The sequence below is a fragment of the Tamandua tetradactyla genome, chromosome 6 (genome assembly GCF_023851605.1).
Source record: "Tamandua tetradactyla isolate mTamTet1 chromosome 6, mTamTet1.pri, whole genome shotgun sequence".
In the NCBI taxonomy this organism is placed as follows: Eukaryota; Metazoa; Chordata; class Mammalia; order Pilosa; family Myrmecophagidae; genus Tamandua; species Tamandua tetradactyla.
The window spans coordinates 118,244,777-118,316,865 of record NC_135332.1 but is presented as its reverse complement, the minus strand read 5'-3'; the positions used below and the strand labels follow the sequence as shown (position 1 = coordinate 118,316,865).

At 36.7% G+C, this 72,089-nt stretch overlaps 1 protein-coding gene and 1 pseudogene across 3 annotated transcripts; one reads left to right on the top strand and one right to left on the bottom strand.

The window, feature by feature from the left end:
• The first annotated feature begins 22,778 nt into the window (after positions 1-22,778).
• On the top strand, positions 22,779-24,875 carry LOC143686814 (annexin A6 pseudogene; annotated as a pseudogene).
• Positions 24,876-53,818: 28,943 nt separating this feature from the next.
• Positions 53,819-71,357, bottom strand: GDAP1 (ganglioside induced differentiation associated protein 1). Of its 3 annotated transcripts, none has more exons than XM_077163212.1 (6): positions 71,159-71,357; positions 70,229-70,421; positions 61,744-61,917; positions 60,115-60,209; positions 56,431-56,545; positions 53,819-55,473 (listed from the first exon to the last, which is right to left on the bottom strand). In XM_077163212.1, the coding sequence occupies exons 1-6, from the start codon at positions 71,273-71,275 to the stop codon at positions 55,091-55,093; spliced, it is 1,077 nt and encodes a 358-aa protein (XP_077019327.1). In that variant the 5' UTR covers positions 71,276-71,357; the 3' UTR covers positions 53,819-55,090. The 3 variants fall into 3 exon arrangements, with proteins under 3 accessions (XP_077019327.1, XP_077019328.1, XP_077019329.1); XM_077163213.1 differs by having other exon boundaries at positions 70,374-70,421; positions 71,159-71,223; XM_077163214.1 differs by lacking the exon at positions 70,229-70,421 and having other exon boundaries at positions 71,159-71,270.
• Positions 71,358-72,089: the final 732 nt, after the last annotated feature.

The window sequence follows — 72,089 nt, the reverse complement described above, 5'->3', positions numbered from 1 at the left end:
TAAAAACTGAGCACCTTGTTCAAACAAGCCTATCTCAGGTAGCAGAAAGCTGAAGCCTTGGTTGCTTGAGGCATTAGAAAAAAGAGGCTGACAGAGCAGACAGAAATTAAATAGAAATCACTAGAAGTAAGGAATCAATGAGACAGTCCTAAAATGTGAATATATTTGCCCAAATAGTTGGCTAACAAATTATACAAGTGGAGGGGGAAACCCCAGGAATCTGGGAAATATAAAACAAATGAGGTACTACATTACCTCTGTCATATTGGGAATGGTAAAAAGTAATAATAATCATTCTAGTACAAAACTTTAGCAAAGATATGAATCAAGAGAACTCTTAAACATTTCTCATGTTAGTTTAAAATGGTACAACCTTTTGGAGAACAATTTGGCAATTTCTATAAAAAATTTGAATGCATATATTCTTCAACCAAGCAATTCCTTTCTATATAATTTTCCTAAAGAAAATCCTATGAGTGCAGAAAAGAATATTTACAAGAATTTTAATTGCCACATTGTAATATCAATGAATTGGAAATAAACTAAAACGAAAGTACATAGAACAAAATTAAAGAAGAGAAACACAATGACATTCTATATAGCAATTAAAATGAACAATTAAATAAAATATATCTATACTACCAACACTTATAAAGCCCCCAAAATAATAATGTTAATTGAAAAATGTAAATAGAAAAATATGTAGAGAGAAGTATTGTTCTAGTTTGCTAGCTGCCGGAAACGGAAATGGCTTTTTAAAAAAGGAATTTAATAAGTTGCTAATTTACAGTTCTAAGGCTGAGAAAATGTCCCAATGAAAGCAAGTCTGTAGAAATGTCCAATCATAGGCATCCAGGGAAAGATACCTTGATTCAAGAAGGCTGATGAAGTTCAGGGTTTCTCTCTCAAGTGGAAAGGCACACAGTGAACATAGTCAGGGTTCCTCTCTCATCTGGAAGGGAGCATGGCGAACACAGCATCATCTACTAGCTTTCTCTCCTGGCTTCCTGTTTCATGCAGCTCCCCAGGAGGCATTTTCTTTCTCCATCTTCAAAGTGCTAGCTGATGGACTCTCTGCTTCGTGGTGCTGCAGCATTCTCTGCTCTCTCTGAATCTCCCATTCTCCAAAATTTTTCCTCTTTTATAGGACTCCAGTAACTAATTAAGACCCACCCAAATGGATAGAGACATGTCATTGCCTAATCCAGTTTAACAACCACTCTTGATTGAATCACATCTCCAGGGAGATTATCTAATTGCAGTTTCAAGCATACAGTACTGAATAGGGATTAGAAGAAACGAATGCCTTTACAAAGTGGGATTAGGATTAAAACATGGCTTTTCTAGGTACATACCTCATTTCAAACCAGAACAAGTATGATGCCATTTATATAAAGTTAGCAACATGTAAAATAATCATATTAGTTCAGAATCACGGTTACATATAATTGTAAAATAAAATGAGGAACATTCCTAATTTTTCTATTTTCTGGAAAAATTCATATAAAAATTTGGCTATTTGGTAGAATTTCCTTATAATCCCATCTGGACCAGTTTTCTTTTTAGAAGTGGATTTTTAGCTACTGTTGATATGTATTTAATACTTACAGTTCTATTCAAGTTTCCCATTTCTTTTTCAGTCAGTTTGCATAAATCATATTTTTCTAGGTAACTGACAATTTCATTCAAGTGTTCTAAGTGCTCATAATCTCTTAAATATTTCTTAATCAGTGCTCCGTGGAGTTATATTATTCCTTTCATTTCTAATATTCTTTATATATTTGCATTTTCTTTTTTTCCTCTTAATCTTATCAGAGAACACTTTTTTCAAAGAGCAGCTTTTCATCTTTGCTTTTCCTCTTGATTATGTCTTTGTGTTTTGTTTCATTAATTTTTTTCTTCATTATTCCATGGCTTCACTTTCTCCAACTTTTCTATATTGGTCATGTTCTCATATTAGTCAGATTTTTAGTTCAATAATTTTCAGTCTTTTTTAATCTGAGCACTTAAAGTTATACATTTGATCACTGAAAGAGTTGTGTTTAAAAGCATCCACTATGATGGATTTTTTAAATTTCTTATTCCAACTCTTAATTTTTGCATTACATGCTATGTTATTAGTGTATACAAACTTAAACCCATTATATCTTCCTGGTGAGTTGAAGTTTTTATCATTATGTAGTGTTCCTTGTTACTGTAACATTGCTCTTTGTTTTTCTTCAATTAATTAAAATAAATTAAATAATTTAAGTTAAATTTAAAATTAGTAGGTAATAAAGTTGACTTTCGTGAGTTTTTACCACTTGTGAATATTAGGACATGGAGCACATATATAACTATTATAACCATCACCAAAATCCACACACAGAACAGTTCCATCATCCCCCCAAAACTTTCTCATGCTATCATTTTGTAGTCATGCCCTTCCCATATCCCTATCCCCTGGCAGTTTTGATCTCTTCTCCATTGCTATAGTTTTGTCTTTCCAAGAATGTCATATAAATGGAATTACATAGCATGTATCCTTTGCGACTGGCTTCTCTCACTTCGCATCCCTTTGAGAGTCATCCAAGGTGTTGTGTATCAATAGTTCATTCCTTTTTATTGCTGAGAAATATTCTATTATATGTTTACACTACAGTTTCTTTATCCATTTATACACTGAAAGGACATTGGGTTTGTTTCAGTTTAGGATCAATTGTGAAGAAAGCTGCTATTAAAATTTGTATACAGCTTTCTGTGTGAACCTAAGTTTTTGTTTCTCTTCAGTGAATATTATCTTGGTTTTCTATACCACGATAAATATCACACAATGGGTTGTCATATACAATGCGAATTTTTAAGCCTCACGGCTTTCAGGCGAGGAGAAGTTCAAAACTGAGGCATCAGTACGGTGATGCTTTCTCCCCAAAGTCTGTAACATTCTGGTGCTGGCTACCACTAATCCTTGGGAATTCCTTGGCTTGTGGCCCTGCCTCCCATCACATGGGGAAGTCCTCTCCCTTTACGTCCAATTTCCATTGACTTCTGGCTTCTGGATTCTGGATTCTCCCCATTGCTTTCTCTGATTGTTAGAATTTCTTCTGCTTATAAAGGACTCCAGTAAATTTGGATTAAGACCCACCCTCATTCAGTTGGGCCACACCTTAGCTAACATAACATCTTCGAGCGATCCTATTTACAGTGGGTTCAGACACAGGAATGAGGATTGAGACCAAGAATATGTTTAAATTGGGCTACATAATTCATCCACCACAAATACCTAGAAGTGGGATTTCTGGATCACATAGTAAGTATATAATTAATTTTATAACAAAATTGCCAAAGAGTTTCCCAGAATGGCTATATCATTCTGCACTCCCACCAGGAATGTATGAGACTCCTGCTGCTCTGCATTCTTACTACACTTGGTATTGTCAGTATGTTTAATTTTAGCTCTTCTAATAAGCTTGTAGTGGCATTTCATCATGGTTTAAATTTAAATGCTGGTAAATGATGCCGAACAATTTAATGTGGTTATTTGCTATCTGTATGTCCTTGTTGTTGGAGTGTCTATTCAAATCTTTTGTCCATTTTTTAATTGAATGGTTTATTTTCTTACTGTTGTTTTGAGAGTTATTTATATATTCTGGATACAAGTTCTTTTTGGATATGTGTTTTGCAAATATTTTCTGTCAGTCTATATTATCTTTTCATTGTCTTAACAGTATCATTTACAGAGCAAAAGATTTTTGTTTAGTTGAGGTCTGGTTTATCCAGTTTTCCTTAAATGTATCATGATTTTGGTGCCATCTAAAATCACTTTGGCTAACCTCAGGACATGCAGATTTTCACTTATGTTTTTTTCTAAAATTTTTATATTTCACTTTTTTATTTACATATGTGAATCATTTTAAGTTAATTTTCATAGGCATGAGATTTAGATTGAAGTTGGGTCTTTTTTAATTTGTCTTTTCACATTTGTCAAAAATCAATTAGCCATATTTGTGTGAGTCTACATCTATATTCTACACAGTTCCACTGACCTATGTGTTTACTCCTTTACCAATGACATATTGTCTTGAATATCTCAGCTTATGTGGTGCCTCTTAAAGCTGAACAGTGTGACCTCCCAAACTTTGTTCTTCCTTTTCAAAATTCTTTTGACTTCTCTAGTTCTTTTGCCTTTTCATATAAATTTTAGAATCAACATCTACATGTACAAAAAAAAAATCCTGCCAGTATTTTTATTAGAATTACATCGAATCTATAGATCAATTTGGGAAAATTGACACCTTCACTCTGTTGAAGGCGTCACTTCCAATCCATGAAAGCAATTTGCCTTTCAATTTATTTAGGTCTTCTTAAATTTCTTTCATCAACAATTTGTAGTTTTCAATATGCAGATCAAGAGTTTGTTTCAGTAGATTTATACTTAAGCATTTCTAAGCTGTTGTAAATGGTAGTTTAAAAATTTTTTGCTTTGCAATTGTTTATTAGTACTATTGATATTTGTGTGTAACATTGATAAACTCACTAGTTTTAGAAGATTTTAGAAATTCCTTTTGGAATTTTCCACAGACAATCGTGATCTGTGAATAGGGGCAATTTTATTTTTCCTTATCCAATCTGTATGCTTTCCCCCCCTTGCCTTGTTAAAATGGTTTGGGCTTGCATTACAATGTTGTAGAGCAGTTCTTGCCTTATTTCTAATCCTTGGGGTAACACATTCCGTTTTCCACCATTAGGTATGACATTTAGCTTAGGTTTTTCATAGATATCCTTCATCAAGTCAAGGAAATTCCCTTCTAAGTTTGCTGAGTCTTCTTATCATGAAAACGTGAAATTTTGTCAAAAGTTTTTTCCTACCTCAATTCATTTAACTACATAGTGTTTCTTCTTTAATTATCAATATGTTGTTTTACATTGAATGATTTTCAAGTATTTAATAAGCCTTGTATTCACAGAATGAAATCCACTAGTTTGTGATGTCTAACTCTTTTTACATATTGCTAAATTCAATCTGCTAATATTTTATTGAAGATTTCTTCATCTATGTTTATGAGAGATATTGGTCTGTGGTTTCTGTTGTTGCTATTATTTTGTGCTGTCTTTGCCTGGCTTTGGTATCCCTGGCCAGGGTTATACTGGCCTCATAAAATGAGCTATGAATTGTTCTGTCTCTTCTATTTCCTGGGAGAGATTATTTAAAAATTATATTGACATTTTTGCTTTCATTTTGAAATATATTTTGAAGAATTTCATGGCTGAAGAATGATGCATTATATTCATATATATGTGTGCCTGTCTGTCTGCCTGTGTATATGTTTCTACTGCTTTCTCATCATTCTTGATATTTCAAATTATCTTCTGTTATCATTCCTTTCTATCTGACCAACTTCTTTTAAGCAGTTCCTTTAATGCAGAACTGCTTGCCAGAAACTCCTTTATTTTATCTTCTACTGAGATTGCTTTTATTACTCTTTCATTATTGAAGGAGATAAAGAATTTTAGACAAAGAGTTCTTTTATTTTGGTGTTCTGAATATATTGTACCACTTCTTTCTGCCCACACCATGGTTTCTGATCACAAATCTACTATCATTTGAAATCGCCTTTCCCTACAAGTAACACATTATGTTTCTCTGGTTGCTTTCAAGATTATTTTCTTCATCTTTAGTTTTCAACAGTTTGATTATTTTGTATCTAGGCATGGATTATTTTGTGTTTATCTTGTTTAGAATTTGCTGAGTTTCTTGAGTCTCTAGCTAGGCTTTCACTAAATTGGGGAGGTTCCATTATTTCTTCAAATATTGTTTCTATTCTGCACTCTTTTTCCTTTCTTTCTGGTACTCTGGTAATATGAAAGATAGACCTTTTGGTATTACATTGGTATTGAATTGGTATAGGTGTTGGCATTGGTATTCGTATGTGACTATTGATAATTTTTTCAATTTTTTTCTCTCTGTTATTCAGATTGGATAATTTCTTTCAGTCTACCTTCAAGTTCACTGATTTCTTCCTATGTAATCTCCAATCTACTATGAAACAATGAGTTTGTTTTTCTAGTTATTCTTATGTAATTTATGCTAAAATTTCTGTTTGGTTCTTCTTTATATCTTGTATTACTTCGCTGACTTTCTATCTTTCCATTCATTTCAAGAATGTTTGCCTTTACTTGTTCAAGCATTTTCATAATAGTTGCTTTAAAGTCTTTGTCAGACAATTCCAACATCTTTGTTATTTTTGGCATGGGCATCTATAGATCCTTTTTTTCCATATGAATTGATATTTTCCTTGTTCTTCATATACCAAATATTTTGCATTGATAACTAGACTTTTCATATATTACGTTGGAGGATGCTGAGTCTTGTTTAAATCCCACAGAAAATATTGATATTTTTGTTCAGGCAGGCAATTGACCAGGTTATGGTTCCAACGTCAGTTCTGTTTCCAAAGCCTTTGTAGTACTATTCTGCTCTGTATTGCACATGCATCTCCACTCGTCTGGGATTTTGTTAGTAGTCTATTCCATAGTCCAGTCTCAGACCCACATTTGCCCAGCCTGGAAAATATAGCAACTTAAAGAGTCCTGAGATCATCCGTTTCTACGGTCTCCTGAGTATTTCCTAGTTCCCTCATGCACTCTTTTCCTGACTGCTGTACAGAAAGCTGAGGCTTAATTTCCCCTGTTCTGCTATGTACATTCCATGCCTGTGCCCACTTTGGGTATAGTGTGAAAACGAGAGAGAGAAAATAAGTAACAGGGGTTAATCTCACTCTTGGGCCCAGTAGTCCTCCAGTCAGAGAGGAAGACTGAGTTTTAGACTCTTGTTAGTCCCTGTTGCCCAGGCCACAGCCACCATGAAGATGGATTGCTTTACTAGAGAAAGGAGAAAGAACAGGTGGTTTCCACACTGCCTGAGCATTAGGAGACTCCTTTCCTGTCCCTGAATCCAGAACCAACATAAAACTAGGGCTTCTCCTGGATATCTGTTTCTGTCTCTTTATCTCTATTTCCCCCCCCCCCAACCCCAACTACACCTGGTAAGGGACACCCTCACCTGTACTGAAATGGAACACATCAGAACTATTTTTAATGTACACCCTTAATTTAAAACATCTATGGTTAATGTATATAACACCTTCAGAAATCATTATATCTTATTGTTCCTTTCCATCTTACAAAGTCTTTTCCATTGTTCATTCCATCTTGTTATTTCACCTTATATATGTTTTTGCTCTCACTGTTTATTAGTATGAAAATTAGTTTCACCTTCATTATTAAGTTGACAGCAATATTCTCTCATACTTTGAAGCTGTCTTCTATCTTCTATTCCTCTCTGATGATGTATCTGCTGTCACGTTAATTGTAATTCCTTTATGAATTAACAAGCTTTTCTCTATTATGGCTTTGAAAATCTTTACTCTCTTTGTACTTCCAAATTCATTATGGATATTAACTTGGGAGTGAGAAATAGGAGTTTCCAGGCATTCTAAAAATTGCACAAATCATGTTATTCATAACATACTTCCAATCTTCATATTTTTTATTCACTACTATGTATATTAAAATGTGTTTAATTTAGTATTAATTTAGTGGTATTTATAAGGAAGAAAAGACTATATCAAACATTCAAACTTGGGGAAAATGCCAGTAAATATTATTGTTAGATTGCCTAACAAGGTTAATAGCATTACACAGTACCATGAGTCAAAACAGTCAATTAAGGACTTTATTTTCCTCTAAAACCTATTATTTCTTAGAACATCACTCAAAGAACTTGTATAAAGTATACTATATGCAAACACATATTAATATTTATTTCATTTTCAGGAATGGCTCACCATAACCAGTTCTACATACTTACAACATGACAACATCTATAAGTACTCTGAGTGATTGGTCCTGACTGCTAGGTTGCTTCTTTCCTAGATGCCCCTGTCCAGGTTCCCAGGACCACCTTATTTTGGCTCTGCATGTCAGAGTTGCCTGTTCTTGCTTCTGACAATGTCATCAGATTCCTCTGAACTAGTAACATTGCTAGGTTGATTATTAAGTTTTAATTCTTGCAAAGAATGATATGCTTTTTTCCCATTTCACCCATTTCTCTACTAGATTTACTCTGGATTCAAAAAAAAATTTTTTTAAATATACCAAGAAATGCCAGGAAGGAATTTCCACATGGAAACACTATTTTTAACTATGTCTAGTTTACTATTCCAATGACAAAGACTAAATTTTCTCTAAAACTGAATTTAATTTTGTAGCTAAATTTCCATTTCTGGTGATGGCCAAAAAATGTAGCATAGTCAGTTCAAGGTATCCCAGTGATTTCTGATTGTAAATGTGGATAAACTCAATTAATTCAAGATTTCCCTTACCTTCTTTCTCCCCTCCAAGAGGATACTCTAATTCTCCAGCGGGCTTCATAGCTTCCTGGCTAAGGTTAAGGTCCTGGTAGATGGATTAGCATCAGAAATGACATCAGAACATCTCACTGGTGACGGCATATAACAAGCACCTGATTCAACAAGCAGGTGAACCTTATATCAAATGTCATATTCTCTTAGTAACAACTCTCTTGCATCTCTCTTCATTCTCTTCTCTGCAATGATGTAGAAGCAATTATCCAGAACTGAGGATACCATCAATTTAGTAGGTGCACCTTATCATAGAAGACCAAAGACATAGGTGCTAAAGGAAATAAGACATTAAACAAAATTAGCTAATCACATTTGCTTCTACTTTTGGTTTCTATATCAAGTTCAAAATTCTGATTGCACGACAGAATCACCTGTGGAACACTTTTTCAACTTATATTCTCCAACCTCCAACTCTAGAGATTAAGTAGGTTCAGGATGAGGCCCAGAAAACTTCAATTTACAAATATCCCATATGACTCTGATGAAGATGGTATAGGAACACACCTCAAGAAACACTGCCATTGAAGTTCTACAAGGCATCCACCTCAATTTACCTGGAAAAGGGATCAGCTAGGGATTGGTGACCAAATTTGCAGGCACTAATAATGGGTAATTTCCTTAAGGCCTATGGTATATATTCTTCAAAATTTTATAGTGATACCCAAGACCACATTAGAAGGGTTCAAGGATTTGGGGATCCAGGCTGGTTCTCTTTTTAGAGACATCAATAACAAATTAGTACAGGAACTCAGGCAGAAAACTGGGGAAATGCTGTCACATTTTACTCTTTCACCCACTTCCACTGGGAAATACCCTGGGAGAGTTCAACAATCTATAATGTAGACTGCATTATAAAGCATTATAGGCATGCAAAACAACATTGTAGATTTGTAGGGAATAATTTTTAAGCCTAAATTCAGAGAGGAGAAAGAAGCCAACATACTTCCATCTCCTTCCCTCTTCTTTTATTTTGACGCTTTACAGACTTGGAATGTGAGATATTTTTGCTTCTTAGCAGTACAGAAAGATTGTAACATCTGGATGCTACTTAGCAGACTGTGTCTGGTTGAGAGTATAATTTGGGCTGTGGGTACTTTAGTTTGTGGAAGTCCATTTGACCTGGAAAGTTGAGAAAGGGGTAAGGTTCAAATCCAGAGAGAAGTAGAACATCTTAAGCTTACAATGTAGTTTGATTTTAAGAAGGGAAGTAAAGAAATAAGTCCTTCTGATTGGCTATGTCAATACCACGGAAATACAAGAGCAGGGAATAAGGACAGAGCTTTTACACAGCAATAAAGGTTATACATTTGTCACGGTGTCACCAGAGCAGTCGCCCTAGAAAAGTATTTCTATAAGCCATAATTTCTCTGCGATCAGTATAACACATGCACTTTTTCTTTGGCAATGTCTATTAATCAAAGTCTAAAAATTTTATGACACAAGAGAAAATGATACAGAAATTTTTCATGTATGTCAACTGAACTTAAACAGGCAAAATGATATTTTGATGATTCTAAGAACAGGTAGTTAAGGAACACCTGGGGGCCTGATTTACTACCATTATTCTCATTAAATCGTCGTTTGCGAATTAATTGCACACATATCCCAAGAGGTACTTTATGGAAGACTTACTCTAGCTTTGGAACATAAATCATATCATGGTGGGATAACTTTTGAAGCTTCACTAGTACCAAATGGAAGTATTAGTCAAAAGTCACAGTTCACTATGGAAAACCATGGCAAAGTAAAGGATGGAATGGCATTGAATTACTACCAAACTTCTTCACCATATACAAAAATTTTACCAGGTAGAAAAACAATTAGGAAACAGAAAACACATTATATCCTCCATCTGTTTGGTTTCAAATGAAGCAGCAATAATTGCAGAAATTCTTAGAGAGGAAGCTTATGTTGTTCCTGGTATGGAAGCTCTTTAAATTGAGTCTGCTACTATACATACGATTTCCCATGGCTCCTGGTAATAAGAAGTGAAGGGAGCTGTTCATTCAAGACAGAGTTGATGTTTCAGAACAAATTTTCTTGGTATCACCACGTATTATGTCAATGTCTACCCTTTTAGAAGGGGATGTGTGTTTATGGGGCCTACTCCAAAGTAAAGTCTCAAGCATGGAAAATAAACAGTGTTTTTAAGTCACTGTTTATTTATCACTGCTAACCTAGAATTCATTAAATGGCACTGATTGTCCTAAGCTTTAATTTGAGCCACAAATATTCTCAATGTATTGCCATGTTGTTGAAAAGACATGTGCAGCACACATTTTTACCTCGGCTGCTTTTCAGCATCTAAGAATTACAGCTCAGCAGTGATTAAAAACAGGATTTAAGCAAAGTCAAGGTCAGGTGAGCATCTTGGATGATCCAAGGCATGTGGATTTGGCGGAGTGTTAGCTTTTTGTTATGCCAAAGGCTTTATATTCCTACATTAAGATGGTTTAAAAGCCTATGCAAGCTACTGACATTTATCAATTCCAATATATTTTTGGCTCCTTGGAAAATGTCCCACATGGAAACTTCCACAATTTAGAATTCAAATCAATTCTTTGCCAGAACACACCATTTCCATACTCCAACAGCTCCTCTTAATGTTCTCAATGTCATATTAATGACTGGCCTCTAGTGCTGAAATTTTGAAATTCTACTCCTCTGGATAGAATTTGCCTTCAAGAAGCTCAGTCATGTTTAAGGTCATCCATTTCTCCCCTTGTTCAATGTCTGTATTTACTAAAATGTTTCAACTCTGCTATTTCAAGACTCATTTGCCAATTGTGAAAATAATGTGACTGTCTTATTTACCTAAAAGAAATATTCGAAAATACAAGAAAAAATTAAGTTCAGTACCACAAAAACAAACTTTTATTACATCAATAATTGAGGTATGAAGAGAATGTTATATATAAAGGAGGGGGTTCTACCCTAGATTGCAAAATGGTAATATTTAATTTGGTTCAGTTCAGTGAATACTTACTCTATATATGAAAGTCCCAAGAGAATCTCCCAATGGTGATAGAAGAGGAGAGAAAGTTCTCACAAGAGATCTGTTGACAATAGCACTTCAAATGAAGAAAGAGCTTTGAGAGGCACTGTTAGTAAAGTGTGGTTAAGAATGCAATCTCTGAAGTGAGTCTGTGCTCCATCACTAACTGTGTGACCTTAGGGGAGTGGCTCATCCTCTCTAGGTCCCAGTATGCACTGGTAAAAGTGAAAATAAGAGTGTACACCTTGGAGAGTTTTTGTGATAATTGAATACACTGATTTATATAAACTGCCTCACAGACATAGCAATCATCTTGAAAATGATAGCTACTACTATTACTAATAGTGATGCTATCAGTAAGCCTAGGATGGGATTTTATTTTTCAGTTAGTACACAAAGTAAATAATTTCCACCTAGCAATCAAATGAGAGTATGTACATAGAACACTTAGTATATTGCCTAGTATACGTACTCAAGAAACAGCCATCATCATTATTATTTTTATTAATCACAAAGTAATGTCTTGTGAACTTTTTATTATCAAAGAGCTTTATAACATTCTGAACTATTTGTACTCTATTCAAAACACCACTATCCTATTATCTTTCCATTTTTAAGGGTGTTTGGTTTTTTTTTCTTCAAAGAGAGAAAAAGTTTATCACTATATGCGTAGTAGGAGAGCAGACAGCCTAAGGCCCAAAATCTGTTTCCCCGAGCTTAGGGGGTTCTAGGTTTTTAAGGGTTTTAGCAAGGGGAGATAGGTCATTTCAAATAGTAAGTTCAAAGCAGAAAAGGAAACAGTGTTAATAGTAAGTTCAAAGCAGAAAAGGAAACATTACATAAGTTGAAAGGAAGGAGGCAAAGCTATCTTTCAATGGCAGAGCCTAGTGAATATGATTTACAAATGTAAGGGGCTGAGGCTAGTTAATGACTGACTTCATTAGCATTAGAGCCTACCAAAAATGACCAGATAAAGGGCATAACAGCTCTTACCACCATAAAGGCACAAGATAAGGGCTTTTACAATCCTTTCAGATATCCAGACAGCTTAATTATAGTTTAGGGCTTTCAGGTATTCCCCTCTGTCTACTCCAATATCTTTAAGCATTTATTTTTAAAGATTAGTCATTGTAGATTTTGCTCAGTAATGATAGCATAAAAAAAAAGAGAGAGAGAGAGCTTCACACAGATATCATAGACCTTCAAAATCTTATTCATAGGCATATTAGTGAGAGTATTGAGGGTTTTTTTTCCTTTATTTTCTTATGAGAGCAGTTGTAGGTTTACATAAAAATCATGTAGTAAGTACAGAGTTCCCATATATTCCCCTCATACCCAGAGTTTTCCTTTTTATTGACATTTTGCACTAGTGTGGTATCTTTGTTACAATTGATGAGAAAATATTATAATTATATTTATACAATTATATAAATTATATAATTTATAATATTGGTCCACAGTTTACATTACGGTTCCCTATTGGTGTTGTACATTTTAATGTTTTGTTTTGTTTTTTAATTTTTATTCCGGTAACGTATATACATGAAAAGTCTCGATCAAGTAAATCTAAAAAAAAAAGGTAGCTCCATCAAGATTCATGTTGAAACAAAGGCAAATTTTTCAGATGACTACAGTTTATCCTTGTGGTTCTCTCAAGAGGTGTTCTAACAGTTACTGAGGCATACACTATAGAGACAATGCAACCCAAGAAATCCACCAAATGTCTTCCCCAAATGCTACAATCCATATACTTTTACTGGAACATCTTTTGGTGAAATTCAGTGGATACACCTCATCAGCAAAAGCTAAAATGTAAGCGGATAAGTCATAAATATTTGGCAGGCTTGTTTAGGAAGGAAACTTCCACCATCTGAGTTTATTTGCAATTCTAGCCATCTCCAGTGTAGAATGGGTAGATTAAGGTAGTCATCCAAATAAAACATGTAAATTTGCCTTTTGCTTTTCTCTGAATTGAGGGGAAAAAATAAGAATTAAACTTTTAAATCTGTTGAAATCTTTCTCATATTTCTTCCTTTTAAATTTGTATTCAAATGAAACAATAGAATGTAGTCAATACCGTAACAAAATTGGTAGAATGGAGAATCCAACGCCAACAAGCCTTTGAGTTAAAGCATCAATCTCATTAAAAATAGCTAGATATTGTCAAATTTGAAATGCTCATAATGGTTTTAATAAACCAAATGTACTCAATGAATGATTCTTTCTCTCATTATTTCAAGGTGTAAAGTTAGTTTATATTTTAACATATCAGATTATTTGGTCATTATAGTCATGTATGTGTTTATGATGAAATATCTATTACTATATTATAGAGGTATTCTATTCACAGAAATTTCTACATAGCAATTAACTTTTGAAAGGATGTTATACACTGAGACTGAAATTTTCTTTACTTAGATCAATTCAACAGCAACGACAACAAAAAACAAAGAAAATCTAGGGTATAGAATCAATGGTTCAGATATATTTTGATACATAATTTTAAAGAGATTAATTTTTATCAAATTGGAAGTTTTAAAAATTAACCCCAAGACTTCACAAATGCAAAAGGCAATTTGTTTGTTATTGAGAATAAAGTATTTTGCTTTTAGTGCAAAAAAATTAGACATCTTATTTTATTTATGAGACTGGAATCATGAAAAACAGAAATTGCATGGGTTTTTGATTCAACTTTTCTGACGTTTAAAAATATCTTTCTTATAAATTTTAAAAATAAAAGTGTTAGTGAATATGTGGAGAATATGTGGAAAAACTGGAACCCTTGTACATTTCTGGTAGGAATGTATAATGGTTCAGCAACTGTGGAGAACATCTTGGTGGTTGCTCCAAAAATTAACCGTAGAGTTACCATGACCATAAATTCCACTCCTAGCTATTCAATTTCAAAAGAATTGAAAACAGGAATTCAAACAAATCCCTGTACACTAATGTTCATAACAGCATTATTCACAACAGCCAGAAGGTGAAAACAACCCAAAAGTCCATCAACAGATGAACAGATAAACAAATTGTTGCATATACATACAATGGAATGTTATTTAGCCATAAATAATTTATAAAGCTATTGATACGTAGTACAGTGTGGATGAACCTTGAAAACATTATGCTAAAGTGAAAGAAGCCACACAAAAAAGTCATATATTGGATGATTCCACTTATATGAAATCGCCAGAGCAGTTAAATTCATAGAAACAGAAAGAAGATTGTTGTTTTCTAGGGACTGGAGAGGAAAAAGAGAGTAACTGCTTAATGGGTACAGGGTTTTATTTTGGAGTAATGAAAATGTTTTGAAACTAAACAGAGGGATAGTTGCACAACATTGTGATTTTACTAAATGTCACTACATTGTTCACTTTTAAATGGTTAATTTTATGCTATGTGAATTTCACCTGAATTCTTCTTAAAAAAAAGATTACCAGACAGTAAATTGTACCACATTCTAACCCAAGTCTGTTGAAGCTGTATCCATACTCACAAGCATGCTTAAAATTTTTCATCAACTCCCAGGTGAATGATATCTTCCAGAACTTGTCCTTTCATGTAACATGCATTGTTTGAGCACCAGAAACTGGACTAAGTACTGTGAATTCAGATAACTAAACACATAAGATGCCCATGAGAAAGAAGGTCACAGGTTAGTAAAGAAGACAGATTTGGTCAAAAGGCACTCCACAGAGATGACACAAGATAGAAAAGCCAGCTAAAGTAGTAATGTCTAGGCCCGTTCCATGCATTTCCTTTGTAGTTGTTGTGCCTATAGGTATTCCCTCAATTCTGGGTTTTAAGATTTTAGTCCCTGACCTAATCCTGTTATCATGATAGCTCTCTCTGGGTTTGAGCCTTCTTTGGGCTTCCTTCTCCAGATCCGGTCACTTGACTCCTCACTTCTGTCACCAGCAGTACCACTGCAGGTCCTCCAGTTCAGCTTAATTCTACCTACTTCTCAGTGTCCTCTCTGAGCAACTATCTCAACCTGCCTTTGTACTCAATCCTGTAGTCAACCACATGTTCACAGTATGACATGATCCCTGAACCAAGAAGTATGAACCAAGAAACAAGAAGGAATGATTAAATTTGCCTGGGGAAGTCAAAGTATGCACTTAACCTTTACATTGAAGCTGTGAAGAAGAGAATTTTAGGCAGAGAGAACAAGCACAAAAGAATGGAGATGTGAGCATATGTCTTTGAAGAACATATGAGAAGATATAAATGGAGGAACAACTACAAGAATGTTCTATCCAAAGTGGTTGATTATCACTTCATACTCAAAGCAAACATTCACTTGAAGATTTTACCAGACTTTGCCATGAGGAAAGGGAAAAAAATAGTAGTACAGAGAAGAAAAGTAGAAGTTTCACAAAATATCCAGACAGTGCAACTACCTCCATGATGGTTGTTTTCTTCAGATATATCCTCAGAAGCTAAAGTTACTTAGCACTTAAAAATATTTATAAATACATTTGTCTTTATAATGTTAAAAATGTTAAAAAAACATTTGCCAGGTGGTGCAACCATGGCTCAGTGGCAGAATCCTTGCATACCATGCCGGATTCGATTTCCAGTGCCTGCCCATGGTAAAAAAAAAATTGTCCTCATATAACTGCACTTGAGTTTTAACTGAGGGTTTTATAATAGTTTCTTTTAAAATAACCATAATATTCAATGACTTGCCTTTTACTGTAACATTCTCAGTTTTTTCATCTGACGTACAACATATTTTGTTATTCTCCCGGATCAGCATGAGACGCTTAGATGACCAAAGTCCACAGAAAATATCTTTTTAAAATTTCTGCCCCTTATTTTTTCTTTTCTTATTCCCAGTAAAAGAGTAATTAATATCTGTCTAGGCTGTTCAGTGTTTTTTGATCCAGCATACCTTACAGAGTTTATGCACATTTTAAAAAATAAAGTTATAGGCCAGGCTTTTCCATTTTAAAGTTTCTGAGGTCTCTTATTCATTCCTCTTGCCCAGCATCCCTTATGCCAACTTCCTTCACTTACCCAGGAAAAGAAAAGCAATATGCCAAGATTTCAAAGCCGGTGATTGGGAAGGTGGAGAAAGGGGTTAACAAAATAGTTGGTTCCTTTTTTTTTTTTTTTTTTCCGTCCAAACCAGAAATTATCAGGTGCTTTTTTGCATTTTTTGTCAATCTTCTTACTAGAAAAGAACCATTATATGAATCACTTAAATTATTTAGCCTCAACAGGGAACTCTAAGGATGGTTTATGAACTATAATAAAATTCTCATGGGATGCAATTATAAGACACTATTGAATATATTAAACTTCTTTCTTTACATTTGAAGTTCCTTTTTACCTGAATATTTTGGTATTGATAAAAATAAACCCCAAATATATAATATACATTCTGTAATGGTAAGAATAATGTTGTAACAAATAGACTCCCAAATGCCGTGTGTGATGGTTAAGTTCATATGTCAACTTGGCCAGGTTATGGTATACAGTTGTTTGGTCAAGCAAGCACCACCCTGAATGTTACTGTAAGGAAATGTCACAGATTTAAATCATCAGTAAGCTGATTCCATCTGTAGCTGATTACATCTATGTTCAACAAAGGAGATTGCCTTTAGCAATGAGAAAATTCTCTTCCAATAGCACAAAGGCCTTAAAGGGAGAACTGATCATTTCAGCAGTCAGAAAGAAGAGTTTCTATCTCTACTTTATGCTATCTTCTATCTCCCCAGCTATCTTCTCCTGGGAAATGTATCAAAACCTTCATTATAGTTCCCAGTTTGCAGCTTACCCTACAGAATTTGGATTTGTCGATCCCCAAAGTGACATGAGCCAATTCCTATAATAAATCTCATAATATTTATATATGTACTTATAGACATTTCCTGTCGGTTCTCTTTCCCTGGAGAACCTTGACTAACACACCATGTTTTATACTTATAGGTTTTTCTTCTTCATATAAGTCCAATATGGGTGTTCCTGGTCAGAGGAAAGTTTCCCCCATGCTATGGCCCCTTACATCCTTTGAGTCTACCAGTCCCTTAGTCTTGACATTGATGTTTGCCAGTAAAAGGAGAAAGTGTTTGGGAAGAAGTCAGTGGGCCAGGCCCATTTATGGCTTAAATAACTCTGACCTCATTCTGTTGCATAAGCACGTCTTATGATGACACCTAGACACAAAGAGCTGCAAAATGTAGTTCATGGCTTGATAGCCATTTCCAGGATCAACTTTATTCTAACAAAGGGGGAATATTGGTGGATCCCTTGCCAATATAAAACATAGTTTGGCTGTAAAAGTAAATGTTACAAACTAAAATGGCAAATGTCTTACACCAAAGATAAAAACATGCAATATTAGTACCCCAGAACACATTTTTTACTGAAATCATGAAACATTTTCCCCACAACTGCCATATATTTATATGTGCTATTAGAAAAGGTCAATTTGGATTTCTTTTTCTTTCTCATATTTTCTTTCATCTATTTTTTCAAATTATTGACATCTAGATATAGTTTTTTTTTTTTCCTCAAATCCCAAAGTAAGATGAATTAGGTGGTATGGAATATTTTCTATCTCACACTGATAAAACTGGGAAGCACTTTGTTTATCATGTAATTTAAAGTCCTTGTTTAAAGGGAAAGTACAGAGTGTTAAAAGATGAATCAAAGAAACTAAATACTGGAGCCGGTTTTATCATGGGTAATCATCCTTGTATCTGAAGCTAACAATCAAAGTGAGTATAATGGATATGACACCAAATATTTTCCCATATACAAATAGTATTGAGTCCACATCACATTTAAAGCTAAAACTAACCAGTAATGCCAAGATTGACTACATTAGCTGATTAATATCAAAATCTGCCACTAGGAAATTATGTCATTCATGACATAACACATAATCTTTCATCCATAAAATAAGAGTCTTGGATTTGATATGATGTAATTCCTACTTGGCAGTAAAAGTACCATGGTAAAATAATCCCTAAAATCCCTTCCAATCCTATGATTCTAGGGCTTTTAGAATTTAACAGATTAATTAACATCCATATCATTTGATTAGCTAGCCTTATCAGTTGATGTCAAGAATAGATCTGCATCCATAAGTTTGTTTCATAGTACATTCTTTGTGTTTGTGTAACTTCAAGATGACCTAGTTAAAGTCACTATTGGAACTTAGCTATAAATAAAATGTACATAGTTGTATAGACTGAAAAATAGAGAACTGACTCTCTCAGGAGCTAAAGACATAAATTATTATGGACATATAATGATATATTCACTTGACATTTCATTGGCAACAGAGATCATTTCTATCCAGTGTTGCCTACTGCCTCTTTACAATTATAGTGAGCTTTTGTAGTAAAACCTGAAACCAAATGAAACTTCCTTGATGTGGGGTTTATCTCTAGAGGTTTGGGTTTGTCTATAAACTCCAAATCCATGTGTGATTCATAGAAAATGTTGGTAAGACTCCATCAACTTTGGAAAACCTGGATAGAATTTCAAGCAATTAGGAACAAGAGAATGAATATGTTTTGTTTACTTTAGACTAAATTCTGTGGGTTTTGAATTTAGAATTGAACAATTGGGGTTTAAGTTCCATTCACAGTGAAAACATGACTTCCTAGTGGAAAGAAAAAGACCTGAAGAAAACAAATTTTACTTTGGAAAAACATAAAACCTGTGCATGCATGGACTCTGGAAACAAAACATAGAAGTTGAAAAGAGGTCACCTAAGAGAAATTTAAATAAATTGTGTAATATAGTATTTACTGTAGGTTGCTATTCCCACTGTTGAAGTGAATTCCCAGAAACTATATAAGGTGTCAACACATGCACAATCTTCCTATGGAAAAAAAAATCTTAACTTTTATTATATATTATTGGAATAAATTCAGCAGGTTGCTTTTAAAATGAACAGTATAATGTGTTAAAAAAGCAACCAGTTAGTAATCAATATACTGTCTGAATTCAGCTCATGGTGTTCTAAATAATAAATTCATATGATATAAATGAATGAAATCATTGCTATCCTCTTTCAGAGGCAGGAAATCTGCATCTTGGTATTAAGAATTGCATCAATGTGTGCCATATGAAAATGCAAACCTTAGCTTGCTGTTTGTACACCAACAATAACCAACATTGGTTGATTCACAAGTTTGAGGAAAGCGGGACAGTTATATTTGTAGATTTATGTTTCTCCTTTTTTTTGGCATTTCATAAATTTTGATTGGAAGATTTCATGGAAGAAGTGAATCTGCAAGAAGTACAGCTAAAAAGCCATTTAGTAAATTGGAAAATTAGGAGAAAAAATAGCTTGTTGAAATCATATGGAGATAGAGTGGAAAAGAGGTATGGATAATAAATGTCAGGGGATGTAAAGGGACCATTTAGCCCCAAATCCAGGGAAGATGAAGAGAAAGATTTGGAAATGGCATTTCTAACATGGCTTACATACAGTATTGAATTTTCTTTTGCTAGAAAAACACATTTTTAAATAAGAATGGAAATATTTGTAGATGTTCAAAAACAGATTATTAAGCTTAAAACTTTTGAAATCAGTTCTACCACTGAAAATAAAGCCACATTCTTTTCTCCCAAGAAAAAAAAAATGGATTTCTAGAGATGAGTTTTGGACTAACCTTAACCACAATTTCAGTGAGATGCGCTTGGAACAAACCCAGGTCAGTTTTAAAGCCAATGCAGTCTGGTTTTCAAATAAACCTGGATTGAGTTAAGGATTGGGGTGAAAGCATCAGAAGTCTGCAAACAGGTGAAACGTAGCAAAGGAGGCTAATTTGAATTGATTTTTTTTAATTTTCCCCAGTCAGATTTTGGAGGGGCCAACTCAGATACTGAACGATTGGTCCTTTGGATTTGTTCAAATAAGTTCACATGCAAACACTCAAAGAAATAAAATGTCATGTTTTGTGAAACTTTGTTTAATTTAAAAGCTATATCCTGAAAAGACCTAGACTTAACCCAAGTTTATTAAAAAAAGTGTTAGATTTAGATTAAGGTGTATTAGGCTAGAGGGAAGTATCTGAAATTGTAGAACTGTGTTCCAATAGCCATGTTTCTTGAAGATGATTGTATAATGACATAGCTTTTAAAAAATTTTTGGGGCATCACTCTGTGATTGTGAAAACTTGTGTCTGATGCTCCTTTTATCTACGGTATGGACAGATGAGTAAAACATATGGATTAAAAGTAAATAAATAATAGGGGGAACAAGTGTTAAAATTTAAAATATATATATATTGGATAGATGGAAATATTAGTGGTCAATGAGAGGGCGATGTCAGGGGTATGGTATGTATGAGTTTCTTCTTTTTTCTTTTTGTTTCTTTTTCTGGAGTGATGCTAATGTTCTAAAAACTGATCATGGTGATGAATATACAGCTATGTGATGATATTGTGAGCCACTGATTGTACACCATGTATGGAATGTTTGTATGTTAAGAATGTATGTGCTTATACGTTGTTGCATCAATAAAAAAAAATTTTAATTAAAAAAAGTGTTAGAAAGTTTTATAAAACTTTTGTAAACGGATTGATTTGTAAGCAAATTGTGGATGAAGGTTTTTGGTTTTTGTTGCATTTTTTTAAATGTAGTTTCAATGTCATTTAGAGTCCATAAATTCTACATTTTGATTTCAACAACTATAGGTGAAACTCTTAGAACGCCTGAAAAGAAGAGATTTAAAATAAAGAAAAATGGAAATATAAGGTAGAATTAATAATCCAAAGATTCTCCACCTAAATAATTCATATTCCCAGGCAGATATTCAGAAAAAAAAAATAGAATTCTTAACAGAGAAAATGTATTGCTATTTAACCTAGACTATAGATAACAATAAAACTCCAGCTTGCCATTTTGTTCTCATTTGTTTTCTAAACAGATAACTTTAAGGTCCTAATCATTTACTTAATAAAACCAGTGTTGATAAAGAAAACGAAGTAGTATTTGCCTATAGAAAAAAGGTTGATAGAAAGGGATTTATTCGCAGCTTGTTACTCTGTTTTTTATGGTTAGGAAAAAGTCAGTGAACTTCAATTAAATTGTGAATTTAGTGAAGATCGGTGATGGTGTTGCCTATATCCTTTTTTAATCACCCAAGGTATCTAGATACTTGGTATCTATAGAGTAATAGATATCTATAGAGTAATTCCCATTATTTTGTGCTTTTAAATTTAAATGTATGTTAAATTAAATGTTCTAAATTTTTAAATTTAGAACATATGAAGTTCTATTCACTGAAAAAGACTTAGAAAAGAAAGCATCAACCCAATAGCAATGAGTAACCCTTACATCAGTTTCCAACTAACAGGAAGCAGGGCTCTTTGGAAGAAATAGCTGATTTCAAATCTGAGGCAGGAAATGTAAAAAATGAGCATGACAAATCTTATCATACCAAAAATCATGGAAGCTATCAAATTGTATTATGAGCTTAAGAAAACAACTCAGACACCAACTTGAATAGGCTTCTAGTGGTCACAGATAAGACAATCTGAGCATCAGTATTAAATTTACGGCAGTGGATTGAAACACTTCAAATATATTTAAATCCCTGAGTTCAAAATATTATCTAGAAAGCCCACATTGGTCATCTATGGAGGCTATGTGAGAGAAAATCCACTATTTTGAAGACTGGATAATAATAGAAAAGGATCAAGCTTTTAGTTGGTAATTTACCCTGGCATAGTAGCCAGTACAGGAGGACGTGAAGGAGAGAGGTGAGTCAGCTCTCAAGGGTAAGCAAGCCATTGATATAAAATATGTAAGATAAAGTAAAAAGTTCAAGTCCTCTCCCTCACATATCTCTTCACATTCCAATTTTATCTATCTAGAGATAGCCATAATTAAGAGTTTTAGTGTTACATTTTGTCATATGTACTTATACATTTCTTTATATATTTAGGATTTCCCATAATACATACAATATTCAGATTGCTCCTGCTGATCATTCAACTTACTCTTTTAATACCTGCATAATATTATGAGTGTATAATAATTTGCTCAATAATTCTATTGATCAACAAAAGTGTTTCAATTTTTGTTACAAATTCTGCTACCTGCATATCCTTATTCATAATATGTATGTATATAGATTGGCCATTACTTTGATAAAATAGAGCCATAAAGTCAAATTATGGGGGTTAGACAATATATGCGATTTTAACAGCTTTATTGAGGTATAACTGAAATAAATAAAGTAGACAATTGGATAAATTTTGACATAAAACCATGTCATGAAACTATCACCACAAAAATAAACACGTTTTCTGCTGCAGAACATGAGACCATAGCCATATCAGCACAAGGTGCCAAGTACCAGGACTCCATTTGTGAGTTCCTGGACTTTCACCCCAGCCAGGATGCTGAGGCTCTGTACATGAAGGGCTTTGGCAGTGAAGGAGACCATCCAGGAGCTGATCACCTCCCAGAATAACAGGCAGAGGCAGAAGATTTGCCAGCACTACAAGTTTCTCTATGGCAAGGACCTCATTGCCAACTTGAAGTATGAGCTGACAGGGAAGTTCAAATGACGGACCATGGGCTTGATAAGGCCACTTGCTTATTATGATGCCAAAGAAATTAAAGACATCATCTCGGGCATTAGCACCAACAAGAAGTACTTCACTGAGATCTTGGCTTCCAGGACCAACAGGCAGATCCACCAACTGGTAGAAGCATACAAAGACGCCTACAAGCTGGACCTGGAGGCTGACACCATTGGCGACACCTCTGGTCATTTCCAGAAGCTGTTTGTGTTCCTGCTGCAGGGAACCAGAGAGGAAGATGATGTGGAGAGTGAGAACTTGGTGCAACAGGACGTCCAGGACCTATATAAGGCAGGGGAACTGAGATGCAGAACAGATGAAGCCCAGTTCATTTACATCTTGGGAAACTGCAGCAAGTGGCATCTTTGGCTGGTGATTGATGAGTATCTTAAGACCACAGCAAAGCCAATCAAAGGCAGCATCTGAAGGGAGCTGTCTGGTGACTTTGAGAAGCTAATGCTGACCATGGTAAAATGTATCCAGTGAACTTCAGAATATTTTTCCAAAAGACTCTTCAAGGCCATGCAGGGCCTGGGGGTGCAGGACAACATCCTGATCCACATAATGGTCACCCACGTGAGCTGGACATGCTCAACATTCAAGAGATATTCTGGACCAAGTATGAAAACTCCCTCTACAGCATGATCAAGAATGATACCTCTGAGTTTATGGTGTATTAGAGTGGCTAGAGGGAAGTACCTGAAACCGTAGAGCTGTGTTCCAGTAGCCTTGTTTCTTGAAGATAATTGTATAATGATATAGCTTTTACAATGTGACTGTGTGGTTGTGAAAACCTTGTGTCTGATGCTCCTTTTATCCAGGGTATGGAGACATGAGTAAAAAAATATGGATAGGCGGGCCGCGGTGGCTCAGCGGGCAAAGTGCTTGCCTGCTATGCCGGAGGACCTCGGTTCGATTCCCGGCCCCAGCCCATGTAACAAAAAACGGAGAAACAGAATACAATAAAACAAGAAAATGTTTAAAAGATGTTTCCCTTTCTTCCTTCCTTCCTTCCTTCTATCCTTCCTTCCTTCTCTCTGTCTTTCCTTTAAAAAAAAAAAAATATGGATAAAAAATAAACAATAGGGGGAACAAGGGTTAAAATAAATTGAGTAGATTGAAATACTAGTGATCAACGAGAGGAAGGGGTAAGGAGTATGATATGTATGAAAGTTTTCTTTTTATTTATTTTTCTGCAGTGATGCAGATGTTCAAAAAAAATGATCATGGTGATGAATACACAACTATGTGATGATATTGTGAGCCCTTGATTATACACCATGTATGGAATGTTTGTATGTCAAGAATGTTTCTATCTTTGCAGGTTAAGTTTTTATAATAAAAATATTAAAAGAAAAATTAATAATACCTCTGGTGAGTACAAGAAGGCTCTACTGAAGCTGTGTGGGGGACATGACGATGCTTCTGGCCAGTTCTTCCTGGAGACAGTGCAGGTGGCCTATCAGATGTAGGAGCTTAGCGCTGTGGGCCAAGTAGAGCTAAAGGAAACTGTGCATCCAGGGAATGACTTCAGCCCTGATGCAGATGCCAAATCCCTGCAGAAAGCCATGAAGGGCCTCAAAACTGAAGAAGGCACCATCATCGACATCATCACACACCGCAGCAATGCTCAGCGGCAGCAGATCCGGCAGACCTTCAAGTCTCACTTTGGCCGGGACCTGATGGCTGATCTGAAGTCCAAGATCTCTGGAGACCTGGCGAGGGTGATTCTGGGGCTTTTGATGACATCTGCCCCCTATGATACCAAGCAGCTGAAGAAGGCCATGGAGGGGGCTGGCACAGATGAAAAGGCTCTTATCGAAATCTGTCAAGAAGGAGATGTCCAGACACATCAACAATATGTTTGTGGCCATTGTTCAAAGTGTCAAGAACAAGCCTCTCTTCTTTGCTGACAAACTTCACACATCCATGAACTGCGTCAGCACAGATGAGAAGACCTTCACCAGGACCACGGCATTCCAGAGCAAGATCAACCTGCTCAACATTTGGTGGGAGTTCATTGAGAAATATGTCAAGCCTCTCCACCAAGCCATTGAGGGCAGTGCCTCCAGAGACTTCCTGAAGGTCTTGCTGGCTCTGTGTGGCAGCAAGGACTAGGGCCAGCAGCACCCAGCATCATGACCAAGCCTGGGTGCTCAAGGTCCAGAGACTAAGAAGAGGGGGTCAAGTGTAGGGCTTTCATCTCCAACAGGAATGTAGGAAAGGCTCCCACCCTCATAGGCCCTTGAGGGCCCAGCACTGTCACCCCACTTGGCTTGAGTGGCTGAAGAACTGTAGCCATATATCCCATCCACCTCTATTCCCACCTGCCTCCTCAGCCCTTTCCCAACTTCAGTCCTTATCCATTGCCTCCATCCCGGTTTAGGCTTTGTCAAATCTGAAAACATATTGAGCCTCTTTCTGTATTAAAAAAAAAAATTTAATTAAAAAAAACAATTGACTGCATAGATCAATTGATGGGGAAATGCAATGTTATATTTTGAGTCTATGATGCATTTGCTGATGAAAGAAATGGAAAATATGGGATTGCTGATGGACAATGATTTGAAATAACTGTATCAAATGTAACTGACATAAACCCATTAAAAGAAATCATAAAGCAAAAAAAAAATGTATCCAAATTTACAAAACAATTTCCATGCTAGAAGAGAAAATGCATGGTGTTTTTTTAATCTGGTTGTATGAAATTATAATTCTGGACCTGATATTAAATGGAATATTTTAAATCTATAAAGTTCAACTTAGAGGTACTTAAAGGAAATCATTTTAGTTTTATCTTTTGAACAATTCCCAGTGTCTTAAGGTGTTTGTGCTTGAGTTACAAAAAAAGAATTAAATTGAAGTATGCCTACATTGTCTTAATCCCATAGAATGTGAAATAGATTATTTTGTTTTTAAAAGAATTCTGGATATTTTACTCTTAAAGTTGCCTTGAAGTCAATTTCTAAATATATATTTATTTTGTATATACAGAGGAATTTTAAAATGAAAAATATAGCTAGCATATCTTTTGAATTAAAAAACAACACAGATCTCGGCCAAGATGGTGGCTTAGCAAGGTGTGGGATTTAGTTCATCCTCCAGAACAGCTACTAAATAGCCAGGAACAGTACAGAACAACTCCTGGGGCCACATCAGTGACCAAACACACAGTATACCCCTGTCCAGACCAGCTGAACCGGCTGTGAGCCCCCCCAGAACTGTGAGTTTCCCAACCCGCAGCGGCTAGTGCCTCTCCCCCACAGGCTGCTTACCAGAGGGGAAAGCAAAGGGACTTTACCAGCAGCAGGTGATGAGTACAACTAAGCTCCAATTGTGGAATTAATTCTCAAATTCTGACTACCGAAAATAGGCCTCCAGCTCAGCTGAACCTGGTCAAAGCAGAGGTTGCTGATTTTTGCCCTGGTGCTGAGGGGGCAGGGCTGATGGATAAAGAAAAAAAGAAACAGAGATTTTTTTGGATCAGATAGCACATAATACTTGAAAGGGTCTGGGATCTGAAGGAAAGGAAGAGGCACATAGGATCTGAAGGTACACAAAGCAACATACCAACTTATGCTCTTGATTGGCAAACCTGAGGAATGGGAGTCCTGCTCTGAGAAGGACTTTTCTCTTTCCTTTTTTTTTTTTGTAGCTGTGTTTCTACAAAGGCCTTTAGATACAGCAGCAGGACTTCTCAGGCTGCAACTGCCCCAGGCATAGGCAGGAACAAACTTGTTGGAGAGCTTGTCTGGAGCCTGTGCCTTCCCCAGGAGAGAGGTGAGGCTCAGCTCAGGTGGTTTGCCTCCCTCAAGGAATTCAGACCCCAGGGTTTGGAAATTTGAAGCAATTAAAGCCAGCCTACAACCTCTCCTCCGTCTCCACCATGACCCCAGCAGGGAGAGTCTTCCAAAGTTAAAGGTGCCACATCATCTTATGCTGGTGACATCCATAGGCAGACAACCGCCACATACTGGGCAGGATAAGAAAAACAGAATACAGAGACTTCACAGGAAAGTCTTTCAACCTGCTGGGTCTCACCCTCAGGGAAAACGGATGCAGGTTACTCTTTCTTAATGACATGAGGCCAGTTTGGTCTGGGAAAATCTGGCTGGGGTCTATTATACCTAAGTAGACACTCTGGAGGTGGGTGGTGGGTGGGAAAGCACCATACAGGCAGGGTAAGAAACAAGAAAACAAGAACTGAAAGCTAGTGGTCCAGAATAAGCTGAACGAAATGTCAAAGAACAGATAGACAACAAAGTCATCCAGCAAGAAAATCCTAGGTGAATGAAGTGAAAACAATCTCCAGAATAAACTAATTAAGGTAATTAAATGCCTAGATGTCAGCAAAAAGTAATGAATCCCACTAGGAAAATTGAAGGTATGGCCCAGTCAAAGGAACTAACCAACAATTCAAATGAGATACAGAAGTTGAAACAATTCAGAATGTTCAAACAGACAAGTAAAACCTCATCAAAAATCAAATCAACCTCTTTCTCTGTGGGCGGGCGGCACTCCCGCCGCCATCCAGCCCTCCTCTCCCTCTTTCTCCGCGGGCGGGCAGCACTCCAACTGCCATCCAGCCCTCCTCTCCCTCTTTCTCCGCCGGCGGCGCTCCCGCTGCCATCTTGCCCTTCCCTTTCCCCTCCTGCTCCAGCAGCGCTCCATCCGCCATCTTATCCTTCCCTTTCTCCTCCTGCTCCAGCAGCTCTCCAACCACCACCGTGCCCTCTTCCGCCTTCACCGGCTCCTCCGCCACTGTCCTCGATAGCCTTGCCGCCCTCGCCTTTCCTCCTCCAGAGCAGCTACTAGGGGAGTAGAAACGATACAGAGCAGCACCCAGAGCCACGACAGAGATAAAAAAGACAGCGTACCCCATCCTGGAACGGCTGACTCTCTGGGAGAACCAACTCCGGTGAGATCGCCGAGGGGCACGGGCTTTCCTGGGCGGGATGGCAAGCGGCCGGAGTCCCTCCCTTCCTCCTTCTCAGGCCAGCTGGCAGAATTGGGCAGGCAGTCCCCTCAAGCCGCGGTGGCTGGCACCCCCATCACGTGAGGCCCCCCGGACCAACTGAGAGAATTGGATCGGAAATCCCCAGACCGCGGAGAACGGTGACCGGGGGGGTCCCTTCCAAACACGTGACTCCCCGGACCGGCTGGGAACGGTGCACTCTCCTGGGCTGCGGCAGCTGGCACCCTCCCGCCATGCTTGGTGCCCGGGCCGACTAGGAAATTTGGTCGGGCGCTCTCCCGGGCTGCGGTGGCCAGCGACCCTCCCCGCGTTCAGACCCCCGGGCCGGCTGGCACTCTTCCAAGCCGCTTCGGCTGGCGAGCCTCCCCCACGGCAAGAGTTTTCCAAAGTTGAAGGACCCACAGCACCTTTTACTGGTGGAACCCGCAGACAAACGTGGGCCACGAGTGCCACCTACTGGGCAGGATAAGAAAAACAGAACCCAGAGATATCACAGAAAAATCTTTCAACCTGTTGGGTCCAACACCCAGGGAAATCTGACTAAATGCCCAGACGCCAGCAGAAGATAATGGATCATGCTCAGAAAATTGAAAATATGGCCCAGTCAAAGGAACAAACCAATAGTTCAAATGAGATACAGGAGCTGAAACAACTAATGCTGAATATACGAACAGAAATGGAAAACCTCTTCAAAAACGAAATCGATAAATTGAGGGAGGACATGAAGAAGACATGGGCTGAACAAAAAGAAGAAATAGAAAAACTGAAAAAACAAATCACAGAGCTTATGGAAGTGAGGGATAAAGTAGAAAAGATGGAAAAACCAGTGGATTCCTACAATGATAGATTTAAAGAGACAGAAGATAGAATTAGTAATTTGGAGCATGGAACACCTGAATTCCAAAAAGAAACAGAAACTATCGGGAAAAGAATGGAAAAATTTGAACAGGGTATAAGGGAACTCAAGGACAATATGAACCACACAAATATACGTGTTGTGGGTGTCCCAGAAGGAGAAGAGAAGGGAAAAGGAGGAGAAAAACTAATGGAAGTAATTATCACTGAAAATTTCCCAACTCTTATGAAAGACCTAAAATTACAGATCCAAGAAGTGCAGTGCACCCCAAAGAGAATAGACCCAAATAGGCGTTATCCAAGACACATACTAGTTAGAATGTCAGAGGTCAAAGAGAAAGAGAGGATCTTGAAAGCAGCAAGAGAAAAACAATCCATCACATACAAGGGAAACCCAATAAGACTATGTGTAGATTTCTCAGCAGAAACCATGGAAGCTAGAAGACAGTGGGATGATATATTTAAATTACTAACAGAGAAAAACTGCCAACCAAGACTCCTATATCCAGCAAAATTGTCCTTCAAAAATGAGGGAGAACTTAAAACATTCTCAGACAAAAAGTCACTGAGAGAATTTGTGACCAAGAGACCAGCTTTGCAAGAAATACTAAAGGGAGCACTAGAGTCAGATACGAAAACACAGAAGAGAGAGGTATGGAGAAGAGTGTAGAAAGAAGGAAAGTCAGATATGATATATATAATACAAAAGGCAAAATGTTAGAGGAAAATATTATCCAAACAGTAATAACACTAAATGTTAATGGACTGAATTCCCCAATCAAAAGACATAGACTGGCAGAATGGATTAAAAAACAGGATCCTTCTATATGCTGTCTACAGGAAACACATCTTAGACCCAAAATAAACATAGGTTGAAAGTGAAAGGTTGGGAAAAGATATTTCATGCAAATAACAACCAGAAAAGAGCAGGAGTGGCTATACTAATATCCAACAAATTAGACTTCAAAAGTAAAACAGTTAAAAGAGACAAAGAAGGACACTGTATACTAATAAAAGGAACAATTAAACAAGAAGACATAAAAATCATAAATATTTACACACCAAACCAGAATGCCCCAAAATACGTGAGGAATACACTGCTAACACTGAAAAGGGAAATAGACACATATACCATAACAGTTGGAGACGTCAATTCCCCACTCTCATCAATGGACAGAACATCTAGACAGAGGATCAATAAAGAAATAGAGAATCTAAATATTACTATAAATGAGCTAGACTTAACAGACATTTATAGGACATTACATCCCACAACAGCAGGATACACCTTTTTCTCAAGTGCTCAGGGATCATTCTCAAAGATAGACCATATGCTGGGTCACAAAGCAAGTCTTAACAAATTTAAAAAGATTGAAATCATACACAACACTTTCTCGGATCATAAAGAAATGAAGTTGGAAATCAATAATAGGCCGAGTGCCAGAAAATTCACAAATACATGGAGGCTCAACAACACACTCTTAAACAACGAGTGGGTCAAAGAAGAAATTGCAAGAGAAATTAGCAAATACCTCGAGGTGAATGAAAATGAAAACACAACATATCAAAACTTATGGGACGCAGCAAAGGCAGTGCTAAGAGGGAAATTTATTGCCCTAAATGCCTATATCAGAAAAGAAGAAAAGGCAAAAATGCAGGAATTAACTGTCCACTTGGAAGAACTGGAGAAAGAACAGCAAACTAATCCCAAAGCAAGCAAAAGGAAAGAAATAACAAAGATTAGAGCAGAAATAAATGAAATTGAAAACAATAGAGAAAATCAATAAGACCAGAAGTTGGTTCTATGAGAAAATCAATAAGATTGATGGGCCCTTAGCAAGATTGACAAAAAGAAGAAGAGAGAGGATGCAAATAAATAAGATCAGAAATGGAAGAGGAGACATAACTACTGACCTCACAGAAATAAAGGAGGTAATAACAGGATACTATGAACAACTTTACGCTAATAAATACAACAATTTAGATGAAATGGACGGGTTCCTGGAAAGACATGAACAACCAACTTTGACTCAAGAAGACATAGATGACCTCAACAAACAAATCACAAGTAAAGAAATTGAATTAGTCATTCAAAAGCTTCCTAAAAAGAAAAGTCCAGGACCAAACGGCTTCACATGTGAATTCTATCAAACATTCCAGAAAGAATTAGTACCAACTCTCTTCAAACTCTTCAAAAAAATCGAAGCGGAGGGAAAACTACCAAATTCATTCTATGAAGCCAACATCACCCTCATACCAAAACCAACCAAAGATATTACAAAAAAAGAAAACTACAAGCCAATCTCTCTAATGAATATAGATGCAAAAATCCTCAATAAAATTCTAGCAAATTGTATCCAACAACACATTAAAAGAATTATACATCATGACCAAGTAGGATTCATCCCAGGTATGCAAGGATGGTTCAACATAAGAAAATCAATTAATGTAATACACCATATCAACAAATCAAAGCAGAAAAATCACATGATCATCTCAATTGATGCAGAGAAGGCATTTGACAAGATTCAACATCCTTTCCTGTTGAAAACACTTCAAAAGATAGGAATACAAGGGAACTTCCTTAAAATGATAGAGGGAATATATGAAAAACCCACAGCTAATATCATCCTCAATGGGAAAAAATTAAAAACTTTCCCCCTAAGATCAGGAACAAGACAAGGATGTCCACTATCACCACTATTATTCAACATTGTGTTGGAGATTCTAGCCAGAGCAATTAGACAAGAAAAAGAAATACAAGGCATCAAAATTGGAAAGGAAGAAGTAAAACTATCACTGTTTGCAGACGATATGATACTATACGTCGAAAACCCGGAAAAATCCACAACAAAACTACTAGAGCTAATAAATGAGTACAGCAAAGTAGCAGGTTACAAGATCAACATTCAAAAACCCTAGTGTATTTCTATACACTAGTAATGAACAAGCTGAGGGGGAAATCAAGAAACGAATCCCATTTACAATTGCAACTAAAAGAATAAAATACCTAGGAATAAATTTAACTAAAGAGACAAAAAAACTATATAAAGAAAACTACAAAAAACTGCTAAAAGAAATCACAGAAGACCTAAATAAATGGAAGGGCATACCATGTTCATGGATTGGAAGACTAAATATAGTTAAGATGTCAATCCTACCTAAATTGATTTACAAATTCAATGCAATACCAATCAAAATCCCAACAACTTATTTTTCAGAAATAGAAAAACCAATAAGCAAATTTATCTGGAAGGGCAGGGTGCCCCGAATTGCTAAAAACATCTTGAGGAAAAAAAACGAAGCTGGAGGTCTCACGCTGCCTGACTTTAAGGCATATTATGAAACCACAGTGGTCAAAACAGCATGGTATTGGCATAAAGATAGATATATCGACCAATGGAATCGAATAGAGTGCTCAGAAATAGACCCTCTCATCTATGGACAATTGATCTTTGATAAGGCAGTCAAGCCAACTCACCTGGGACAGAACAGTCTCTTCAATAAATGGTGCCTAGAGAACTGGATATCCATATGCAAAAGAATGAAAGAAGACCCATATCTCACACATTATACAAAAGTTAACTCAAAATGGATCAAAGATCTAAACATTAGGTCTAAGACCATAATACAGTTAGAGGAAAATGTAGGCAGATATCTTTTGAAACTTACAATTGGAGGCAGTTTTATGGACCTTAAACCTAAAGCAAGAGCACTGAAGAAGGAAATAAATAAATGGGAGCCCCTCAAAATTAAACACTTTTGTGCATCAAAGAACTTCATCAAGAAAGTAGAAAGACAGCCTACACAATGGGAGATAATATTTGGAAATGACATATCAGATAAAGGTCTAATATCCAGAATTTATAAAGCGATTGTTCAACTCAACAACAAAAAGACAGCCAACCCAAATACAAAATGGGAAAAAGACTTGAACAGACACCTACCAGAAGAGGAAATACAAATGGCCAAAAGGCACATGAAGAGATGCTCAATGTCCCTGGCCATTAGAGAAATGCAAATCAAAACCACAATGAGATATCATCTCACACCCACCAGAATGGCCATTATCAACAAAACAGAAAATGACAAGTGCTGGAGAGGATGCGGAGAAAGAGGCACACTTATCCACTGTTGGTGGGAATGTCAAATGGTGCAACCACTGTGGAAGGCAGTTTGGCGGTTCCTCAAAAAGCTGAATATAGAATTGCCATACGACCCAGCAATACCATTGCTGAGTATCTACTCAAAGGACTTAAGGGCAAAGACACAAACGGACATTTGCACACCAATGTTTATAGCAGCGTTATTTACAATTGCAAAGAGATGGAAACAGCCAAAATCTCCATCAACAGAAGAGTGGCTAAACAAACTGTGGTATATACATACGATGGAATATTATGCAGCTTTAAGACAGGACAAACTTATGAAGCATGTAATAACATGGATGGACCTAGAAAACATTATGCTGAGTGAGTCCAGCCAAAAACTAAAGGACAAATACTGTATGGTCCCACTGATGTGAACGGACATTTGAGAATAAACTTGGAATATGTCATTGGTAACAGAGACCAGCAGGAGTTAGAAACAGGGTAAGATAATGGGTAATTGGAGCTGAAGGGATACAGACTGTGCAACAGGACTAGATACAAAAACTCAAAAATGGACAGCACAATAATACCTAATTGTAAAGTAATCATGTTAAAGCACTGAATGAGGCTGCATCTGAGCTATAGGTTTTTTGTTTGTTTGTTTGTTTGTTTGTTTTACTATTATTATTACTTTTATTTCTTTTCTCTATATTAACATTCTATATCTTTTTCTGTTGTGTTGCTAGTTCTTCTAAACCGGTGCAAATGTACTAAGAAACGATGATCATGCATCTATGTGATGATGTTAAGAACTACTGATTGCATATGTAGAACGGTATGATTTCTAAATGTTGGGTTAATTTCTTTTTTTCTGTTAATTAATTTAAAAAATCAAATCAATGAATTGAGGGAGGATATGAAGAAGGCAAGGAATGAACAAAAAGAAGGAATCAGAAGTCTGAAAAAACAAATCACAGAACTTATGGGAATGAAAGTCACAGTAGAAGAAATGAAAAAAAAAAAACAATAGAAACCTACAATGTCAGATTTCAAGAGGCAGAAGATAGGATTAGTAACTGAAGGATGGAACATCTGAAATCCAACAAGCAAAAGAAAATATAGGGAAAATAATGGAAAAATATAAGCATGGACTCAGGAAATTGAATGACAACATGAAGCACACGAATATACATGTTGTGGGTGTCCCAGAAGGAGAAGGGAAGGGAAAAGGATGAGAAAAACTAATGGAGGAAATTATCACTGAAAATTTTCCAACTCCTATGAAAAACTTAAAAATACAGATCCAAGAAGTGCAGCATACCCCAAAGAAAATAGATCCAAATAGATGTACTCCAAGACACTTAACTAATCAGAATGTCAGATGTCAAAGAAAGAGAGAATCTTGAAAGCAGCAAGAGAAAAACAATCCATCACATACAAGAGAAGCCCAATAAGATGATGCATAGATTTCTCAGTAGAAGCCATGGAGGCGAGAAGACAGTGGGATGATATATTTAAATTACTGTGCTGGTTTCAAAAGATGTATGGACCCTAGAAAAGCCATGTTTTAATCTAAATCCCATTTCATAAAGGTATAATAATCCCTATTCAATACTGTATGTTTGAAACTCTAATCAGATCATCTCCCTCGATGATGTGATTTAGTCAAGAGTTGTTATTAAGCTGGATTAGGTGACAACATCTCTCCACCCATTTAGGTGGGTCTTGATAAGTTTCTGGAGTCCTATAAAAGAGGAAACATTTTGGAGAATGGAGATTTGGAGACAGCAGAGAATGCTGAGGCACCAAGAAGCAGAGTCCACTAGCCAGCTACCTTTGGAGATGAAGAAAGAAAATTCCTCCTGGGATGCTTCATGAAACAGGAAGCCAGGAGAAGAAGCTAGCAGATGACACCGTGCTCACCATGTGCCCTTTCAGATGAGAGAGAAACCCTGACCATGTTCACCATGTGCCCTTCCACTTGAGAGAGAAACCTTAACTTCATCAGTCTTCCTGAACCAAGGTATCTTTTCCTGAATGCCTTAGATTGGACATTTCTATAGACTTGTCTTAATTGGGACATTTTCTCGGCCTAAGAACTGTAAACTAGCAACTTATTAAATTACCCTTTTTAAAAGCCATTTCATTTCTGGTATATTTCATTCCAGCTTCTAGCAAACTAAAACAATTACTAAAAGAGAAAAACTGCCAAACAAGCATTCTATATCCAGCAAAATTGTCCTTCAAAAATGAGGGAGACATTAAAACATTTTCAGACAAAAAAATCACTGAGAGAATTTGTGACCAAGAGACCAGCTCTGCAAGAAATACTAAAGGGAGCACTAGAGGCAGATATGAAAAGACAGGAGAGAGAGATATGGAGAATAGTGTAGAAAGGAAGACTATCACTAAAGGTAAGAAGAAAAATTAGATATGACATATAAAATCCAAAAGAAAAAATGATAGAAGAAAGTATTCAACATACAGTAATAACATTAAATGTTAATGGACTAAACCTCCCAATCAAAAGACACAGACTGGCAGAATGGATTACAAAACAGGACCCATCTATATGCTATCTACAGGAAACACATCTTAGACCCAAGGGTAAACATAGGTCGAAAGTGAAAGGTTGGGAAAAGATATCTCATGCAAACAACAATCAGAAAAGAGCAGGAGTAGCTATACTAATATCCAACAAATTAGACTTCAAATGTAAACCAGTTTCCTTGTTAAAGACAAGGAAAGACACCATGCATTAATAAAAGGAACAATTCAACAAGAAGACATAAAAATCATAAATATTTATGCACTGAGCCAGAATGCTCCTAAACACATGAGGCAAACACTGAAAAGAGAAATAGACACATCTACCATAATAGTTGGAGACTTCAATTCCCCACTCTCATCAATGGACAGAACATCTAGACAGAGGATCAATAAAGAAACAGAGAATTTGAATAATACAATAAATGAGCAAGACTTAACAGACATTTATAGAACATTACACACCACAACAGCAGGATACACTTTTTGCTCAGATGCTCATGGATCATTCTCAAGCATAGACCATATGCTGGGTCCAAAGCAAGTTTCAATTGATATAAAAAGATTGAAATCACAAAATGCTTCCTCAGATCATACAGGAATGAAGCTGGAAATCAATAATAGGCAGAGTGCCAGAAAATTCACAAACATGTGGAGGCTCAACAACACACTCTTAAACAACCAGTGGGTCAAGGAAGAAATTACAAGAGAAATCAGTAAATATCTCGAGGCGAATGAAAATGAAAACGCAGCATATCAAAATTTATGGGATTTAGCAAAGGCAGTGCTAAGAGGGAAATGTATTGCCCTAAATGCCTATATCAAAAAAGAAGGAAGGGCAAAAATTGAGGAATTACTGTCCACTTGGAAGAACTAGAGAAAGAATAGTAAACTAACCATTAAGCAGGCAAAAGGAAAGAAATGGTGAGGATTAGAGCAGAAATAAATGAAATTGAGAACATGAGAACAATTGAGAAAATCAACAAAATCAGAAGTTGGCCTTATGAGAAAATAATAAGATTGATGGACTCTTAGCAAGACTGACCAAAAGAAGGAGAGGATGCAAATAAATAAGATCAGGAATGGAAGAGGAGACAAAACCACTGACCCCAAAGATATAAAGGAAGTAATGACAGGATACTATGAACAACTTTATGCTAATAAATACAACAATGTATATGAGATGGACAACTTTCTAGAAAGGCATGAACAACCAACTTTGACTCAGGAAGAAATAGACGACCTCAACAAACCCATCACAAGAAAAGAAATTGAATCAGTCATTAAGAAGCTCCCCAAAAAGAAAAGTCTAGGGCCAGATGGCTTCACATGTGAATTCTATCAAACATTCCAGAAAGAATTAGTACCAATCCTGCTCAAACTCTTCAAAACAATTGAAGAGGTGGGAAACCTCCCTAACTCATTCTAGGAAGCCAACATTACGCTCATACTGAAGCCGCACAAAGATATTACAAAAAAAAGAAAGCTACAGACCAATCTCTCTAATGAATATAGATGCAAAAATCCTCCACAAAATTCTAGCAAATTGAATCCAGCAACACATTAAAAGAATTATACATCATGACCAAGTAGGATTCATCCCAGGTATGCAAGGATGGTTCAACATAAGAAAATCAATTAATACACCATACCAATAAATCAAAGCAGAAAAACCACATGATCATCTCAATTGATGCAGAGAAGGCATTTGACAAGATTCAACATCCTTTCCTGTTGAGAACACTTCAAAGGATAGACTAGAAGGGAACCTCCTCAAAATGATAAAAAGAATATATGAAAAACCCACAGCTAGCATCATCCTCAATGGGGAAAAACTGAAAACTTTCCCCCTAAGATCAGGAAAAAGACAAGGATGTCCACTATCATCACTGTTATTCAACATTGTGTTGGAAGTTCTAGCCAGAGCAATTAGACAAGAAAAAGAAATACAAGGCATCAAAATTGGAAGTGAAGAAGTAAAACTCTCACTGTTTGCAGATGATATGATAGTATATGTCAAAAACCCTGAAAAATCCACAGCAAAACTACTAGAGCTAATAAACGAGTACAGCAAAGTGGGAGGTTACAAGATCAACACTCAAAAATCTGTAGTGTTTCTATACACTAGTAATGAACAATCTGAGGGGGAAATCAAGAAATGAATTCCATTTACAATTGCAACCAAAAGAATAAAATATTTAAGAATAAATTTAACTAAAGAGACAAAAGACCTATACAAAGAAAACTACAAGAAATTGTTAAAAGAAATCACAGAAGACCTAAATAGATGGAAGGGCATACCGTGTTCATAGATTGGAAGACTAAATATAGTTAAGATGTCAATTCTACCTGAATTTATTTACAGATTCAATGCAATACCAATCAAAATCCGCAAAGCTTACTTTTCAGAAATAGAAAAACCAATAAGGAAATTTATATGGACGGGCAGGGTGCCCCGAATTGCTAAAAGCTTCCTGAGGAAAAAAATGAAGCCGGAGTTCTCATGCTGCCTGACTTTAGGCATATTATGAAGCTACAGTGGTCAAAACAGCATGGTGCTGGCATAAAGATAGATATATCAACCAATGGAATCAAATAGAGTGCTCAGATATAGACCCTCTCATCTATGGACATTTGATCTTTGATAAGGCAGTCAAGCCAACTCACCTGGGACAGAAAAGTCTCTTCAATAAATGGTGCCTAGAGAACTGGATATCTATATGCAAAAGAATGAAAGAGGACCCATATTTCACACTGTATACAAAAGTTAACTCAAAATGGATCAAAGACCTAAACATTGGGTCTAAGACCATAAAACAGCTAGAGGAAAATGTAGGGAAGTATCTTATAAAACTTATACTTGGAGGCGATTGTATAGACCTTACACCCAAAGCAAGAGCACTGAAGAAAGAAAGAAATGGGAACACCTCAAAATTAAACACTTTTGTGCATCAAAGAACTTCATCAAGAAAGTAAAAAGACAGCCTACACAATGGGAGACAATATTTGAAAATGACATATCAGATAAAGGTCTAATATCCAGAATTTATAAAGTGATTGTTCAACTCAACAACAAATAGACAGCCAATCCAAATACAAAATGGAAAAAAGACTTGAACAGACACTTCTCAGAAGAGGAAATACAAATGGCCAAAAGGGACATGAAAAGATGTTCAACTTCCCTGGCCATTAGAGAAATGCAAATCAAAACCACAATGAGATATCATCTCACACCCACCAGAATGGCCATTATCAACAAAACAGAAAATGACAAGTGCTGGAGAGGATGTGGAGAAAGAGGCACACTTATTCACTGTTGATGGGAATGTCAAATGGTGCAACTGCTGTGGAAGGCAGTTTGGCGATTCCTCAAAAAGCAGAATATAGAACTGCCATATGACCCAGCAATACCATTGCTAGGTATCTACTCAGAAGACATAAGGACAAAGACACAAACGGACATTTGCACACCAATGTTTATAGCAGCATTATTTACAATTGCAAAGAAATGGAAACAGCCAAAATGTCCATCAACAGACGAGTGGCTAAACAAACTGTGGTACATACATACAATGGAATATTATGCAGCTTTAAGACAGAATAAAGTTATGAAGTATGTAACAACATGGATGGACCTTGAGAACATTATGCTGAGTGAGATTAGCCAAAAACAAAAGGACAAATACTGTGTGGTTTCACTGATATGAACTGACATTAGTGAATAAACTTGAAATATATCATTGGTAACAGAGACCATCAGGAGATAGAAATAGGGTAAGACATTGGGTAATTGGAGCTGTAGGGATACAGATTGTGCAAAAGGACTGAATATAAAAACTCAGAAATGGACAGCACAATACTACCTAACTGTAATACAATTATGTTAAAACACTGAATGAAGCTGCATGTGAGAATGATAGAGGGAAGAGGGCTGGGGGCACAAATGAAATCAGAAAGAAAGATAGACGATAAAGATTAAGATGGTATAATCTAGGAATGTCTAGAGTGTATAATGATAGTGACTAAATGTACAAATTTTAAAAAATGTTTGTGCATGAGGAAGAACAAAGGAATGTCATTACTGCAGGGTGCTGAAAATAGATGGTATTAATATTTTTAAATTTCACCTTATCTGTGAGACTAAGGCAAAAAATATTTATTTGGTACAAAATTTATACTTTGACTAGTGTATTTCCTAATATAACTTATGTAGATAGCTTGATTGAACACCATAAGTACTTGGAATCTCAGGTAGGACATGAGATTTTGTTGGTTTGTCCAGAGTGATTCCCCGATGAATCCCAGAGTGATTTGATCAGTGAGTGGAAAAGTATTTGCAAACTCCCCTTCAGGGAATGGTGAGAATGGGGAGAAATTCAACTTCCCAAGTTGAATTGTTGATATTTTCACAAGCAGTGTGGATAACCAAAGCTATAGGCTGAGCCCCAAGTCTTGGGGTTTGTTCATATGAAACTTAACCCCACAAAGGATAGGTCAAGTCTACTTAAAATTTCAGCCTAAGAGTCACCCCCAAGAGAGCCTCTTTTTGTTGCTCAAATGTGGCTCTCTCCAGCCAACACAACAAGCAAACTCACTACCCTCCCCCTGTCTACGTGGGACATGACTCCCAGGAGTGTGGACCTTCCTGGCAACATGGGACAGAAATCCTGGAATGAACTGAGACTCAGCATCAAGGTATTGAGAAGAACCCTAGAATGAGCTGAGACTCAACATCAAGGGATTGAGAAAACCTTCTCAACCTAAAGGGGGAAGAGTGAAACGAGACAAAATAAAGTGTCAATGGCTGAGAGATTCTAAACAGAGTCAAGAGGTTATCCTGGAGGTTATTCTTATGCATTAAATAGATATCACCTTGTTAGTCAAGATGTAATGGAGAGGCTGGAAGGAACTGTCTGAAAATGTAGAGCTGTGTTCCAGTAGCCATGTTTCTTGAAGATGATTGTATATTGATATAGCTTTCACAATGTGACTGTGTGATTGTGAAAACCTTGTGTCTGATGCTCCTTTTATCTACTTTATCAACAGACAAGTAAAACAAATGGAATAAAAATAAATAATGGGGGAACAAACGTTAAAATAAATTTAGATTGAAATGCTAGTGATCAATGAAAGGGAGGAGTATGGGGTATGGTATGTATGAATTTTTTTCTGTAGTGTTTTTATTTCTTTTTCTGAATTGATACAAATGTTCTAAGAAATTATCATGATGATGAATATGCAACTGTGTGATGATATTATGAATTACTGATTACAGAACAGAATGATCACAATTAAAAAAAAGAAGCCCTATAAGGTTGACATGTCCCTAAATATACAAATATAGAAATTTTTAAATCAAATAAGGCAAATTTTGTAGCACAATGTTATCAAGGCTTCAGTAAACCTAAGTTCTCGTGTCATTTCTTCCATCAAAAAGAAAAGCCTGTATTTGGGTCAAGTTGTTTTGCCAACTGAGTTTCAGATTATCCATTTGTTAAGATAATTTGATGAAAGACTGGTCACTAATGATCTCAGTGCAGTATTGTCACAACTGCAGTATTTCATGAGTCCAAGAAAATGTTCATCCTAATTGCTGCTGTCTTTGTTGACTTTTCTCTCTGATGATCCTAAAACTTCTTCTGTGAAATAAGGAAGTTATTCCCACTTCACAAGTATTGTCAGCTGGGTACATGGCCCAGGAAGGAAGGTCATTTATACCAGAGCCTGATCCTGCTAGAGAAGTTTGTTTTGCTCTGGTCCCAAACTTGGCTGTCAACCAACACATGAACTGAATCAGTATTCTAAGTGCAATGTATGCTGCCTCCAAAATAAAAAAAAAATGGCTACCTCATTGTTGGGCCCCTTTCTTAAGAGTAGAGGGTACAAGGTGCAGCAACTGACCTTTTACGTTGAGGTGGTATCTTTACATGCTGTAGACCTCTTGACCCCTATAATCTTTACCATTGAGGCAGGCTCCTGTGTCTTTTTAGGATCTATCTCCCTCCCTCTGGCCCTTATATCATTCTCAGGTATCAGATTATTTGCCTACTTCCCTCTATCCAGGTCCAATTAGCCTGACACCAGTAGAGAGGATCAGTTTGGTATTTGACAGAAAGTCAAGAGGATGAACAGCCCTGCTGTGCTAAGATAGAGAGTAGGAAAGTTAGCATAGCCCTGGTGCAAGACTGTAAATGTGTACGCTTATATTTCCCACATAAAAGAAACTGCTTTCAATTTCCTTTACAGAGGGGGATTAAAAGTCCAGCAGCCTCATGTCATATGCCAGAAGATGTTTTAATCTGTCCTCTGTTCCAATAAAGATATCCCACCTAGCCAGCATCTATGATTGGGGTTACCACGTGGTTAAATTTAATTTAGTTATACAGTCATTTACCATGAACCTTTGGGTTGTTGTAAGGTCTAAACAAGTGAAGTGAATAAGGAACAGCATCCCAGTATCCTTTATACCTTTGATGGCAAACTAATCTCTGAAGCTCCTCCCAGGATGTAGTATGGCTTCTGATTTACTGTTCTGGCCTGTGAGGGTGGGGAGACAATTTTACAATTTCAGTTGCCTCTATTTTGCCTTTTCTACCAAAATAAATAATACTCCAAGGGTCAGGGAATTAATGTGAGGGTTCTGCATACTGCTAGGTCCATCCTAATTATTCAACTCAGGAACTGAGGAAATAAGCAAAGGTGAGTTTACAAATTCACTGAACCAAAGTGAAACAGATGGACATGACTCCTGACATTAGTAAGCCCTCACTGTAACGAGGGAGTTGTGGGTTCCCTAGTATCCATGTCAGTGCAGACTCTATCCAATTGCCCTAAAAGAAAATCTGAGTAACTTCCTCTCCCTAATGTATAGTATCAGCCTTACAGCCAAACAAATGAGACCCGTGCCTTGGACACCTGTTTACCTCATGTTTAATGAAACATTGTGCTGGCCCTCTCCACAACTCTCTCCTCCAGGGGAAGAGTCTATGGGACCAAGAGGGCATACTCTCTCAGAGTCCACACTCTCACTGTAAAACAAAATTCTCTGTACCAGAGACTATGACAGTTCCTGCCCAATTGGCCCTGAGCCCACTTGCAGAACCCACAGCATCTCTTCTCCAAGTACTCACTTTCAGGGGCGATCACACTGCCATTGTGCATACTTTAGACCCAAAAGATAGCCAAAAGGAAATTGGTTATGTAAATGTGTTTAGCGTTTAGACCTGTGAGAGTGAGGCCTCAGGTTAGAAAGAGAAGGGCCTGGACCAATGGCTTCCATTTGTACACTTGCCCTTGGTTCTATAATGTAAGGGGTGGACCTTGCAAACAGTCCCTTGGAGAAACATTGAAGAAATATTTGTCACATATTCTTTGGTGGAATTGCAAGTTTCTTTCTCAAAGGGATGTAGCGTCCCTTTCAGACAATGTAATCTGGGTTTGAGAATTGGTTCAGATTTGGAGCCTGGGTAAAGGATTATAATTTTTATTACAACAGCTGCTGTAACAGTATTAGTCTTCTGCTCACCAGCACTTAATTTTTTCTGAAGATACAAGTCAAGTAACACTTAATGGGCTGCCCATAATCTCTCCTCTGGAGCATGTGGTCTATTAGCCATCATGACAGTCAAGGTTGCTTCACTGTGACTGCAGCTTTGCTCCTCATTTTGGCAATTATGCATAACTTTCCTATGACAGTTAATTGCCACTCCTTTGGAATTAATGCTAACTCAAGCCATTGATACTAGTGTGATGACAGTATCTTCTACTGTCAACCCTGACAAATCAAGGCCAGTCACCACTAAACTTCTCAAACATTCTGGTGTCAAACATCCTATCACTAGTATTGCTTTTAGACCCAGACAAGAAGTCTGGGACCCAAATCCCAGAGGCCATGCACTTAGAGTGCTTTCCTCGAAAGTTTCTAAGTCCCTCTCAGGCCTGGGACTGGCCAGAGCCAGCAGTGCCATCCAAGTGGAATATCATAAACTCAGACTAGGATCCACATGGACCCATCCCTGTTTCATTCAGGGCACTCTCCAACCTTGTAGCCCACAAGTAGGGCAACCAGATGCCCTGAGAAACTCCAGAATTCCTGAGGTCCTTGGTTCCATGATAGTAGGTTGGTGATCAAATCAGTCCACACTGACCAGAGCAGCATTTCTTTCTCAGGACTGTGTGAGATTGTTTTGCAAGAAGAGTGCTGACACATTGATTTGGGTGACTCTCACTCATATCAGACATGGGAAAAGTTCAGAGCTCTGAGACAATAACAGTCATCCTTAAGGTTGAGTTGCATATGTGAGCCCATGTCTTCTTTCATGCAACATGTTTTTTGAGATTCATCTATATCTTATTGTGCATATCTGTAGTTCATTCCTTTTTATTACTGAATAGTATTCCATTGTATGAACATAGCACAGTATGTTCATCTATAGATACATTTGGATGGTTTCCACTTATTAACTATTATGAATAAAGCTGCTATAAACATTTATATACAAGTCCTTATGTGGATATAAGTCTTCATTTCTCTGGCATAAATACCTAAGAGTGGGATTGTTAGGTCATATGTTAGGTGCACATTTAACTTTATGAGAAACTGTCAATTTGTTTTTCAAAGAGGCTGTAACATCTTACCTTTCACCAATAACTTTTGAGAGTTTCAATTGCTTCATATCCTTACTAACAATTGTCATTCTTTTCATTTTAATGGGTATGAAATGGTACTTCATCGTGATTTTTATTTGGCTTATACTGTATAATATCGATAACTTTTATGTTGGAATTCTGATTAATGTATTTGATTACTTATCTCATTGGCCCTTTTAAATGATTTTTTTAATTTTTTAGAGCAGTTTTGGGTTTACAGAGAAATCATACAGAAAGTAGAGTTCTCATATACCATATATAACCCACTCACACTATCCCACATTTTACTCTATTAACATCTTGCACAAATGCGATACATTTGTTACAGTTAACTTTGTTTTGAATACTTCTATGCTTGTTTTTTAAAATTTTATTGTGGTAGCATATATATGACATAAAATTTCTCATTTTAACCAATTTCAAGTATATAATTCAGTGGTGTCAGTTACATTCACAATGTTGTGCTACCATTATCTCCATGTATTATCAAAACTTTTCCATTATTGGCTTGGATGAATAAAGATGTTGAGCATCTTTTCATGTGCTATTACCCATTCATATGTCTTCTTTTGCAAAGTGTCTTACAAGTCCTTTGCCCGATTTTTGAGTTGTTTCCTTATTATTGAGTTGTAAGAACACTTTTATATACTCTGCTATGAACCCTTTGTTAGATATGTATATTGTATTTTCTTCTACTCTGTGGCTTGCCTTTCATTTTCTTAATGGTATCTTTTGAGAAGCAAGCAATTACAGTGTGGATGAATTCCAGTTCATCATGTTTTATGGCTAGTGCTTTTGTTTCCTCTCTAATAAATCTTTGCTTGACCAAGGTAGAAACATTTTTCTCTTATATTTTTTTCCAAAAGTTTTATAGTTTTAGCTTTTATGTTCACATCTCTGATAAATTTCAAATTAACTGTTGTGTAGAGTTTAAGATAAGTATTGAGGTGTATTTTTTCCATAATAGATATCCAGTTGTTTCAGTATCATTTTTTGAAAAGATTATCTTTTCCCCCATTGAGAAAACTACTAAATTTCTATGCTAAAAATATGTTGACCATACATGGTGAGTCTATTGTGGATTTTCTATACTGTGCCATTGATTTGTACATCTATCTTTATGCACTACCATGCTAAGTTAAATGCTATAGCTTTCCAGTAAGTCTTGAAATTAGATAATGTAAGTCCTTCAACAGTGTTGTGTCAAAATTATTTTGGCTATTCTAGATTCTTTGAATTTTCATATTAATTTTAGAATAAACTTTTCCATTTCTATTTTAAAGGGGTGGGGCTGCTGGAATTTTGGTTGGCCTTTCACTGAATCTACAGATAATGGACTTTTTAACAATATTGAATCTTCCAATTCATGAACATGTTCTATCTCTACTTTCTTAGGCCTTCTTTAGTTACTCTTATCAAGCATTTGAATTTTTAGGATATCTGTCTTGCATATCTTCTTTTAAATCTATACCTAAGTATTTTATCTTTTTTGATTTTTTATTTCATTTTTCAATTGTTTATTGTTGGTACTTATAAAATACAATTGAGTTTGTATAGTGATCTTGCATTCTGTGACTCTGCTAAATTCAGTTAATATTTCTAAGTGCTTTTTAGAATATTCCTTAGGATATTTTATATAGTACAAATAGAAATAATTTTTCTTTTTCCTTTCCAATTTTATGCCTATTTTTTCTGTTAGTTGCCTTATTGACTATCTATGACATCCAGTAAAATAATGGATAGAAATGATGACAATCTTTAAGTGATGACTTTAAGAGCAAAGAATCACCCTTTCACCATTAAGTATATTAACTTTTGTTTGTTCATAAATGTCCTTTATCAGGATGAGGAAGTTTCTTTCTATTCCTATTATACTAAATGCTTTTGCCTTAAAGGATGTTGAATTTTCTCAAAATTTTCTTGTATATCTAATGATACGATCATATGATTTTTCACCTTTATTCAGTGAATGTGGTTAATTACATTGGTTGATTTTCAGACATGAAACCAAGCTTTCACTCCTTGAATAAGCTCCACCTGACCATGATGAATATGTCCTTCTTTACATTCTTGGATTTGATTTGCCACTACTTTGTTGAAGATTTTGAAACAGTGTTCATGACAGATGTTGGTCTTTGATTTCCTCTCTCATAAAATCTTTGTAAGATTTTGGTAGCAGGGTTATATTTGTCTCATATATTAACTTGAGAAGCATTCTGTGCCCTATTTTCTGAAAAAGAATCTATGTACAATTGATATTATCTCTTACTTCTTGCATGATAGAATTTACCAGTGAAATCATCTGGGCCTTGAGTTTTTTTTCTTTGTGGAGAGATTTTGTTTATCACAAACTCAATTTCTTTAATTAGAATTAGATATATTCTAATTTTCAATTTCTTGAGTTATTTTTAGTAACTTGTATTTTTCAGGAAATTTGTCTATCTCATCTAGTTGCTAAATTTACTAACGCAATTTGTTCCTATAATTCTTTCATTTTCCTATTATTATCTGTAGGCTATGTAGTGATGGTCCTTTATTGGTAATTTATATTTCTTTCTCTATTCCTTGATTTTTCCTGTTGAGATTTATAAATCATATTAATTATTTCAAGGAGCCAACTTTGGGCTTTGTTAACATTTCTGTCTTTACATACTATGGATTTCTGCATTGGTTCTTTATTATTTTTCCTTCCACTTATTTTGGGTTAAATTTACTCTTCTTTCTGTAGCTATTAACATGAGAACTTAGATTAAAAAAATTTTAATCTTCCTTCTCTTTTAATGCAGCCATTTAAAGGTATAAATTTCTCTCTATGTATGTCTTACTTATTCTCCACAAATTTTGATAGGCTGTATTTTCATTATTATTAAACTTGAAATATTTTCTTATTCCTTTATGATTTCTTCTTTGAGCCATAGGTTGTTTACAATATGTTATTTAATTTCCACATATTTGTAGTTTTCTAGATACTTTAATGTTATTGATTATTAATTTAACTGTCATACAGAATATACTCTGTAATATGGGCCCTGTTTTCCTGTGTCTTCTCATATTTAGTAATTTTTATTGTGTGCTGAACATTGTTAGTGGTTCTGCTATCTTCCCTCTGAAGCATGTTAATTCTTGTTCAACTGGCAGTTCAATTACTGACTAATCACCTTAAAATTGTGAAGGTTTGGTTTTATGCTTTGTAATAGAGCATCTGTGGAAATCTGAGATGTTTCCCTAGCACAGCTAACTTGGCAGAACTCAATCTCCAAAACCTGTCTCTTCTGCAGTTCTTCTCAGGGCTTGGTTTCAGGCTTTGTTGGGGGGGGGGGTGGTTAAAATGATAGTCTTCAACTCTGGGGTGCTTCCCCTTATGACATGTGGCCATATCTGAAGAAAATGGGGGAGGGAGGGTGGTGGTCAGTGGAAAATGACTGGTATCTGGTGGATAGAGGCCAGGAAGGCTGCTAAACCTCTTACACCACACAGGACAGCTCCACACTACAAAGAATGATCTGGCCCCAAATGTCAAGTTGAAACTCTGGTCCAGCATAGGCCTTCCTATAGAGCATGGTACTTACTCTTGCTGCCTGGATAGACTTCAAATGACTTTCAGGACTACTTGATATCTAATATCTTTGGTAGATTGCTCTCTCATAAGCCTCATGTAGTCTTTCTCTGAAAATGCCGTTTCTTTTGGGGGGGGTCTTTTTAATGCAATTTTATTGATATATATTACATATTCACATGCCATATAATCATCCAAAGTATACAATCAATGGTTCACAGTATCATCATATAGTTGTGCATCCATCAATTTTTGAACATTTTCATTATTTAAAAAAATGAAAGTAAAAAAGAACACACAAAACATCCCATACTTTGCATCCCCTCTCCCCATTATTTATTTTTGTCTTTATTTTTTTACTTATCTGTCCATATACTGTATAAAGGGAGTGTCAATCACAAGGTTTTTACAATCACCCAGTCACTCCTTAAAAGTTATATGTTTATACAATCATTCTTCAAGAATCAAGGCTATTGGATTACAGTTCAACATCTTCAGATGTTTCCCTCTATCTATTTCAATACACCAAAAATTGGAAAGGGATATCTATATAGTTCATAAGAATGACCTCCAGAATGACCTCTCAACTCCATTTGAAATCTCTCAGCTACTAAAACTTTATTTTGTTTCATTTCTCTTCCACATTTTGGTCAAGAAGGCTTTCTCAATTCCATGATGCCAGGGCCAGGCTCATCCCTGGGAGTCATGTCCCATGTTGTCAGGGAGATTTACACTTCTGAGAGTCATGTCCCACGTAGGAGGAAGGGCAGTGAGTTCACCTGCCAAGTTGTACAAATTTCTTGATGGAAGGATAGTAACATCATATTGCAAGGATACAGGTAGAGGAATGGGAAAAATTTATGACCATTTTACATCCTATCCATCTCTGCTTTTCAGGCTAATAACTTTTCTTAATACAAACTTTTCTTTTGGTCATCTCTTCTTAATCCCATTGGTGAAGAAATGACTCCCTGGCCTAATTAATATGAGAAGGCTGAGCACACAATACCAACCTTGGACAGGTGAGATTCATAGAAGTTTATTAGTCACATATCCTCACAGCCTAGCAGAGAAGGACACTGCATACCATGCAGGGCCACATGGGGATTGCGCTTAGGGGTGGAGTGAACAGGCAGGGTCTGTAGGAGGCTGGCTATGCCATAGCAAGAGGATGGGGAAGTGACCCCTGGTGTCCAGGAGAGGATGTAGTTGGCTTGTTTGAAAACTTCCATATGCTGGCAAGGAATGAAATTTGTTAGGTTGAGAACTAAGTGGAATACAGCTTGGTCTGCCTGATAGGGAAAAGAGCCTTTCCCACTGGCTGGGGGCCATATCTGGTGAGAGCAGGGGAACTCATGGTTAGGCTTCTGGGACCTTATTAGGGTCAAATCTGTCAAGGCAGCACTTAATATTGCATCTTAATTTCAGGCCTTAGAACATTTACTTTCTTTTGAACTATGAACTTAATAAATGTGTAATCTCTGAAAATATGTCATCATTATGTTTTATGATGTGTATTTGGTAATGTTCATGGGTGATTTTGTTGAATAATAGTTTTTTTTTAATTTAAAAGACAGCTCAATCTGAAGAAAAAAAGCTGAATTTATACATACCAGCCATATGCCAAAAAAATCATTTATATAATTAAGGAATTAGCTTATACATATGGATATAAATATTGCTGTTGACATGGGAACTTGACACTTGCCATTATGTTTCATTAACAAATTTAGAATTTTCCAAGTCCTATTTGTTTCTCCTAAAAAGAAAATTTATAACAGCACATTGTAATTTAGAACCCAAAGCATATGTAATGAACAAAGTGAAAGACTGAAGACAAAAAAACTTACAACCTTCCCAAAGGAGTTTCCTGACAGTCTATGGATGAGATACATCACCATACTGGAATCAGCGTATCAAGGCCCATCATGAGGGTGTTTCAGGCTCTACCTGGCCTATTGCTGTGTACCTCAGCGCCTGCTCTACGTGCCTGCTTTCTTGTGTGTCAATCAATCCCTCCTCCCTCCTAAGACAAAATCCAGATGAGGGCTCAACTCAGCTCCAAATAATATAAGATATTGCTTTTATCAATGCACAGGCTTTCTAATCCATGAATGCTCACTCTCCGTTTTTCTTTTTCCATTTTCATAACATAATACACAATGAACACAAAACTAGTATCCTCATTCTAGAAATTAATGTCCTCCCTTGGTTTGGAATCTATGACCCCTGCCTAGTAAAACACAAGTATTCTGGGGAATTAGAAAAGAAGACTTTCTGATATGAATAAGTAGAGATAACAATATAATGGGGCCAAAAATTTGGCATAAGAAATATGAAGGCTTTGTTTAAATATTGATGTATTTATTGCATTAGGTTTGACTTTCGTATCTTTACCATGGTAGGTTTTCTTTTTTGGAATGAGCAGGCTCCAGGAATCAAACATGGGTCTCTGGTATGGCAGGCAAGAATTCTACCACTGAACCACCGTTGCATGGACCCAAGGTAGGCTTTTTTCCTGAGCTATATATTCATTTGTCTTTCCATGGATTTTCTGTATTTTATCTTTTATTTTTATTCGCAAACTCTAGTAAGACAGGGTCGATTCAATTTCCATTTAATATGCTTCGTTCAATGAAAAACAAAAGCAGTATTCAGTTTCAGTATACCAGTTAGAAAACTGGCTAAGCTTGCCAAGGCTAGAAATACAAATGTTAATTTAAATATCACAATCTATAACTCAATGAAAGGAAGAGAATTAGCTATGTCAAAAACATGCATAAATATCATATGGAGAATTTGAAACTCAAATGTATAACAAAAGTATGTTGTAAAGATAAATATTCTCTTGGCATTTATTATTTTCATGCTGTATAACCTGTTAGGTGGCTGGCTATAAAAGCATTACTTTAATGACCAGGATCTTATGTTATTCTTCAGGCTGTCATTCATTTTAACCCTAAAGTTGTATATATTTAAAGGAATCATAAGGCAATGATTTTTATTTTGTAAGGAAACTATGGTATCCTGTAGCTAAATAGCTGAATATTTAACTTCTGCTTATTTTACCTTTTATAAAGCATACCACAGTATACTTTTATTTTAAATGAAAAAAAAATAAGTATGCTGTATTCTCAAAAAGATTACAAAATTAGAACTTTGTTTTAGGAGTCATATTTATTTTCCAATTACTTTTATTAATCTTACAGGTAGAATAGTATCTTGATCTCTACATTACAACACCAAAAAAAATCTGTAACTCTCAGGTCAGTATTGATAATTACTAAAATCTGAGCAATTTACAACTATCTGCAATTAAGGAAAATGGATTCAAAAGGCATGTAATTGCAATAACAATAAAACAGCATTTACATGTTAAGATATAAATAGCCAACATAACTTTAGCACTTCAGGCATTTTTCTAATTGTGACATTTATACAAATTCTGGAAAACTAAGGAGCATATTGGCCCATCAGCAATGATCATGGAAATGAAAATATATAAAAGTGCCTACTGAGCTAACAGCATATGTCAGCTTGACATTGTATGGCACTATTATCCCTTCCAAGGCATTAGAAATCAATAGTACCTTTGCCACAAGCTTTTTTACAGATGAATAATCTAATGAAGATGTCCTCACTTCAGAAACTAATATTTATTTTCAAAAGGTTTATTGAACTAACTAAAGAGCCCCCAATTTCAAACTACTTGATGAACAGAGCCATCTAGTGGTCATTCACTCTATCCCTAAACAATGTTTATAAAAGGATAAATTGAAGAGTACCCATGGAACAATAGCCTTAAATATAGACAAAGCATATTTCTAATGAAGTTGAATAAGTAAATGATAGCCACTTCCCAGTAGATTTTCTCCTGAGAAGCCAACACTGAGTTTCTAATCTTAAGCAATAATCTCTTCATAGGTAAATAATCTTTGTAGATTTTAATTAAAAAAAACCCTTTTGATAAATCGGAAAGGCATGGTTTGAAAAGAAGCTTTAGGAGGTGATGAATTATTTTATACCAGGTAATAGGGAGGGTGTGCCCTCCAATAAACATATACAGGGTGACTTCCTGGAGCTGGAAGCACTTTAGGGTCATAGGAATTCCCAGGTCTCTTATGTGTCCTGATTTTGCCCTTTCCAAACACTATCCTATACACCCACAATCTTCTGAAATCTTGAAGCTTTAAAAATTGAGTCTCCTTATTATTGGTCTGTGTTCCTCATACTACTACTTACTATCACCTCCCACAAAACCACTTCTATTTAAGCAACATACCTAATCCCTTAGATATTTTATATCTCAGCCACTGGGAGCTGTCAACTGAGGAATCACTGCTTTTCTAAAGCAAATTGGCTCCTGGAAGTCTTGACTCTCCTCCCCTCCATCCATTCTTGCTCCTGCTTCTTTTTTTGCAGGTCAGAAAACTCCAGAATTAATAGTCTTGGGTGGTGAATAAGGGTGGCCAAATAGGGACAGTTAAGTTGGGAGCAATTCTACCTTGATTGGTTTATTTTTACTTTGTTTTTTACAAGTTTCCTCCTCTCTCTACTGAAATCCCACAGTTTGGGTTTATAATGTGGCCTAGACCAATGTGTAGTGTTTTTTTGTTTTTGTTTTTGTTTTTAAGCTTCCCTTGGGAGCATAAATGATGGAGAAAACTATTAAACAAGGTCCCGGTTTCTCTTGCAACAAAATAGCTTAACTTTCCTGCTTTTGTGTGCACCTTTTATAGCGGTTCAGCTTGGTAGAAGGTGTCCTTTCCACCATGGGCAGTATCGGTACCTGCAGAGAAATGACATCTTGGTCTCTTGTTTGCAAGCCTTTCTCATACCCAGCCCTAGGTTAGACGCTGTCCACCCATGTAGGGTGTTAGCTCGCATGTACTACAGCAGTGGGCATAATCAATCCTGTACCCACTGGACATAAAAGTTATTCCAAGTGAATTTTAAATTATTGGCATGGTTTGGCTAGTAGCTAGGAAGTGGGCTTTTAAAGAAAGCTACCCCGGGGTGAAAAGTTTTTGGTTTGTTTTTTTAACTATTTGCTGTAGATGATGAAAAGGTAGGGTTTGCCTTCTTCATGTCTACTCTTCCAAATAGTTGTATGCCAAACTTTTGTTTCCCATTCCCTCACCTTCTTCCCCGCTGTTAAAACAGAAGCAGGAATTGATTTATGTCCAGCTCATGAATACATGTAAAATTTGTACAGAAAATTCTTCTATGAAAATTGTTTGTAATCTGTAGACTTAATACCTGGGAGATGTCTTGAGATGTAAAATCCCCATCCTTTGGATTGTGGGTTTTTTGTTTTCTCCAAATAAATCTTATCTTTAAAGTTAAAAAAAAATTTTTTATTTCCTCATGTCTCAGTTGATTCTAAGAGAATGTCATAAAGAACTCTGAAACACTGTGAACTACTGAATAATGAATTTTGTGGTTCTTTTATGAATGCATGTAATAGAATGTCTCAGCAACAAACACATTCACTCATTCCACATAATGATGTGCTAATATGCAAAATTAAGACATAAAAGCTGCCAAACTGTTAACTGTTGTTGAATTCAGTATACTCTTGAAGGTGTTATTAATTTTGATAAACAGATCACAAGATTCATCAAGATTTTCTAAAACAATGATAGCTACTAGCCACATGGTGACTTTTGAGTGCTTAAAATGTAGCTAGATGTAATCCTGTATGTGTCAAATTCACACTGGATTCCAAAGAGTTAGAACAAAATTAGAATGTAAAAGATCAATAATTTTTATATTGATACCATGTTAAAACAATATTTAAGTAAAATTAATTTTAACAGCTAAAAAAAAAAAGATTTTCCTAAACAGCTGGATCATGTAATGGAATTATAGAAACATTTTACCATCACGAAGTCATTGTTTCCTAGTATCACTATTTACCATTATGGAAAAAGTCAGTATATTCTTTGGTCATTTTGCATAGCCATCTTGAATACTCCAAGCAAGTTACTATTCACTTGAAACTTAGCTCATCGTCTCTACACATGCCACTCATAAGAGAACCAAAACTAGCTCCAGAACCTTTAGAGCAAGCTCCAGAGAAACTCTGCTTTCCTGTCAACATGAATGATTTTTCCTGTCCAATAACTGAGCTGACTGTATGACATAGTTCCATAGTTGTTCATGGAACTCATGAGGAGTGCCCTTCCCACATGGACTGAAGAACCCCCCCCCACCAGCCCACCCCTCAAAAAAGGACTGGATATACATGGATGAAAATGATGGGCATCATTGTCTATACATTTATTTTATCTCTACTAAATGAATTTCCAAGGCTGAGACTAGATCTTTCTCTTTTTCTGTAACCTTTTAAGGCTTGATTCATGATAATAAACAGATGCATGGTCTAGACAACAGTTTCTGTGCTGAGATATCAGCTTCCCCAAATACAGAATGAAAGTATTTGCTACTCCCAAATCATCAAAATACCTACTGTCTAGCCACATTCTGTGCTAGTGATTCACTGGGACAGTTACCTAAATGCCACATCTGTCCTAAAAACGATAATCCACAGAAGTAATATTTAATAGATGCCATCAAATTAGGAAACCATGAGGAAAGGTCATGAACTATTTTATTGTCACTTAAGAGTTTCATGTAAATGCTAGCAGATGTGTTACCAAGAACATTTCATACCCAAGTATATACGCAATTAATCTTATTAAATCAATGGGCACAATTCATATGCATTTAAAATAAACATTGAGGATAAATGACATGCCATAAATGTTAAGCCCAGGCTTCTCCCCATCAATCCCTTCTCCCTTTCCTCCCTAAGGTTCTCAAGTATAAAAGGATGTACAGGCAGTGGCCACAGTAGTTACAGGCATTCTTTACCAAGGGGACAGGTAACCATGAGTTCACGCTGGAGGTACTCTACACTAGATATACTACATTCTCCCCTCTTCCCTTTGCCCTATTTCTGTCTTAAAGCAAGCAGTAAGACCATGAAGCACTGCTGGGCTCTGCTGCTGTCTGAACAGTTGCGCTGTATAACAAAAATGAGTTGGGAATTTAAGGAGAAAATACTGCTAACTACTCAACATTCAGCACACCCAGAGTATCTCAGATAAAGAGCTATGGACAAGCATTGCTCATTATCACTTTCTGCACAAATAATTCAGAACTTGAACTGGCATTTGAGTTAAAGGTCTGTTCTCTACACATCAGTATTTGCATGTCTAGACCTTGCACAATTATTAAGGATGGGTTAGTTCTGACTGACAAATAAGTAATCTCAAAGTTACCAGCCTACAAAAACATTTTCATAGCCTCCTCTCCCCAAATAAACTATGCAGAGCAAAGTAAATTATGCCTTGTTCTAGTTGCCCAGAATAATTCTTCACTGGGCCTGAAGGGAGGACAAGTGTCTAGCTGAATGGTTGGACGAGTTGCCACTGTCAGAGCACTACAAGCCTAGAAATAATTTGGTCTGGGTCTGAGTGCTAATATCATGCTGCCAAGCCTCTTTCTGAAAAGCATAAAGGCAAAATATCCCATTCCTGCAAGCAGACCAACCACAAAGGTAGTGCCAAGAACTTTTGGGGCCCTTTTCTTGGCCACCCGGAATGCTGTTGGCAGCACGGCAGAGATTAATATATTGTTGACATGTCCTAAAACCTTGTTAAATGTTTTTCTCTTCAAGACACGCTCATAATAGGTTTCCAAGTTTGGTCGCTTTCCATTTCCCCAGTTTCTCCTCGCAAACCCCAGGAACTTCAATCGATGCAATGTGACAGCAAGCGAGACGTCTGCCAGGGTGAAGGATTCTCCACAAAGCCAAGGCTGGCGGCCCTCCTCTAATCAGAGAAAGGGACACGGAGAATTAGGGGCAAGCACCACGTAGATAGACTGTGACTGAAATCTATCACAGCCTTAAGGGCAAGAACAAGGAAAGCAAGAGATGAAGGTCATGGTACATTTTCTTGATAATCACTCACAGTAGGTGCTAAAAAATAAAAGAAAAATCCATGCATATGTATCCAAAATAAGGGAGACTTGCCTCCCATTTGTCAGCCACTCAGGTCCCAAGTGAAACTGAAGCTACTTGAGCTCAAAGCCTTTCTAATTTTGTAAAGGCCTCTGAAGAGTTGAGAGCTGCCAGGCCAAGAGGAGTTAACAGATACCTCCTTCTGATTCAGGAAAACAACAGGTATGCTTTAGGACCTGAAACATCACTTAGTGACAGCTGCTTTTAGTTATTTATTCAGAGCAGAAGAGCATCCCTATTGTGAAATAAGCTTCAGGTAATATCCCCTTCAACTTTTCTGTGAGCTAGAGTAGTGCAGTCCACATGCACCCACCTGAGCAATGACTCACAGGTAAAATATATGAATGCTCACCAGCTAGCCCTGCAGATACACACATGCTGGCCCCTGCCATATGCTTTCCTTTTGATTAGAGGTTATCTCCTTGCCTCAGAAAAAAAACTAGAGGGTGCATTCATTCAGGCAATTAGATTTTAACCAAACCCCAAACTATAATTATAAATTTACAAAATAAGTAAGGTTAGGAATAATCTCCTAACCATAATTTAAATTGTGCAGAATCATATTGCATTTAAATGCAGTCTGTGTTACAGACACCAGGGTCCTGCTGAACTCAATATTATTGGTACTAGAGTAAGTAAAGCTCCCAATGAATAAAATATCAATAAAAAAATAGATTACACAGTGTTTTTGGTGAAATCAAAGAATGTTCCCATAAATACTACTGATGTTGAGAAAAAGAGAAAAACAATGAAAATGAGAACCTACCTGGGGTTTCTTCATTTCTTCTTTGCAACTCAGTTTCAACCTGATCCAGGACCTTCTCCAACTCATCAAGAATTTTCTTCAAATATTTAACATTGTCATGGTCAAGCAACTTTGACTAAAAAAAAAAAAAAAAAAAAAATGTTATTTATACCTGAAAAAGTCTATAGAGAGCAAAGTAGATACAAACTCTCATTAAGCTGGAGCCAATTTTCTTCTGATAAATTGGAAGAAATATAATAACTTTGTTAAAGCCAGAACAAAATTAAGAGAAAATACCTCAGCTGTGAAAATGCCCCCAAAACCAGACTCACTGCTCACTGCCAACTCCTGTGGGACCAAACAACCAGCGTGACCAAGATGTGAGAGGCACAAAAAAACTCTTAGTCAAGAATGGAATTTTGGCAATGGTGACAACTTCTTTTTTTTTATTGTGAAAAATAACATATCTACCAAAAAAGCAATAAATTTCATAGCACAGCACAGCAATTAGTTGTAGAATAGATTTCAGTGTTTGGTATGGATTATAGTTCCACAATGTTAGGTTTTCCCTTCTAGCTGCTCTAAGACACTGGAGACTAAAAGAAATATCAATATAACGATTCAGCAATCATACTCATTTGTTAAATCCTATTTTCTCTGTTATAACTCTACCTTCTCCTTTGATCCTTTTCCCAATCTTTAGGGGTATCTGGGCTATACCCATTCTAACTTTTTCATGTTGGAAAGATAATACAGGATAAAGGGATGGAACTAGTTAATGTTCTGGGTTTCAGGATTTATCTGGCCTAGGAACCCAATCAGAAGTTGTAGGTTTCTGCAAAATAATCATAATGCATGGAACCTTTGTAGAATCTCAGATAAAGTCCTAGGTGTTCTTTAAGGTTGGCCAGAATGGTTTTGGTTGAGGTTTGGCAAATCATGGTAAATAGCAATATCTAGCTGAAGCTTGCATTAGTGACAACTTCTTTAGCCCTAGAATACTTTCACTTTTTTAAATAATCCCCACTACTGCCACTATCAAGCACTGAAAGATAAGCAAATGAAAATTTTGAAAGGCAAAGAAAAAAAAAGACAATGGATAGAATTAGTGCAGGAAGTGAAAAAATGGAGATGAAGGGGAGGGAAAAGGGAAGGTCCTAGGGAGATTCGGCTTAAGCACTCTCACTTTTCAGGATTCTCACAATACCACTAAATTTCCTCTGACCAAACCCACCAATCACTGCCTAAAAACCAGACCCAGTGGCCATACTGTAATTCTCACTTTGTATAACTTCTTTTTAGCATCTTCTTAAATGACTTTCTTTACTCAAACTCTCGATCTCCCATTTCTCAGCCTTTTTATGGAATCATCCTCAGTCTATCATTAAAATCAGGGGATCTTAACACAAGATCCATGTACCTTGGAAAACTTTGAAGGGGTATTAATTAAGAGTTCCATGATCCCCCTGAAAATGTATGCTAAGGGTAAGGAGTTAGGTACATATCCCTGGAGAGAGGCCCATAACTTACACCAAATTTTTAAAGATTGATATGCTAAAAAAAAAAAAAAAAAAAAACACTTCAACATTGCTTGAAATTGTGGTGCTCCCCAGAATTCAGTATTTTCTTTTTCCTCTGCCTGCTTTTCTAAATGGTTTCTATTTGCCTGGTTTCTATGTTGATAACCAAAAATCTCTAGCTCAGTCCTGTCTATTTCTACAGGCAGTTCTACTAAACTCTCCACTTAAATGTTCCTCAGGGACCTGAGCTATACCATGGCTAAAACCTTATCCATTATCATCCCTTTCATCCCTGCTTCTCTACCACCTCCTCTCATAATTACACTCTTTCTCAGTTACACTGCCATTACCCAGTCATTCAAGTTAGAAACCTAGGAATCATGTTAGAAGGCTCTCATTCCCTCAGACTTCCAAGGTCCTTCCCATATTTCCTACATCCTTAAAACCTTGAAAATTCTTCCCTCCCTCCCTCCAGACCCCTATTTGCCCTGACTTGGTTTAGGCTTTCATTTAAGCTTGTTGGATAGAATACTACCTGCCAACAAGTCCTGCAGCCTTCAATCCATCCTTCTGACTTTTACCAAATATTTTGTAAATTTTGTAACTCAAAAATTTTCTAACTTTAGTGGCTCTTAAGTGTGTGTCTGCAGAATCAAGCCCAGACTCGACATGGTTTACTAGATCTTCTATTAGCTGGCCTCTGCCTTGCCTCCCACCTAAGCCTCACTTCACAACCCACACTCCAGCCTTTGCAGATACCTTTGTGGCCTTTGCTTTCCTTGAAGAGGTTCTTCTCCTTTCCTACCCACTGAACAACCCACCAATTTTAACACTAAGCTCCTCTTTCACTGATGCCTTTCATAGCTCTGCATGTTAAAAATAACCACTCCCTTCTCCAGAGCCCCACGTGTCCATCATACATATCACTGCACCTATAGGATGTGAGTATATCCTGCTACTAAACTGTAATGTCCCTAGGGAAAGGACTAGGCATTATTTCTGCCTGTATCTCCAACACCAAGCACAGAATCTGGACCTCAATGAGACTTAAATTAATGAATAACTGAAGAATCAGGGATGAGGGAGAAATCTAAATGCAGTGCATTAAAGAGCGAGTGGAAAGTAAGGAATGTGATATTGTATGTAGGTGTTTTTTTCTGTGAAGCTCACTTAGCTAAATAAGGATAAAGGAAGACAGGAAATTGAGGGACATTTGGGAGTGTTGATGTCTACTACACGTTTAGTATGGGAGAAACTTGCATATGTTGCTGGGATGTGGAGAAGGAATCAACAGAAACAGAAAGGCTGACTGTAACATAAAACAAAGTCCAGCTCCTATGGGACCAGTAGGGAAGTGATCAGTGATCTGTACAAGTTCCGTGTGTAATCCGCAGAGATGCATGGGTTTAGCTAAGCCTTCCTTAAGGTGGCAGGAATACCTAAAATAATAGATTTCTAGAATATTTTATTAACTTGCTGTACCGGATTAGATAGTTTCCCTTAAAAAGTCAAGTCAACCCAGAACTTACTTAGAAGTAGGGTCTCTGAAGATGTAAATAGATAAATTAAAATGAAGTCATTTTGGATTATGATGGATCCTAAGTCCAGTATGACTGGATCTAGTCCTTATAAAGAAAAGGAGATTCAGACACAGAGACACAGAGGAAACATACAGAGAGAAGCACATCATGCCGAGACAGAGGCAGAGATGGTAATAATTGATACATCAAGCCAAGGAATGCCAAGGATTGTTGACAAGTACAAGAAGCTGGGAAAGAGGCACCAGATTCTCCCTCAGAGCCTCCAGAAGGAACCAACCCTGCCGACACCTTGATTTGGAACTTCTGACCTCCAGAACTGTGGAGGTCAGAATTAAATTTTTATTATTTTAAGGCCCCTAGTTTGTGGTACTTTGTTACAACAGCCTTAGGAAACCAATACACTTGCTTTGATGTTATATAAGTTTCCTTGGAGACAGCATGCATGATATTTGCTTTTTAAGCAACTGTTTCATTAGATTTGAATATCAGATCTCAAATCAAATCTTAAAATTGGTTAAAAGTCAAAGGTAACATGGACTGATAAATCACGATATTTGATAGATGTTCCAGAAATAGTGACACTTTACAAAAAGTAGAATATTTCATACAGTGAATGTCAATTGAGGACAGCCTAGTTTACTTACTTTAAGACGCTTCTGTTTTGCGATGTATGCTTCTTGTAAGTCTGGATTTTCTTCAGCAAGTTTCTTCAGTTCAGACTCTGTGTTACCAATTTGGCCTAATAAGAAAAAACATTTCTGAAATAAAAACAATGTCCTCCCTTCAACGTGAGAAACAGGGAGAAGGTAGGCCACTTGATGGTTAAGAGTATGAGCTCTAGAACAGACACCAGGCCTATGAGCAGAAAGAACCCTGCCTCTGCCTCAAATGCACCTTCTCTGTGCCTTAGCTTCCTCACCTGTAAAGTGGAAATATAAGATTATCTGCCACATAGGGTGAGGATTAAATAAGAAGCACCATGAAAAGCACTTAGAGCAATGCCCTGCATATTATCAGCGCTCAACACACGTAGTTCTACATTTCAATACTTTTCAAGTTTTATATAATGAACTTCTTTATAAAGGGAAGGAAAAAGACATTTTTTTAAAATAATAACTAGAGGCCTTGGGATTATAGCTGGAATACATATTTCAAATCACATAATCAGTACTTACAAAGAGAAGGAGGAATAAGAGGAAAGGGAGAAGCAGGAGGAAAGGATAGAAAGAAGAGAAGAGGAGAGAAGGGAGGGAAAATAAAAGGAGGAAGGGTAGTAAAAAGAAAAACAGGTGATTAAGAGATTGATAAAAGTGAGGTGTGATGTAATAAAAAAAAAACATAGTTTCTGGACTTAGAAGACCTGGGTTTGAGTTCTAGCTCCACCACTAATTAGTAATGTGATCTTGGGAAAGCTACTTAAACTTTCATAACCTCTGTTTCCTTATCTTAAAATAGGGAGTGGGTGAGGGTCATTAGATTGCAATGATATGTTATGAATACTAAAATTTTTTATACATACGCACTTGCTAAAAATGCCTTTTAAATTATAAAGCACTGTGCAAACCATTGCTCTTTCTAATCACATTAGATGTAATAGGATTGTATTTATGGTAGATGGAGTCCAGAACTCTGGATCCACATAAGTTGTCATTTGTTCAAAAACCTTCCTTTCCTTCCTGTCCCCAGTCCCTTGTGCCATACAGCACAGCTCCTTCTCTCCCATCTCATGCATTAACCTTTCTCTGTCATCATGACAGGAGAAAGGGAGAGGGTTAGACATCAAAACTTACTCTCAATATTACTGAATACCCACTCTCCAATTATTGAACTTAGTGCAGAGGAATGCATAGAGATCCTTATAGTCCAACTCCCTCACATAACTGAAATGAAAATTAAAGACTAGCAATATTAATTCAATTGCCCATTATCCCAGGCAGATCCCAACTTTCCTGACCCCTGGTCCATCTGCCCATGATGATATATTCTTTGCTTTTCTAGAAGCCACTCTTCTGAGTTTTATCCAAGGTTGGCCCTCAAAGCCAAGACCTGAAAAATCAGATTTTATACACAATAAATGTCAGTGAACAGTTTGAAGGCACAGATTATTCAGACTGGTGCATGAATCAATCTGTAGGATTGATGCAACCTCCATGAAGCAAACTCATCAACCATATTCCCAGTCTTCCCTCAATGACTGTGAGACATGCTAGGCCTCAAAAATGAGTTATAAGAAACATAAGACATAATTCCAGGTCTTTAAGATTTTTACATACTGCGAATCCTTGTCGTTGCATAGGCTGGGATCATGGAGTCCACAGTTAGCTCAGGATGTAAAATGCAACCATGTGTATAGGCATCCATAGGCAAGGAGTCAAGCAACTCTCGATAATGCTGTACCCGTGGGTAATACATGCTTCCTTTCTCAGGCATTAACCTTGGTGTTTTTTCTAAAATACACACACAAGCATATAGACACATTTTTAAAAGAATTCCAAATGAGATGTTACTTACAAAAACAAAAACTCAAGCCTTTCTTCATCAACATTTTCAATATTATACCTGGGCATTTAAAAGATTCTTATGTCTCCCTAGCCCACTAGTCCAAATTCAAATTTTGAAATCACCTGATCTACCAGACCAGATTCCAAACAATTATTACAATGGTGTTCTCTAATTTCCATCTTGCAAAATGGTGCTTATCACTAAGATGCAGGTATGTATGCCACCCCTTCTGTAGAGCATTTTCACTCATCTCTACAACTACCAGCATCTGACTGGGTCAGGTGTGCCTTCTTCTGTACACCATCTACCTGGTACATACTCCGTTATAGCCCTCATCCCCTATAATTAACTGTTCGTATCATTTTCCCACAAGATCCCTTTCAGGGAAAGGAGCCAATGACCCAGGGTCGAGCACAGTGCCTCATATATTTGAGGCCCTCAGGGAAGGTTAGTTGAGTAAATAAGACTCATTACAGGAAGATGATCAGGGACCATTCTTTTCAGGGTTTCCAATCAACACAAAGAGCGGCCTTGTTGACTTTCTCATGTGAATGTGAGATAAAAATCTTCATTATAGACTAATAATATTAACTCAATTGCCCATTATCCCAGGCAGATAACAGCTTTCCTGTAGGAAAGGCCTTTGCTCAAATATCTCAGTTGCACTTTCCCCAGGAATTTCTCAAAATTTATCTTTGGGAATTGGGTTTTATATTTATCTTCATTTGCTGGATAAAATCTAGACTGCAGAATCCTTGAGGTCAGGGACCATGTATTGCTCTCTGTCGAATCCCCAGTGCCTAATATAAATATAATCACACATTTTAATTAATTAATATATATCCCCAAAATTCCAGTATTATAAAATACCTGACTTGGAGAAGCTCTCTAGAAGTTATGAGAACACTGAGATATAGAGCTTGAGAAGTTCTCCCAAGATCCTACAGCTAATTAGAGTCAGAATAAGAGCGAAATTCATCTAAATCCTAGTCCTGTGATCTGCTTTATTACACACTGTACTATCTTCAAAGAGTTTACATTTCAGAGACTATTCCAAGAAGAATAAAGGAGAATCACTTAATCCAAAGTTCAGGGCTATGTCACTTCAAGGTCATTTTCCATCTGGCTCTCAAACTGCCTCAAACATGCCTACTAGCTAATTCCAACTACAGAAAAGAGCAGCCTCAACTTTCTTCATTCATTTCTTTCATGGTTTGGTAATTAACATAATTTAGAAACCTTTGAGTATTCTACACTTGTTCATAAAAGTTGATAATCCAAAGTTGGTTGTCCCGACACAGCATGTAAAGCAAGATCTCATAATGCCAGACCAAATAGAATAAGCTTTTTAAGCCAGCAGGTTATTTCTGACTCTCTAAGGAATAAAGAAGATGGATTACTTCCAAACCAAATAACTAATTTCCTGTTGAGCAGTCCAATTCTGAAGGCTGTATTAGAATAACTGAGACTGAAAATCAGCTACATACTGCTCCTAACGGTGGATTTATAGATAAAGAGCACACTTCATTGCTGACCCCATGTACAATTGTGGCATGGAGAGAATCTATGTGGCAGCCAGCCTCTCAACATCACTGATCTAACAGTTCCTCAGATCGACCTTTCAGAACGTCAGTAATATCACCATTATCCCACACAATGCACAGTAGACATTTCTATAAGGACAGAGAGACTAGACACTTTCTAAAGGGTCTTGGAACTATGAGAACTTTTTTTTGGCGGGGAGGGGCAGGTATGGGCCGGGAATCAAACCCAGGTCTCCCGCATGGCAGTGAGCATTCTACAATTGAACCACTATAAGAACTTCCTAATCTTTTTTGTGCCAGTGACCTTTTTGGTAGTCTGAAGGCTGGACTCCTCAAAATAATGTTTTTAAATGCATAAAATGCAACACAGAGAATTGTAAAGGAAGATGATTATATTAAAATCAGGCATTAAAATCATTTTAAATTATAAAATACAAACATAGGTGTATCTTTATTAATACATTAACAAAATTTAGCAGGTCTAATAACTACCATAATTTCAAAGTACTGATGAGTATATATAATATTTCAAGATATCTGTAATAATTCAATATGCTGTGAACATATTTGCGATACTGTAATAATTTAATATACTATGAACATATTTGGGATTTCTATTAGTAACAAAGTCACAGGCACTCCTAATATTGCTATGTATCATGTCTACACTGGTAATGGCTGGAAATGCTAAATTTCCATTAGAAATTAGTGAAAAATCAATATATAATTTTCCCCCCATCAAAGTCTTAAACCTCCTGAATTCTATTCAGATACCCTTTAGGGCAACAGTTCTCAAAAGTGTGATTTGTGGACTCCTGGGCTTTCTCCAAGATGCTTACAGGGATCCCACAAAGTTAGAACCATTTTTATAATAATATTAAGCTGTTGTAATAGTTAGGTTCAGGTGTCAGCTTGGCCAGGTGATGTGCCTAGTTGTTCTGCTGTGTGGACTTAAACCATCAGCATGTGAATTTCATATATGGCTGATTATATCTGAAGTTGGCTAAGAGGAGTGCCTTCCACAATGAGTGACATTTTAATTTGATCAACTGGAGGCTTAAAAGAAGTTAGAAGAGAAAGAGAGACAGCTCAGCAGCCCAGCAGCTCAGCACAGCACAACAGAGCTCAGAACCAGCTTAGACCCTGGCATTTAGAGATGCAGAGAGGAATCACCCCATGGAAAGCTGTTTGAACCAAGAAGCTGGGAGGAAAGGGCAGCAGACATTGCCGTGTGCCTTTGCATGTTGCTGAGGAACTCAGATGAAAGTAACCTGCCTTTCCTACAAAGAACTGACATTTGTAACTAAATAAATCCCTTTTATAAAAGCCATTGAGTTTCTGGTGTGTTGCATTCCAGCAGTGTTGGCACACTAAAACAGGTGTTAATTACATTTTTCCCTTTCATTCTCTCTTGGGTATACAATGGAGTTTTCCAGAAACTTTACAACATGAGATGACTCCATTACTCTAACAATTAATGGAATGTAGTATATTCTCATGTTTTAATATTTTCTCAGTTTTAATTTCTAATGTAAATATTGTTAGAGATGACCACAAAAACTAAGGCTCTCTGGTGTCCTTATAATTTTAAGACTACAAAAGGGTCTTGAGACCAAAAAGTTTAAGAGCCACTGCTTTAGGAGGCCAAAGGCCCCAAGTTAATAACCCCTGATTCTATCATTAATGTCACAAATTTTAAAAATACGTCCCTAATGGATGAATTTATGGCTATTGGGTCTAGCTACTCTTTGGTGCCAGGCCCTGGGGCTGGTCTCAAGAATTATGCCACTTCCTTGCAGAGAAAACAGGAAAAATACCATTTAATTGCTCTCTGGGGAAGTACTATCTGGCCAAGCCTGAATTTTTCAAAGGAGGACAAACATTTAAATCCATGACAATAATTTTCTTCTACTCAGTGGAGCATGACTACATGACTATTTCCTGAAACACTTTATCAGACAGAGCACAAACCCCCACTGAGCCCAAGTTCTCTTCTCATCTTACTCTCTCTCCTTGTACTCCTGAAAACATCCTGTCCCGTACTGCATGTGCCATGTGCTGCTACCCTCCTCACACAGGAGACAACAGAGCACTATCCCTGTCTCAAAACACACTTGAGAATTTCCTTCTTACTATACAAGAGATCTTCCCTCTCATTAACATCCTATTTTATTTTTCAATCCTTCCATACAGCATCTTTGTTATGATGTTAAAAAAAAGGAAGAGATTCCTTTCTTGGCCTTCCAGCTCTTTCAGGAGTGGGAAAGTAACATAAAGCTTACCAAAGCAAGACAGGGAATCAGTGAGCTTTAAGAAGCAATGACAAGAGATCCCAGCATGAGGAAGTGGGGTGGCAAGTGTGGAAGCCAGGCTTGGTGACTAGAGTCCAGGTACAAGACCCAACTTTCTAGGACTAAGTAGGGGACAAAGCAGATCTTGTATTGCACATCAATTTAGGCAGCAAATTAGAAAAAGGCAGACAGACATAAAGCAAAAGACATGATAAACAAAGCATGAGAAACCAAAAGAGGTTAAAAAAAAATTAGAAAGAAATAATACAAGCATTCTGCATATCTCCCTATGTAGAATGTCTATTCCAATCCTTTGCCCATTTTTAAATCTTTTTGAGGGTGAGTTATAACAGTTATGTATATATTCTGGATAGTAAAGCCTTATCAAATATATGGTTAGCAATTATTTTCTCCCATTCTGTTAGTTGTCTTTTCACTTCACAATATCCTTTGAATAAGTAAATGCATATATAACTATTCTTCATCACAGGTCCAAGTAGAAAAAGGTTCTATATACATGAAAGGGAGCCCACACAACTGAATAGTAATAATAACAGAAACATATATGAATGACTGTTTTCATATTAGGTTCATAGAAATAAACTATCTGTGAAGCTAGTAAACTTCTAAATGATTGGGGATCTTTGAAATATCTTTGAAGTATTCTAAAACCTTGTACCTAATTAATATTTAATAAATGATTATTGAAAGAATGAATGAATAGGAAGCTCTCTGCTTCATAAACAGGCTACCCCTCAGTTGAGCATCCATAATTGAATGCTTCTAAATCCTTTCTGTGATCCACGTTCTACCCTCAGGAATATCACAGCTGTCTATACCATACTTCCCTGTGACTGCTTTAAAAAAATCAAAGATAGCCATTATTCAACTTAAATAGTTTACAGACTAATTCTTGCAGAGGATTGTCTTGGCTATCAAATTTGTCCCCAAAACTACCAGTTAGTTAGTGGACTTATCCCAAAAGCATAATGATTTAAATATGTAAATACTGATGCACAAAAAGGTTAAGAAATAGTCTTCAGATCAGCAAGCCATCCCCAGCTAATAGACTAATAAGGGATGGCAAACAGCGAACCCTAAACCAGTTCACAACACTCTGTCCTTCAGACAGCTGTGAATGGCTAAATGTAAAAGTCTCTATCGTACCTATGAACAACTAAGCACCTCATGAAATCCATTTACTTATTATCAATCTAAACTTGCCAATTTTCCTTTAAGTTCCATCCATAACCGAATGAAATACCACATGTTCTGATCAGCTTAGAATTCAGAGGGATATAATTTGCCCTGTTCTAGATAGAACCTGATCTTTTATTATTGTTTTTTTAATTTTTTTATTGGTGAAGCTGTGGGTTTACAGTAAAATCATACATAAAACACAGGATTCCCTTATGCCACTCTATTACTAATACCTTGCATTGCTGAGTTACATTTGTTACAGTTGATAAAAGCACATTTTTATAATTATACTATTAACTATAGTCCATGCTTTAATTTAGGGCTCACTGTTTGCATCATACAGCTCCATAGATTTTTTTAAAATTTATTCTAGTGATCGAGCCTATTCTTTTAAAAAATCTGGGGTCATTCAAGCCTTTTATTTTATTATTGGCTTTTATTGATAACTTATTGTCAAGATCACCCATCCTCCATTAATGTAGTTAATTTGTAAAACAAAATTATTCTATTATATTTATCTATTGTCTGGCTCTTTTCCTAATCTCCAGGGGTTCTTTTTGTTGTTTTTTGTTTGTATGTTTGTTTTAGTTACACAGTCTAGGAATAGAACCTGGGACTCCTGCATGGAAGGCAAGCATTCTACCACTGAACCACTCCATGAGTTCTTAAAGTAAAAATTAAGTATTTTAAAGATAATCATGAACATCTTTACATGTTATTGAGTATTTTATTTTGATATTCTAAAAAAATTTCATCTGGGTTAGAGTAAACTAGAGTATCCTTCATTTATATAAATAATTATGTAACTCATTGGTTTTGGGTCCCTTACTATTAATTTTTTTTAATCCTTTCCAATCAAAAGGCTCCTCTCCTAGGGTAAAAGAAAGAGTGAAATAGGATTTCTCAGACTCACTTTATCTTTGAGCAATTGCTAAAATAGCATTATATAATCCAAGAGGACAAACAGAGAAGTTGAGTCACCAAGGATATACAAGTTGCATCTAACTAAATACAAGACCCCTGATCACTTATTTATTCCAATGGCACAACCAGAATTAAAGCTCATAGTTTCCATATTTTCACCCTATCTCTTAGCCTACAGTGCTTTCTCTTCTGTTTCAATAAATACTAATAAGAACAATTTAGTATTTCCCTTCTTTGGTTATTTAAATTTAATGTGGCAGGACTCAGAATGTTTTTCAGCTTTGTTATTATTATATAGTCAAAACAAAGGGGGATGCTAAAAAATTTAAGAAATCCTAATAGACGTTAACATTTCTATGTTGAAATGTATCATATTCTAATACCACTGAATTTCTTACTAGAGAAACAATGTAAAAGGAAGGGAAGGAGAAGAAGGACAAGGAGGAGTGGACAGGGTAGCAGTAGCTCTGGTAATGTTACCAAAAGATTCAAATATGATTATTTGTATCTTCTTAAAGTCTTTTTTTATCTAAAATATAATTCTTATGAAATTATTTTATTATCCACCATTATTGCAATCACTTCACCCAAGAAATACAATTAAACAGTCTTATCCATTTCCAAAAAGCTGAAGATGAAAAAATTGTCTTCAAATCAGTTAGCCATCATTTTCAGTAAATCCTCAGCATATAAACTTTTAAGGGATAGCAGGTAACAGTGAAATAGAAAACATTTCATTATATTCTGTGCTTTTTAGCTCAATTACCACCTTTAAAACAATCTCCAATCAGAAACTGAGGGAACTAAATGCTTGGATTAGAATAAGGAGTTGGCCCATTGCTAATCTAGTTCCCTGGTTCCCCCTTTCCCCCACTTAGATTTTGTAATGCAATTTTCTTTCCAAATATCTCAGACAATTTGGGGGGGGCCTATTATCTTTCTATCTCAATTAACTTCCAGTAATTTGAGGTTACATTATGACTACATCCTGACCAATTAATACAACTGATGACAGATAAACAAAACTAGCTTTCAGCTTCTGAAAAGCATGATTAGAACCTTCTAACCAATCCTTTTTCAAAACTGTAAGAATGCAATCATCAGCTTGGCTTGGACTTAATTTTATTAATTCAATCACTCATTCATATGAAACTATTTCAGCACTATGTGCAGGCACAAGATTCAACTGAGAAAAGACAAAGGTAACCAACACTCGGTCCCTGCCCTCAAGTAGCCTAGAGCTTATTGGGAAAGAACACAGGTATTGAAGACTTATAACAGTATGATATGGGAACCAAGAGAACAGGCTAATACGACATTAAGAGTACTTGGCTAAAAACTAGAAGCAGTGTGCTCTGCCAGTGATAATCTGCACAATCTTGGCAAATCATTGACGATACAGTTGACCTCAATGGCTTATCATTAAGAAAAAGTGAGTCAATGTATACATAACAATGACTTTGAGAGATAGTGTAGTATGGAGGCTTCAGAGATGACAGACTTACATTTCAGCTCTATATTATCATAAAATAGTTATATTTCCTTGGGCAACCTCTGTTTCTTTTTCTTTATGGACAAAGTAAGAATAACTAGTTCACCCTGCTTGTCTCAAATGTGTTCTTCAGAAGACTGAATAGAATAAAATTTATAAAATGTCTAACACATAATGGACTGTCAGTACATGATTACTAAAATGCATTAAACAAATTTAAGCCCTATAATTTCTTAGAAAAAATATAAAATTCAAAGTACACAGAAATATTCAGGGGCAAAAAATTAAAAATATATCAACATTCTATTCTCCGTTGCCTAAAATTTAATCCTCTTTTTTCCTCTTAGCTTACCATTTTAAGGTGGAATCATTGAGGGAAATGATTAGTACTTGGTATACTAGATGAAATTGATTTTAATGGTATACATTAGAAGCAATATTACCTATGTGACTTCAAAAGCTAATAAACCACCAGAAACCTCACACACCTGCAGCATTTTGTTTGTTTGTAGGTTTATGTAAAAAGAAAGTTTCACCCATAAAATTTGGTTTACATGAAATTCTTTTAAATGGTGTAACACTGGCTTAAAAGAAATTAATATTGACCTATCTTATATTTGGATGCTTATGGAAATGGAAAAGGTTTTTATCAGTAATTCACCATCATGAAACCAAGAAGGAAGGAAGAGGGAAGGAAGAGAGAGAGAAGGAGGAACAGTGGGAGAGAAGGAAGAAAGCAGGCAAGCAAGCACATATATTTGTGTTGAAAGTAAAACCAAGAAATCACAAATAGCCTTAACATTACCATCCAGGAAAGTCTGTTCAAGATAATCAATGATCTGAGTAGCCTCACAAATAATGTTTTCCCCGTGGATAAGGACAGGCACTTCTCCAGTTGAGTTCAAACGCATAAACCAAGGCTCATTGTGCTCACTCAGGGGCAGACTTACATCATGTTCCTCGCACTTCAATGCCTTTTCAGCAATTACCAAGCGCACCTGGAAGAGTTCACACTGGTTACTACCACCGCCTGTTGGCTTCCAATTAAAGGACTTCCCTGGATACCGCTAAGCATGCTTTCAGTGTTTTCTTGAGTTATTAGTATTCTCAATATTCTTTCTTAACTATTCCTGGCATTAACAAATGAGATATATTCTAGAGTCTCATTCTTATAAAATACAAAGGATAACAAAATAAGTAATGAAAATTGTTCTGTCCATACTCACTACACAGCTCCCCTCCCCGCCCCACACCTCCCTCCCCCACTACCACTTTCTTTGTATCCTAAACCTAGTCACTGGCCTTCCCCAGACTAGAACCCGAAATCCAGGCATGTTAGGCCTTGTTGAAGAGCGGTGAATGGGAACGAGAAAAAGTAAGCGAAGGAACCGCAGATTAGGTGAGGGCAGTGGAGGCCCTTCCCTCCATCCCACTCTCAAAGGCTCAGCGGGTAAAGCCTCCCGTCCAAGTAACGACAATGAGGCTTTTTTGTCGCATTTCATGAATGACAGGACCTGAGTCATAGCACTTCGTCTCAGGCAGATTCTCCGCGCTCCCCGCCGAGATGCATTCCTGCCCTCCAGGGAGCATTCCTGTCCTCCGGGGAGCAGCCAGGTTAGGACCTCAGGGGCTGTTTTCCATGAGGGCTGGCGCCCCAGAGAGGGACCCAGAGGGAGCTGTCCCGGTGCTGAAATTCGATCCGCGCCGCCGCCCGGGCCGAGGCCCCAGCCCTCACCTTTTGAGAGCTGAAGGAATGCGTCCAGTGGTACAGAATTAGCTTAACCTCAGCGTCCAACTTGCCTTCCGCCATCAGAGGCGACCCCTCTCTCTGTTCCTCTCGCCTCCGAGCCATTTCGGGGTGCGTGAGCGCTGGTGGGCCCGACTTTCCGGCCTCTAGTTCTCCCACCCACACTGCCCCGCAAAGCGTTAGTAGGTTTTCCTGGAGCCGCCGGCGAACAGGCCACTGGGAAGTGTAGTTTCGCCCGCTGCAAAGCTGCGGGCTGCCTGCAAGGGCGTGCGGGCGTCTGCGCGCAGGGGAGCTCCTGGGGCGTGGAAGTCACGTGGGAGGTGCAAATGGACATGCTCTAGGAAAAAAATCTAAAATATGAGTCCCTGGTTATTCGGGTGAGTACTCAATAATGTTGAACTGCATCGGTTTGGGAGGTGTAGTGGAAGCTGCTCAGGTATAAAGGCAGCAATTTCCCAAGATACTTAGGGCTCTCTTGGAGGGGGAGCTGTGTCTTTGGCGGAAGGGAAGTGCCGGTTGCCAGACAAAGCATCAGGGTAAGGATATCTAAATTTTCATCAAAAGAGACCTAGCGTTGCTGAGTCCCAGGGTGCGCCATTCTTGAAGTGGAAGTAATTTTATTACCCTCGTAAGATTTTTATAAGAGTCAAATAAGTAAAGTGTTAAATATTCAAAACACCCTAGTATGGTTTTAGTCACTGCCTATGATTCACAAATTTAGTTGCCTTATTAACATTCTCTTTATAGCATTGTCCAGAGTCATAACTTTATACTAGTTTAGTTATTATTGTACACCTCCTAAATTTTAACATCACATAAAATTTCTCTTTCATAGAATATATATAAATATGACCATGAAATGAGCAAATATTTATGGAGCACCTATTATGTTCGAAGCATTTTGGTGGGCCCTGGAAGT

Excerpts from the sequence above, each read along its gene's own strand:
- GDAP1 (XM_077163212.1), bottom strand. The coding sequence starts at position 71,275 with ATGGCTCGGAGGCGAGAGGAACAGAGAGAGGGGTCGCCTCTGATGGCG. Across the intron at positions 61,918-70,228 it reads TGAACAGACTTTCCTGGATG|AAAAAACACCAAGGTTAATG; the intron begins GTAATGTTAAGG and ends TGTGTATTTTAG. Across the intron at positions 55,474-56,430 it reads AAGAAATGAAGAAACCCCAG|AGGAGGGCCGCCAGCCTTGG; the intron begins GTAGGTTCTCAT and ends TTCTCTGATTAG.